Source organism: Heteronotia binoei, chromosome 11, assembly GCF_032191835.1.
Source record: "Heteronotia binoei isolate CCM8104 ecotype False Entrance Well chromosome 11, APGP_CSIRO_Hbin_v1, whole genome shotgun sequence".
Classification (NCBI taxonomy): Eukaryota; Metazoa; Chordata; class Lepidosauria; order Squamata; family Gekkonidae; genus Heteronotia; species Heteronotia binoei.
This window is the reverse complement of record NC_083233.1, coordinates 17,962,589-18,033,965: the sequence shown is the minus strand read 5'-3', so window position 1 is coordinate 18,033,965 and position 71,377 is coordinate 17,962,589. Positions and strand designations below refer to the sequence as shown.

General features: G+C 47.2%; 2 protein-coding genes and 1 non-coding gene across 4 annotated transcripts; 1 reads left to right on the top strand and 2 right to left on the bottom strand.

The window, feature by feature from the left end:
* Positions 1-6,593: 6,593 nt before the first annotated feature.
* LOC132579756 (putative P2Y purinoceptor 10) lies at positions 6,594-7,685 on the bottom strand. Its single transcript, XM_060250391.1, has one exon. It carries the CDS (start codon positions 7,683-7,685, stop codon positions 6,594-6,596), a length of 1,092 nt encoding a protein of 363 aa, XP_060106374.1.
* Positions 7,686-23,875: 16,190 nt separating this feature from the next.
* TRNAK-UUU (transfer RNA lysine (anticodon UUU)) lies at positions 23,876-23,947 on the top strand. The gene has a single exon. It is a non-coding gene; the product is annotated as a tRNA-Lys (tRNA).
* Positions 23,948-38,331: 14,384 nt separating this feature from the next.
* On the bottom strand, positions 38,332-57,930 carry LOC132579757 (putative P2Y purinoceptor 10). 2 transcript variants are annotated; one of them, XM_060250393.1, is made up of 2 exons: positions 57,657-57,930; positions 38,332-39,379 (listed from the first exon to the last, which is right to left on the bottom strand). In XM_060250393.1, the coding sequence occupies exons 1-2, from the start codon at positions 57,659-57,661 to the stop codon at positions 38,347-38,349; spliced, it is 1,038 nt and encodes a 345-aa protein (XP_060106376.1). In that variant the 5' UTR covers positions 57,662-57,930; the 3' UTR covers positions 38,332-38,346. The 2 variants fall into 2 exon arrangements, with proteins under 2 accessions (XP_060106376.1, XP_060106375.1); XM_060250392.1 differs by lacking the exon at positions 57,657-57,930 and adding an exon at positions 43,192-43,218.
* Between the last annotated feature and the right edge of the window lie 13,447 nt (positions 57,931-71,377).

Sequence of the window (71,377 nt, the reverse complement as noted above, 5' to 3'; positions counted from 1 at the left end):
CCGGGTTTGAGTCCCACTCCTCCACCTGCAGCTGCTGGAATGGCCTTGGGTCAGCCATAGCTCTCATAGGAGTTGTCCTTGAAAGGGCAGCTGCTGTAAGAGCTCTCTCAGCCCTACCCCCCCCTCACAGAGTGTCTGTTGTGGGGGGCGGGGAGAGGTAGAGATTGTAACTACTGGAACTCTGAGATTCAGAGTATAGGTTGGGATATAAATCCAAAATCTTCTTCCTTTTTACATCTTGCCAGAGACCACCATGATGTAATTTCCCAGTTGTTTTCTCTGATATTTAGTGATATAGAAGGGACCTTTTCTTAAAGCAACCTTATGGGAAAATATTTTCTCATAAACATTTCTTCCGTTTAGACATGCATGTTTCCTGCAACTGGATTTCCACAGCCAACAAGATGCAATCTATTTTAGATAATGATTTTCCATGAATATCAATTTCTCAAATTCCATTTTTCCCCTCCTAAGTGCATTCTGGCTATGGGATATCAGATTTCAGCAAGACATGCTGGATGCTGAGTATACAGTAATGATGTTGTATTTGTGTTATTATCCCAAAGAGAATGGAAATTAAAACAAAACCAGGATGTGTAGTAAATGTGTAGTTTCCAAGTGTCAATGTATGTGCATTGATGTTTTTGTGCATTGATGTTTGCACCTGTTTTCCATAGACTGTGCATTTGATTGGCAGCTATCATAACCATTCTGGAGGGCCTGCAAAACGGAGCTGTTCTGCAGAGGTCAAATCAGGATCTGAGAGACCAAGGTTTGAATCCCCACTCTGCCTATGGAGGCCAGGGCTGGATCTGTTGGGGGGGGGGGGGGGCAGAGGGGGGTGCTTGCCCCGGGCGCCCCCCTCCATCTCTCAGATCCTGATTTGACCTCTGCAGAACACAGGCTCTTCCCAGAACATCTAATTTAAAACTAGCAAGTCAGTGGGAAAAAAACAGTTTAAAACTTTCTCCTTGATATGCTGATGAGTGGATATTGGAAGCCAGCTATCCCTGGTGCAGCTGCTAGCCTCCAGGTGATGGCGCTCTCCAGGCAGCTAAGATCAGTTCACCTGGAGAAAATGGCTGCTTTGGCAGGTGGACTCCATGGCATGGTTAACCCCATTGAAGTCCCTCCCCTCTCCTCCCCTCTCCATATTCCATCCCCAAAAGCCTTGGCCTCCAGGCTGTAGCTGGTAGCCCTAGTTCCTGGTCCTAGACTAGTCCAGCATGCTAACCACACAGGTTTTCTAAACAGGGACTAGCTACATCTTGGTTCTAGATTAGTGCATATCCATGTCCACACAGTGCACACCTTCCTGTACACCGCAGCTGCTGCTGTACACTTTGAACTGTGCTGACAAGATGTTCAAGGTAGGGTTGCCAGCCTCCAGGTGGCACCTGGAGGTCTCCTACTTTTACAACTGATCTCCAGTTAGCAGAGATCAGCTCCCTTGGAGAAAATGGCCTGTGGCGAAATGATAGGATCTTAGCGTACAGCTATGTAAATTAAAAAACCGCTAAGAGACACCATAAATTTTAAACAACAAAAGAGTGTAATATAGAGGTCAGTGGTATCCTGACAAAGCTTGCACATAGAACTTCAAATAGACAAGAGCATGTAGCAAAAAGACATTCACAGAAGACAGTTCAAAAACAGTCTTTCCAAGGAGTAACAATATTCCAGTATTTAGTTTATGGAACTAAAAGAAGCCCTTCCAAAGACATCTGTTGTAGATATCAAGACGTTTCATCCATCTTTCTTCAGTTTGGAGGCTTATTTATCACTGGAACCCAATCTTTACAATACATTCACAGGAGACCAACAAGACTCAGAACATGCCTGTTAGATTTCCAGGTTCTAACAGACATGTTTTGAACCTTGTTGGCCTCCTTTTTTTTACCCTTGGAGAAAATGGCTACTTTGAAAGGCAGGCTGTAGGGCATTGTACCATGGTATGGCTCCTCCCCTCCCAAACCCCACCCTTTCCTGGCTCCACCCTCAAAGTCTCCAAGTATTTTCCAACACAGACCTGGGGGCAACCCTAGTTTAAGGCCATTCTATTTTGCCAGCATATCTTCATACCTAAGAGCAAATTCCTTCAGGTTTTATAAAACCAGGGCTTTTTTGAGCAGGGACATACAGGAACACAGTTCCAGCTGGCTTGGCACCAGGGGGTGTGGCCTAGTATGCAAATGAGATGCTGGGATTTTTCTGTTAAAAAGCATGCACTGAACAATGGTGATGTCAGGGGGTGTGACCTAATAGGCAAATGAGTTCCTGCTGGGCTTTTTCTCCAAAAAAAGGCCCTGTATAAAACAACTGAGCTTAGCATACAGCAGGCGGGGGAGGGCGGGGAGAAAGAGCCATCTTCCAACATATGCAACGCAGGGCTTTTTTTGTAGCAGGAACTCCTTTGCATATTAGGTCACATATTAGGTCACACACTCCTGCTACAGCCTGGAGCTTACAGGGCTCTTAGCATAGGAGTTCCTGCTACAAGAAAAGCCCTGCGTAACAGCAGAGAGTGCGGGGCTCACACATAGAGCCTTGTTCTGAGAAAAGGTCTGTTTCAAACATGTCCCTTTTTGCCTGGAAATGGTGACACCAGTTCGGAGGAAAGCCATCTGGTCTGCCCCGTTTGTTATTGTCAGGGCCCGCTTCCGGGAGGGGAGCTCTTATCACCGGGAAAGGAAGTCATCCATCCAACAAGGAACAGTCTCCAGTAGCCAGAAGGAGGAGGGGGTCTGGGCAGAAGAGAGGCTCCCCCCCCCACCAACACACCCCATGATGCTCAGCAGTTGCTAGTGCCGCTCTGCAGCTGTGGGGCCGTGCCTGGGTGCAGCCTACGGGGGTGAGTCTTTCGCCATGTAGAATGAAACAAGGATATACATTTCTCACTGCTTCTGGGAGTTTAAAAAAAAAAGAAAACTCATAAAATAACTTTAATTAGAAAAAGGACTACAGCGGGCGATCGGGGTCACGACGGAAAGCGACACAAAATGCAAGGAAGGCTAGCCCGAACCCAGCGAAGCCACTATGCGGGAAATGCCTTCTCTCTCCTTGCACTCCCACCCTTGCGTGTGTGTGCAAAGCACAGTCAAGTCACAGCCGACTTCTGGCAACCTCCTAGGGCAGCGGTCCCCAACCTTTTTGGCACCAGGGACCGGTTTTATGGAAGACAATTTTTCCACAGACTGGGGGAGGGGGGCGGCGGTGATGGTTTCAGGATGATCTTCTTCGTGGTCTCTGTGCATCACACTTGTGGGATACTGCGCCTGCGCCGTCCCCGATCGGTATCTGTAAGAAAGCCCGGGAATTTTCCGCGGTCGGCGCCACTGGGCATGCGCAGGCGTCCCATTGCGCACACCTTTTTGGCACCAGGGACCGGTTTTATGGAAGACAATTTTTCCACAGACTGGGGGAGGGGGGCGGCGGTGATGGTTTCAGGATGATACAATTGTGCACTTTATTTTGGTACAGTGGTAAAGTGTGAGGACTCTTATCTGGAGGGACCGGGTTTGATTCCCCACTCCTTCACATGCAGCTGTTGGAATGGCCTTGCGTCAGCAAATAGCTCTCGTAGGAGTTGTCCTTGAAAGGGCAGCTTCTGGGGAGAGCTCTCTCAGCCTCACCTGCCTCACAGGGTGTCTGTTGTGGAGGAGGAAGATAAAGGAGATTGTGAGCCACTCTGAGATTCGGAGCGGAGGGCAGGATATAAATCCAATGTCTTATTATTAGTAGTAGTACTACTACTACATTGTAACATATAATGAAATAATGATACAACTCACAGCCCGGTTGCTAACAGGCCATGGACCAGGACCGGTCCATGGCCCAGAGGTTGGGAACCCCTGTCCTAGGGTTTTCAAGGCAAGAGACAAACAGAGGTGGTTTGCCATTGCCTGCCTCTGTGCAGTGACCTTAGGATTCCTTGGTGGTTTCCCATGATCCAAGGACTAACCAGGCTTGACCCTGCTCTGCTTCTGAGAGCTGATGAGATCAGGCTGTTCCATCAGTTTAGGAGCTTAAATGTGAACGCAGTTTCGTTTTTTTATGTGTCAGTTTGCACAAATGGCCCAATTTGGGGGGGAGGGGAGAGTTCTTTCCATGGTTTGGAGTGGTCAGTATCAGCTGCAGGTTCTGATGGACCCAGGGCTTTTTGGACCTGGGGCCAGTTTGGTGCAATGGTTAAGTGCGTAGACTCTTATCTGGGAGAACCGGGTTTGATTCCCCACTCCTCCACTTGCACCTGCTACTAGCATGGCCTTGGGTCAGCCATAGCTCTGGCAGAGGTTGTCCTTGAAAGGGCAGCTGCTTTCTCAGCCCCATCTACTTCAGAGGGTGTCTGTTGTGGGGGAGGAAGATACAGGAGATTGTAAGCCGCTCTGAGTCTCTGATTCAGAGAGAAGGGCGGGGTATAAATCAGCAGTCTTCTTCTTTTGGAGCAGGAACACACAGGAATGCAGTTCCAGCTGGCTTGGTGACAGGGGGTGTGGCCTAATATTCAAATGAGTTCCTGCTGGGCTTTTACTACAAAAAAGGAGTAGAACAATGGTGATGTCAGGGGGTGTGGCCTAAACTGCAAATAAGTTCCTGCCCACATTATGGACTCTCTTTCAGTTGTTGCGTTTAGCCCTAGTGGTATCAGTAATATCAAAAAACAGGGCTTTTCCTCCCAATAGTGCTCCTTCACCCAGAGAACAGAAGATCAACCCAGAGGCCTTAGCTAACCTATCTCCAAGAAGACAGATCAAGAGGGATCGGTGTTTGTCTGTAACAGTAGAAAAGAATAAGAGTCCATTAATGCCTTAAAGCAGGGGTGTCAAACACCCGGCCCACGGGCTGCATCCGGCCTGCCCAAGGCTTTGATCAGGCCCGTGGGGCTCTTTTCTTCCCCCTCCTCCCCCTCCTGTCCTTACCCTTTGAAGCTCCCAGGCTCTTACAGCTCCCAGGCTCTTTGAAGCTTCCAGGCTGAGATTCTTTCAGTTTCAGCCTGGGAGTTTCAAAGCCTCTTTGAAGCTTGCAGGCTGAGTCCCAGGTTCTTCCTGCCTTTCTTTGCTGGATGCTGCAAGGAAAATGTGGGGTGGATTTTAAGATCCATTCCACATTTTCCTTGCAGCTTTGTCTGTACTCTGCAATGGTTTCAAATGGAGTGGAGATGGTTACATTTTCATTTTTCCTATCGCTAGCTGGAACTCATGCTTCCTGGAGTTGTGTCCTTGCAAACAAGGGTTGATGCTTTCAGCCAGCTTCTCTCTCCTGACTTGACCTAACCTAGTGAGTACTCTAATGTGGGAACCCACAGCCAAAGGGGGATATTATAATGGAAAGGCGTTGCCAATCTGAGTAGACTGGTGGGGAGTTTACAATGCCATTTAATTGTTTCCAGAGTCAGAGCCTTGTGCTTTTTCTTGATGTTTTATTTTAAAAATTGCATTGCCAAATTCCACTAGTCCCCCACCTTTCCAACTTAAACCATTGGAAGGGTTTTAAGTATGTTTGTATTTTAAGTTTTAAAAAAAATATCTTTAATTGGGTTTGTCTGTGTCCATTATAAAGTTTGTATCTCCACTACCTGACATGTTTTATGACACTCATAGCCCGGCCCCACGAAGTCCCATTTGTGTCAGATCCGGCCCTCCTAACAAATGAGTTTGACACCCCTGCCTTAAAGACTAACAAAATTTGTGGTAAGGTAGGAGCTTTCCAGACAACCATGATCAGTTCTCCTGCAGAAAATGGCTGCTTTAGAGGGTGGACTCTGTAGTGTTATATCCTGCTGCAGTCCCTCCCTAAACCCTGCGGAAGGGACATCTGTTTTATGCCATTCTCTTTGCACTACAGATGGTCCACTGTTGCATGAGGACTAGCACCGTGTAATCCCGTGTTCTGCCATTAGCGCAGTCTGCTCTCCCCTGGGTTTATGAGGTTCAATGCTAAAGCCTTCATACACATAAAGGTACCGAACAATGCAACAGCAGCATCTAGTGGCAGAACACAGCACTGCGACGCAGTGTTAAAAACATCGGGAGATGAAAGATGGGCTTTTAAACAAATAGTGTACGGCCCAGGTTATCAACCACAAGGGCGAAAGAAGTGCATTGGTGTCTCAAAATAGTCTTAAGGGGGGCTTGCACATCTATGTGCATCCCTCACTGGTTGTAGCATTAGACTGGGGTGGCCAAACATGTGGCTTTTTCACACATATTGTGCAGCTCTCAAAGCCCTCACCGCCCCATTGGCTGGCTTGGAGAAGGCATTTCTCTCTTTAAATCACTTCTCCAAGCCAAGTCAGCTGGCAGCTTGGAGAATGCATATAAAGTTGCTTACTTCCCACCATGCCCTCCCTCATCTGTTTACTTTCCTCCCTCCCTTGCGGCTCTCAAACAACTGGCGTTTATTCTATGCGGCTCTTACATTAAGCAAGTTTGGCCACCCCTCCATTAGACAACGAGTCGTGGGAGCCACCACAGATACGAAACGTCCACATCACGGTATTTTTCACTCTTCACACACTGAGCTGAGAGTTTTGATGTGCCAAATAAACCGTGTGAGAGCAAGCCAAGTCCATGGACGAGCGAGCCAGCCCTCCGTTAAGAAGACAGAGGAGACTCCATGCTATCTCTTTCAAACCTCCGGGGCTGCCGAGTCCAAAAATAGGCCCTCAAAATGGTTTTGTCCCCCCGACCCTCTTCGCTCTTCTCCCCGCCCGACGAGGCGGCGCTGTTGCTGTCGTGGTTGGTCAGACGGTTCAAGATGGCGGCTTTGCTGCAGCAGAGCAGCCTCTCCTGAAACTCGGACGTCGTGAAGTAATAGAGAATGGGATCCAGGCAGCAGTTGAGGCTGGCCAGGCACAAAGAGATGGGGTGGAAATACAAGGCTCTGTGCCGCACAGCACAGTCCAGGATGGCTTCCCTTTTTGCCATCATAAACAGGGGGAAGTTCACGTGGTAGGGCGTGAAGCAGACGAAGAAGACCGCCGCGCACGCCAAGATCATGCGCAGAGCCTTCCGCTTCTCGCTGGTCGGCTGCAAAGGGGTGTGAAGCTCCTGTAAGGACCGCCTCATTCTCCACGTGCAGTAAAGGACGAGCGCCAGGGGAACCACGAAGCCGGCAAATTCGGCCACCACCACCATGGCGACTGAGGCGCCCACCGCCACCTGCTTCATCCCGAGGTCCGCAAAGCAGGTGCTGGTGTCATTGGGCCAGTCGGAACTCCTGAGGATCGGGAGGGGCAGGCAAGCAGCCCCCACCCCCGTCCACACAGCGGCGCTGATGGCGATGTCGTACCTGCGCTTCCAGGCCTTGGCTTTGAAAGGGTGGAGCAGGAAGAGGCAACGCTGGATGCTGATGCAGGTGAGGAAGAAGATGCTGGCGTACATGTTGAGGTACTTGAGGTAGAAGCACACCTGGCAGAGGAAGCTCCCAAAGGGCCAGTCGTGGTTGAGGTAGTAGTACATGCGCAAAGGCAAAGAGAAGACATGCGCCAAGTCGGCAGCCGCCAAGTTGATCATGAAAACGACGGCTTTGCTCTTCTTGCTGATGAAGCGGCACAGAACCCAGAGGGCCAGGCCATTGGCCAGGAGTCCAGGAACAAAGATGATTGTGTAGGTGGCTGCATAGAGGGAGGTGTGGAAGTCCGTCGGGGGATCGGTGCAGTTGTGCGATGAGCTAGCGTTGTGCATCACGATGAGTGGGGCACACACACACAAGGCAGATCAGGCTGGCTGGAAGGATCCTGTTTAGAAGACATTTAAAAATAGGATGTCAAACCCTGCCTGGTCCAGAGTAAAATACAACAGCAAAAACCACACAATACATTGTATTAAGACCAACCTAAAATAACACAATACACGGACCTTTGAGCTCTCCAGAACTCTGAATCAGGCCGGGCATTAAAGAACAAAAAGTGGAGGGGAAGGAGAAGAGGGAGATTGTTCAGGGTGGTGAGAACCAGAGAGGATTGTGAGGCACTCTCCAAAGGGATCTGTTGAGGCTGGGTGAGTGGGCGTCAACTTGGCAGATGAGGTTCAATGTGGCCAAGTGCAAAGTAATGCACATTGGGGCCAAGAATCCCAGCTACAAATACAAGTTGATGGGGTGTGAACTGGCAGAGACTGACCAAGAGAGAGATCTTGGGGTCGTTGTAGATAACTCACTGAAAATGTCAAGACAGTGTGCGATTGCAATAAAAAAGGCCAACACCATGCTGGGAATTATTAGGAAGGGAATTGAAAACAAATCAGCCAGTATCATAATGCCCCTGTATAAATCGATGGTGCGGTCTCATTTGGAATACTGTGTGCAATTCTGGTCACTGCACCTCAAAAAGGATATTATAGCATTGGAAGAAGTCCAGAAAAGGGCAACTAGAATGATTAAAGGGTTGGAACACTTTCCCTATGAAGAAAGGTTAAAACGCTTGGGGCTCTTTAGCTTGGAGAAACGTTGACTGCAGGGTGACATGACAGAGGTTTACAAGATAATGCATGGGATAGAGAAAGTAGAGAAAGAAGTACTTTTCTCCCTATCTCACAATACAAGAACTCGTGGGCATTCGATGAAATTGCTGAGCAGTCAGGTTAAAACAGATAAAAGGAAGTACTTCTTCACACAAAGGGTGATTAACACGTGGAATTCACTGCCACAGGAGGTGGTGGCGGCTACAAGCATAGACAGCTTCAAGAGGGGTTAGATAAAAATATGGAGCAGAGGTCCATCAGTGGCTATTAGCCACAGTGTGTATATATATGTGTGTATGTCTGTGTGTATATATATAATATTTTTTTTGGCCACTGTGTGACACAGAGTGTTGGACTGGATGGGCCATTGGCCTGATCCAGCATGGCTTCTCTTATGTTCTTAAGAGGAAGAAGAAGGAGAAGACACGACACCGGGGGTGGGGCGTTTAGCAGCAACTCCTTTGCATATTAGGTTCCACCCCCATGATGTAGCCAATCCTCCTGGAGTTTACAGTAGGCCCTGTACTACATTGGGGGGCGGGGAGTGCAGCCTAACATGCAAAGGAGTTCCTGCTACAAAAAAGCCCTGATTAGTCCACAAATTTATACCCTGCCATTCTCTCTGAATCAGAGCCTCAGAGCGGCCTACAATTTCCTTTATCATCTTCCCCCGCATTAGACACCCTGTGAGGTGAGTGGGGTGAGAGCTCTCCCAGAAGTTGCCCTTTCAAGGACAACTTCTAGGAGAGCTATGGCTGACCCAAGGCCATTCCAGCAGTTGCAAGTGGAGGAGCAGGGAATCAAACCCAGCTCTTCTAGGTAAGAGTCTGCGCACTTAATCACTGCACCAAACTGGCACATCTTTCTAGCCGTGATACTTAAGTCTTTTTTGGCAGCATCCTGCTATGAGGTGCGTAGAGGGTACTGGGTGTGGCTACCTGGGATCCGATTGTTCCTTTGGCATGGTGGAAAGACGGAACTAAAACAGAAGCCATCCAATTAAAAACAGAACAACAAATAGTGGATTCCGTGAAGAACTGACTCGCTATTTAGTGCAACAGCTAGGATTATTCTCCGGGTTGTTTATACAAAGACAACTATATGTTTTTTCTTGTTGAGAAGAGTTTATTTATTGACTACATTGCTACATACTTTCTCACCAATGGAGATCCACAGCCACTTAACATTATTCTCCTCTCCTCTGTTGTATCCTCACCAGGGCTTTTTGTGTAGCAAGAACTCCTTTGCATATTAGGCCACACACCCCTGATGTAACCAATCCCCCTGTACTAAGAGCCCTGTAAGCTCTTAGAGGATTGCCTACATCAGGAGAGTGTAACCTAATATGCAAAGGAGTTCCTGTTACAAAAAAAGCCCTGATCCTCCTGATAAACCTGTGAGGTAGCTTAGGCCAAGCGTGCGTGACCGACCCAAGGCCTCCCAGCCAGCTTCCAAAGCAGAATTCAGGACTTGAACCTCTGTCTCACAGATCTTAGTCTGGCGCTTTAACCACTATGCTATCTGAAGAAGTCTGTGCACCTTGAATAAAACTTTGTTGGTCTTAAAAGTGCCACTTCTGTTTCGCTACACACACACAGCACTTTTAAAGGGACTGGTGCATGCCTTTTGGCATCTGAGAAACATATCAGCAGAAGAGGGACGGAAAAGTTTCTTTAGAAACCTACAGAGGAGGGATCGATTTGCATAATCAAACAGCATGTTTATAACGAAATAAAATGTTCCCCTTTTCTTGAGTGTTATTAGGGGTTCTGTGCTATCTATGCTTCTTTTGGAGGAGAGATTAATTGGCACTAGAACCACTCCCGCCCCTTGAAAACCTGGGAGGGGGGAAATCCTGCAGAAACTGCTTAGATGTCCAGTTTAGCAAGAGGAACTAAAGTCTATGTATTTTTAACAAGGGTGCTGACATCCCATTCATAACTAGAGCAGAGACATTTCCATGCATGTACAGATGTGCCTTTGTGTGGGAAAACACAAAGCATTATGGGGTATAGAAGAATAGATGTTAAGTGAAAGGATTTGGGACCAGGGTGCGAATGGACATGTGCCTTGCAGCTACTCAAAATATCCTGATCTAAACACAAATTGAAATGCAAGGATTGTAGATTGAATGTAAGATAAGAAGAGCCGAAACTGTTCTAAACATATTAGAGTTTTATCGAGAACATCCGGAGAAACAAATGGCATGCATCTTCCTAGCCGCTGAAAAGGTGTTTGATAATGTCAGTTGGGAATCTATGCTAAAATACTTAGAACAGGGGTGGCCAACGGTAGCTCTCCAGATGTTTTTTGCCTACAACTCCCATCAGCCCCAGCCATTGGCCATGTTGGCCGGGGCTGATGGAAGTTGTAGGCAAAAAAACATCTGGAGAGCTACCGTTGGCCACCCCTGGTTTAGAAGATATTGGCAGTGGGGATGGCTTTAAATGGTCAGTCCAAATCATTTATACTAAGCAGAAAGCCAGGATTAACATTAATGGACAACTAGCAGACCCGATACAGATTGAACAAGGTACAAGACAGGGGTGCCCACTTTCACCGCTGTTATTTATTTTAATGCTGGAATATTTGATTGACCCAATAAGAGAAGATCAAGAAATATTGTATTGGTAGTGGTACAGCACCACGAAATGTCTTTAAATTGTAATTATGTTTTATTCGTTTTAACTTGTAAATATGAATGTTGTTAGCCGACCTGAGTCCGCTTGCGGAGAGGGCGGGACAGAAATTTAAAGTAATCAATCAATCAATCAATAAAAGGAACGAAAGTTAGAGAGAAAACATTCAAAGTGCAAGCGTTCGCAGACGACTTGGCGTTTGGATCCATTGACTTCTATTGACAAACTATCTCTGCTTCTTTTGGAGGAGAGATTAATTAGCACTAGAACCGCTCCCACCCCTTAAAAAAATGGGAGCAGGGGAAATCCTGTAGAAACTACTTAGATGTCCAGTTTAGCAAGAGGAACTAAAGTCTATGTATTTTTAGCAAGGGTGCTGACATCCCATTCATAACTGGAGTAGAGACATTTCCATGCATCTTCAGATGTGCCTTAAAGAGAGTCCTTTCCTGTCTGATGACTCAGAGGTTGTAGAATCATTTCCCATGATGAGGGTATCAACTTCTGCTAAATGCTGGGAGTGAAAACATTGACATTGGTTACAGCATGGCTCAGTCGGGTAACAGAGTGCCTCATTTCTTACCAGGAGATTTACATATAAGCCACGCCCCCCAGATGTAGCCAATCCTCCAAGTTTTGGGGTTCATCAAACTGGATCCCCTGGTCCAGTCTTTTTGAAACTCAATGGGGAGCATTCTTGAGGGAGAGGTACTGGATGCTATGCTGAAACTCTGGTGCCTCTACATCAAAAAACAGCCCTGCCAGAGCCACAAATACCCACAGATCAATTCTCCATTATACTCTATGGAAATCAGTCCCCATAGAGTATAATGGAGTCCCGGCAGACATTTCCCTTCCCGATGACCCTGAAGTTGGGGGAGGGACCTCAAACCAGGGGATCCTGCACCCCCAACTGGGGATTGGCAACCCTGCTCCATCCTCTTATGAGTTCTCTGCCCCCCACACTCTTAGCTGCATGTACTGCCCAGTGCCACAGGGAAAGCTGGTGCAGGTGGAGCATGATGGTGGCACTTTGGTGGCCACAGTGGCAACACTCCTAGCTGCACATTGCCCAGCACCACTGTGGGCAGCTGTGAGTGTGCGCAGTGGGAGAGCCTGAGAGTTAGCAGAGGAAGGTCATACAGGGTTGGATGGGTTGGAAAAAATGCATCAATTGAGGAATAGTGATGGTGAGAGGAGATGGACATCTGGGCACTGTCTGCAAAGGACCTCCCCCCGCCAAAAAAAACCTGGATCTGACTCAAGACACTTGTGCGTATGCTCCAGGATGGTGGTCCCCGACATTGCTTTGGCAACCCAAGGATGTTTACTGTGCCACTGAAGGTAAGCTGCAGCAGCCATTTTGTGTCTGGCTCCACCTCCTGCAGCAACCATTTTGAGGCTGCACCCACCATGCTGAGTCAGAATTCCAAAAGTATTGGTTGGAAAAGGCTGGAGACCACTGCTCCAACATTTCACAGCGTCATTCTTATACTGAAGGCCAGTGATGAAGGATCCTTTCCCATGGTTGCATACGAAAATGAGAAGCCATGATGGATCAGGCCAATGGCCCATCCAGTCCAACACTCTGTGTCACACAGTGGCCAAACCCAAGGTGCCATCAGGAGGTCCACCAACAGGGTCAGAACTCCAGAAACCCTCCCTCTGTTGCCCCCCAAGCACCAAGAATACAGAGCATCACTGCCTCAGACAGAGTGTTCCCTCTATATCTTGTGGCTAATAGCCACTGATGGACCTCTGCTCCATATGTTTATCCAGTCCCCTCTGCTTCATCTGCTGCAGGCTGCAATACCCCATCCTCTGTCCTTTTAAAAACCAAGGAAGCACTCACCCTTTTGGTTGAAGACATTCTAGAAAAACATGTCCTACAGTATGTTAACAACATTTCAAATTAAAGCATCTGCAAAACATAAACTTACAGGCAGCGATTTTCCGGGGACAGGGATCAAAAGAAAGTGCATGTATCATGATGTGAACCAAGGCACCCGTTTGCACAAAATATTCTATATGCATGGGTGGAGAGTGTGTGGGACCAAGATTCACTTCCTCCCACCAATATAGAACTCAGAGGAGTGGCCCAGTATGAGCCGCCCTCTCCCACTGGCTTGGATCCAGCAGTACACGAGAGGAAACAAAACTATATTAGTGCAGTTCTCTATGTACGAACAGTAGCACAGCTGTTGCATCAGCACAGCATTTCAGTTATAATGTTAATGAAATTACAATATACATATGGAACAATGGAAGGTCCAGGTTGCCTGATTTCCTTTTCAGTTGCTTTTGAAATGGTATCCCAAGATGTGCTCTGTCTTGTGCACACAAAAGTAGATGGGATGCACTGCAGTGAACACAAGTTGTCGGTGTGCATGGACACGTGAAGCAGCCTTCTACTGAATCAGAACATCGCTCCATTAAGGTCAGACTTGTCTCCTCACACTGGCAGTGTCTCTCTCAGGCTTAGGTTTTTCACCTATTACCTGATCCTTTAAACTGGAGATGCCAGAGATTGAGCCTGGGACCCTCTGCGTGCCAAGCAGATTCTGAGCTACAGCCCCTCTCCGATCATTTTCATTTAAGGCAAGCAGTCAGCAGGGATTAGTTTTAGTGTCCCCACTTGTGCAAGGAGTGTTGCATGTGCCGATATCTCCTGGGAACTTCATTCCATCCTCCTGTTGTTCTGCTATAGTTAGAAAAGGTAAAGGTAGTCCCCTGTGCAAGCACCAGTCATTTCTCAATCTGGGGTGACGTTGCTTTCACAACGTTTTCACGACAGACTTTTTACAGGGTGGTTTGCCCTTGCCTTCCCCAGTCATCTGCACTTCCCCACCCCCCCAGCAAGCTGGGTACTCCTTTTACCAACCTCGGAAGGATGGAAGGCTGAGTCAACCTGGAGCTGGCTACCTGAATTCAGCTTCTGCCGGGATTGAACTTAGGTTGTGAGCAGAGTTTAGGACCGCAGTACTGCAGCTTTACCACTCTGCGTCACAGGCTGTTTCAAGGTAAAGGTAGTCCCCTGTACAAGCACCAGTCGTTTCTGACTATGGGGTGACGTTGCTTTCACAACGTTTTTATGGGGTGGTTTGCCATTGCCTTCCCCAGTCATCTGCACTTTTGTTCCAGCAAACTGGGTCCTCATTTTACCAACCTCGGAAGGATGGAAGGCTGAGTCAACCTGAGCCAGCTACCTGAACAAGCTTCCACTGGGATCGAACTCAGGTCGTGAGCAGAAAGTTCAGACTGCAGTACTGCAGCTTTACCACTCTGCGCCACGGGACTGTTCTGCTATAGTTAGGGATAGAATGTATTGATATCCAGAGAAGACAGAGTGCACAAACTCAGGGTAATATTGATAAGGACCGACCGATTCCTCACTAGCGGTCACTCTGCCCCTGGGAGTCTGCTTTCTTCTGATCAAGTGATCAATCCCCCACTAGTTGCTGCGTGGCTGCCACCGTTTCCACAGTCCCCTGCTCCTCCTTAGTTGCCAACTACCAAAACAGCCAACGAAGAGTCCCACAAAATCCTAATGAAACTAGTATTCATAATCGTCAAGCTGGACACACAAACCCATAACAGCGTTATTCAATAATTATGAAGCACGCTAAATGGAAACACGACACATGTTGGGTTTCCCTGATTATAAAATCAATTATATAATTCCATTGTTTTTAGATGTTAAAAAGCCTGAATTTTCATTGAAAACACACAGAGCGCTATAGGGGAAAGAGGGGTGTGTGGGGAGAATGAAGAAACAATATGAGCACGAGGTGACGGAACCCACCCACCTGTTATGTATGTGGACTCAAGTGAGACTTTGGGTGTTCCTGGCTGACTCATTGGAGCCATACAGACTGAGCTTGGGAACAATGGGCTGCAGGATCCAAATCTCTGCTGCCTTGGACCAATCACAAGCCCCCACCAGTTTGAAGGATCCAACAATGTGCTTGCACGGGAACCCAGAGATGTATATAAGTTTGGCCCCGCTGGCCCAGTTCTCAGTCTTGTAGTGCAGGCATCTACTATGCTGTAGCCAATAAACAGCTGGTTATCACTTCGACTCATCTATGCACAGAGCCCACTATACAATACCACCAAAAAGGGGGGGGAGAAGGGAGGAAGGAAGGAAGGAAGGCAGGAAGGAAGGAAGGAAGGAAGGCAGGAAGGAAGGCAGGAAGGAAGGAAGGAAGGAAGGAAGGAAGGAAGGAAGGAAGGAAGGAAGGAAGGAAGGAAGGAAGGAAGGAAGGAAGGAAGGAAGGAAGGAAGGAAGGAAGGAAGGAAAACTGAGAATTCAGATCCTAAGGCAGAAAAATCATGAAAGAAGTGGATCCAGAAATCGTGAGGTAACTCCTGGGGATGCAAAAAGTTGTGTGGAAAGTTTCACAAACTTAAATTATTTAAGGACACTGATGAGGAGGCTTGCACTTGGGCAGAAATGGTCTGAGTCATAAATGATCTGGAACTAGGAGTGAGCAGTGCAGTGGCCAAGTTTGCAGATGACACAAAATTATTCAGGATGGTGAAAACCAAGGGTGACTGTGAAGAGAATGAACGGTATCATTAAAGACGGTGAGGGGAGAAGAGGCATATTTGTCATGTTCCCGATGTAAAATCTCCCTACAAATTAAAAAGAAAATAGCACACACAGCAGGGCAACATGTTTTAGTCTACTAGACTTTTGCATACTGTGCTAGTTGTCCATTTACAAGGTTCTGATCCTCGTAGCCACCCAAAGCCTGCTTCGGCGGGGAGGGCAGGATATAAATCCAATTGTTGTTGTTGTTGTTGTTAATAATAATAATTGGATTTATGATGGATTTATAATTGTATGGATGATGATGATGATCATCATCATCATCATCATCATCATCTCCAAAAGGCCATTGCAGAGCTGGGAAAAGTACAGAAGAGGGCACCCAAGATGATGAGGGGGTTGGAGCACCTTCCCTAGGAGGAGAGGCTGAAGAGTCTGGGACTTTCCAGTTTTGAAAAGAGATGACTAAAGTGGGGGAGGGGGTCATGATAGAGGTTTGTAAAAATTTGCATGGGGTGGAGAGAGTTGACAAAGGCTGTTTCTACACTTGACAGAAGATCCTCTCTCGATGCGCATTTAAAACGTTCATCCACATTGCATACCGCCGTCACTTCTGTCTCGCTTTGCATTATCTTAAGTCGTCTACACTCGTTTTCTTGAATTGGTACTGAGAGCAATTTCACCCCGGAGTTGCTCCTCACTTTACAAGAGTACTTTTGAACAGGAGTTTTCTGCAGGTGGATTTGAGACTTGTAAAATCAGAATTAACCCTGAGTGTAGAAACAGCCAAAGTGAAGTTTTTCCCTCTCTCCCAAAATACTAGAATTCAAAGGCATCCAATGAAGCTGACGGGCAGTAGGTTCAGGATGGATAAAAGGAAATACTACTTTACCCAGAGAGTAATTACAATGTGACATTTGCTGCTAGAGGATATAGTGATGGCCACAGGAAGAAGCAGCTTTAAAAGAGGATTAGATATAATTCATGTAGGAGAAGTCTATCAGGGACTACTAGCCATGGTGACTAAGGTGAACCTCCACATTCGGAGGCACTGAATCTGTGAATCCCAGAGTCAGGAGACAACTTCAGGGGAAGGCCTTGGCCTCTATGCCCTGTTGTTGGCCATCCAGAAGAACTGGTTGGCCACTGTGTGAGACAGGATGCTGGACTAGATGGAGTATTGTCTGATCCAGCAGGGCTCTTCTTACCTTCTTACATTCAAACTTATGTTTACAGCAGCGTGTTTTGAATAGTTGTGAGGCAAACGTCAATTCACATCCTTCAGAACAAAAGAACATAAGAGAAGCCATGTTGGATCAGGCCAAAGGCCCATCCAGTCCAACACTCTGTGTTACACAATGGCCAAAAAACCCAGGTGCCATCAGGAGGTCCATCAGTGGGGCCAGGACACTAGAAGTCATCACACTGTTGCCCCTCCCAAGCACCAATCCAAATACCTTTATTGGCATAGAAATAAAAAGTGCAGCATGGCAAGTTTACATAGAGTTTCAAAACCAGTCAAACATCAAGAAGGGGAACTAGTCCTTTGCTCCCTGATTCTTATGGCAGCCAAAAGGTACTTTGCAACTAGGCTTGTGGTATGGGAACATCGGTCAGAAAGCAGAAAGAAAACCAAGTTTGCCTCAGGTAATCCAAACAGGATAGGTTTGATTATACGGTCCTACACTTCCCCATAGAAATCACAATGAAGTAAGACATGGGTGACCGTTTCAAGGTGCCTTCCATCACTGCCCCAGACAGAGAGTTCCAACAATACACTGTGGCAAATAGATACTGATGGACCTCTGCTCCATATGTTTATCCGATCGCCTCTTGAAGCTGGAAATCCCTTTGTCCCAGATCCTTTCATTTAACATCTATTCTTCTGTACCCCATAATCCATGTATAGGAAATTGTGCATTTCCTATACATATTCATTTCCTTCTCCGTGAACTGCAAGCTCTTCCCCTGCATTGTTCTTCTATAGACCTTGTCCCAAGATGTGTACAGCAATACTGCTGACGCCATGTGCCAGAACAAAGAAGGAAAGTCTGGGACTTAGAAGTAGCCAGGCTTGGCTAAAAGCAACAAGCAGGCAAAATGAATAATCTCATATCTCCAAAATCAGCCTATGAGTTGTTGCAGATCCCCAGTAAAAAAAATAAGCCACTTTGGAAAACAGCAAATACAGAAGTATGTCTAGCTAATAAATTTTGTTCCTACAGAGTTTGGAAATAAATATAAACTTCAATATTCTCTGTACTTTTTTAGTGGGAGTGTAATGGATATCCCGGACAAAACAGTGAATGGGTGCTTATAGGTCAATGGTGCAACTTCATCATGAAATCTTGTTTTTAACTGTATTCAACAGAGCAGGCTTGTTAAAAAGCGGTCGGATAAATTCATGGAAAAGAGTTCTGTCAATTATGGTTAATTTAGGGTTACCAGAGGTCCTCTTTTTAGAAGCCATGTTCTCCGTGTGTGTGTGTCTTCTTTTGGGCTCTTTTTTAAAAAAAACTGATGTAATGCCCTCTTTTTGAGTTGGGAAGTTAGGAACATTCCTAGTTAGCAGCAGTTATCACTACTTCAATGGTAGGGGTATTGCAAATGAGATTTGTCATAGTGATCACTTGTTTGAAGTGGTCAGTCTGGAAACATGTCCTCTTTTTTGCTTTTCAAAATAAGGTAACCCTAAGTTAGATGGAGGGGAAGAGCCCTGTGCCGCAGAGTGGCAAAGCTGCAGTACTGCAGTCCTAAGCTCTGCTCATGACCTGAGTTCGATCCCGGCGGAAGCTGGACTCAGGTAGCCGGCACATGGTTGACTCAGCCTTCCATCCTTCCGAGGTCGGTAGAATGAGTACCCAGCTTGCTGGGGGAGAAGTATAGATGACTGAGGAAGGCAATGGCAAACCACCCCGTAAAAAGTTTGTTGTGAAAACGTGAAAGCAACGGCACCCCAGAGTCGGAAACGACTGGTGCTTGCACAGGGGACTACCTTTACCTTTTTAAGTTAGATGGAATCTCCACATTCGGAAGCAGTTGCTGAAGAGTATGAGGGAAGATCCTTAGTGCCCTTCCTGAGGACTTTCAGTGCAATCCTAAAAGCACTTTCCTGGGAGTAAGCCCCATTGAATAGACTTTAGTAGAATTCAAAGTAGACCTGCTTAGGATTGCTCTCTTAGGATCTGAAGGATACAAAATGTTGGACCAAATGGTCCTTTGGTCTTATCCAGGGCTTTTTTTTTTTGTAGCAAGAACTCCTTTGCATATTAAGCCACACACCCCTGATGTAGCCAGTCCTCCTGGAGCTTACAGTAGGCCCTGTAAGAAGAGCCCCGTAAGCTCTTGGAGGATTGGCTATGTCAGGGGTGTGTGGCCTAACATGCAAAGGAGTTCCTGCTACAAAAAATACCCTGGTCTGATCCAGGATAACTCTTCTTAGATGGAGGCGATGAGCAAGATGTCTGTCTCCCATGCCAATCTCAGGGAAACATGCATCTCTTTAATGCAGTACAGGTTTTCATGAGGTACCACCTATTCCTCAAACTCACCTTACCCATTATACGTCAATGATAGGTTACAGGCTACAGCATGGACCGTGCCACTTCTATGCACAATGTGGCAGAGTATGCAGAGGAATGCCCTTCAGGGGACATCCTGTTCCACCAGTCCCTTCCACCAGCTATGTTGCACACAGGGGTCATTTCGTAGAAAAAGAGGTGCTGGAGTCATTAGCACAACTCATTTGCATATGCCACACACCCCCTGACATCACTGGAAGGTGGACTAAATTATATCAACTCAGCATCTTTTTAAAAATGCTTCTTGAATTAGAATTGTCGTTAAAAAAAGCTTACTCCCATCATACTTTTAAAATGACTTTCTCCTATGTGGCCACAGTGGCATAAGGAAGACTTCATGTCAAGACTTTCTCCTGTGATGAAGATGAGGACAAGTTGAAGAAACTGGGCATGCTTAGCCTGGAGAGGAGGCGGCTGAGAGGTGATAGGATCACCATCTTCAAGTACTTGAAGGGCTGTCATATAGAGGATGGTGTGGAATTGTTTTCTGTGGCCCCAGAAGGTAGGACCAGAACCAATGGGTTGAAATTAAATCAAAAGAGTTTCCGGCTCAACACTAGGAAGAACTTCCTGACCATTAGAGCGGTTCCTCAGTGGAACAGGCTTCCTCAGGAGGTGGTGGGCTCTCCTTCCTTGGAGGTTTTTAAACAGAGGCTAGATAGCCATCTGACAGTAATGAAGATCCTGTGAATTTAGGGGGAGATATTTGTGCGTTTCCTGCATTGTGCAGGGGATTGGACTAGATGCCCCTGGAAGTCCCTTCCAACTCTATGATCTGTCTGCTTTATATGTTTTTGGGTTTTTTCCCATTTTTTTGCGGGGGGAAATATTAGAAAGGCTGTCAAATCTTAAGAGTTCAGCAAAATCCTCACAGAGGATTTGAACAATGATGCCAAGAAGCAATTATGGGAGAGGGGAGGTGGTAAGAAAGAAAGAGCAACATAAAATTTAGAGGTTCTGGAGCTCCACTTCTGTGAGCTCCTTTCTAAAATGAGGCCTGGTTGCACAACCAGCTGTTATGGAGAATCTAAGTGTGCATCAGAAGAAGCTGATGGGTGGCAAAAGGACAGGGAGATGTCAGAGTGCCAAAACACTCAATATAGGATTTTTTAAAAAAAAGTTAAATACCCATTTTGGTCCAAGAACAAGTCATAAGAACCAGTCAGACCTTCCAACATGACTGCAGTAACCAGTGGAACATAACAGGGCACTGTTTTTCCCGCTAGGCCGAGAACTCAGTGTTTTTCACTGCTGCGGTTTCTGTGGTTCAAGAATTTTCCTATTCACAGCAGCGCGAATGCCGAAGCCAGTAGCTCTGCCTCTCCCTTAACGAGGTGTGAAAAGGGCCGTTTTTCCAAGCCGTTTGTCAACCACAGCCAAGTGAAGGAGCTTCAGGACGTGAGATGAGTATGTGTCAATCAGCACGCCAGGCGTTGCAAATTTGAGGAGAGAGCCCAGAGTTTCACAATTGTTTCCTAAAATGTCTGAGTTCAGAATACCCAGCCCTTTTTTTCCGTAACGCATGGCAATTATTAACAGACATCCCCCGGGCAGAAAAATGTCGAGAACGTTAAACTTTTCAGTAAAATAGTATTTTTAATACCAAATGGACAAAACTTTTTCTTGCTCCCCACCCAATATATCTCCTATTCTGGGTTTTTTTTCCCTTTCCTTCCAAGAACCCCCCAAATCTGCTACATAATGATTCGATGCTGCTAGTTGCAAAGATGTCAACAAATGAAGGTTTGGGTTAGCTAGTGAAAAGTGACAATCTTTTCTAGAACAGTGCTTCAACTGGACTGAAACGCCTGCCAAGTGAACTGCATACACTCCGTTAGCATTATGGCTTACAGCTGATCCTAATGTGCTTACTCTGAGGTAAGCCCCACTGAATTCAACAAATCTTACTTCATCCTGGCAGCTATCTCAAGGACTGAAGTCCCCGTCTCTGATCCTTCGCATGCAGCAACAAAACCCATTCAGTTGAATGGCGTTTCACTCCCCATCAGTATTCAGGCAACGTGCACCGAAGACGAAACCTTACCTCACCACAATTTCCATCCTTTGAAATGGCGACAACCGCAGGAAGTCATGAGAGAGTTTAAAACTGAAAGAAGCACCTTCTGGCTGTCGAATTTTGCACCCGTATCTGTGGCAGAGGCTTCCTGACAATGCCTTGACAGTAATACAAATTTTTCTCAAAGCGTCTTCTTGAGGAAGCCTTCCGAAATGTGACTAGCCTCCAAAGACTGGACCGGTGACTGTACAAAAGGAAATCCTGTATCTCGTTTCTCTTCCCGTCTGAAAATATACTCAACCACAGCTTCTGGAGTGGAAACAAAGCCAATGATGACATCGTATCAATAGGCTTGCCATTAAAGAAGAAGCTCAGCTTTGAGTTTTGCTTTCTCTTTGACATCTAGCCCATCTGTGTATTCATGCCCCGTTTTGCTTCATACAGTCTTCTATCCAACAGAGGCTTTGAGCAGCCATGTGCTGTAGTGGTTAGAGAGCTGGACTAAGAGAAAGGAGATCCAGGTTTGAGTTCTGTCTCAGTCACGCCTCATGTCTGTGAGCCGCCCTGAGCCTGCCTCGGCGGGGAGGGCGGGATACAAATAAAAAATTATTATTATTATTATTATTATTATTATTATTATTATTATTATTATTTTGGCAGGAGCTCACCGGAGCAGAGCTTCGGAATCTCTACATTTTATTGTGCTTTCTTTCTTATCCCCAGTCTCTAAAAAAAAATTGCTTCTGGGCTCCTTGTTCAAACCCCCTGTAAAAACTTTGCTAAACTCTTAAGATTTGACAAACTTTCTAAAAGATTTCCTGACAAAAAAAAAATGGGAAAATAACCAAAACGTATAAAGCAGACAGATGAAAATTCTTCATCCTGTCACTGTGGCCACATAGGAGAAAGTCATTTTAAAAGTATGATGGGAGTAAGGTTTCTAAAAGGACAATTCTAATTCAAGAAGCATTTTAAAGCAGATGCTGAGTTGATAAAATTTAGCAAACCTTCCAGTGATGTCAGGGGTGTGTGGCATGTGCAAATGAGTTGTGCCATTGAGCTCCAGCACCTCTTTTTCTACGAAATGACCCCTGGTCATAATGCTTACTGGCTGATCCTGGGCCAGTTATTCTCTCAGCCCAACACACCTCACCATTTACAAAGTCTGTAGCAGGGAGTTGTTTGTTTGTTGTAGAAAAAGCCCAGCAGGAACTCATTTGCATATTAGGCCACACCCCCTGACACCAAGCTGGCTGGAACTGTGTTCCTGTGTGTTCCTGCTCAAAAAAATTCCCTGGTCTGTAGTGATCATCTGCACCTTTTTTTTTTTTTAAATATGTTTCATTTTTTTTTCCATTTCATTTATTAGTTTCTATGACCAAAGGTCTTAAGCTCAATCAGGATGTAACAACTGTCAAAACATGCATGGGTATACAACAGAACTAACCATATTCACAGAATTCAAATGTTACAGTCAAAATATTCAAAACTAAAAATGAATACAATGTTAAAACCGAAATTTCTAATAAAACCTATGGTACAGTTATGTAAACCTAAAATTGTCATGATAACCACATATATGCCAGATTCCATTACCATCAGATTTTTGTCGTTTTACAGATAAGATTCTTATCGTTAAAAGTTCTGTAACAAAATAGGTGGTTTCAGGATTAGTATCTGCCAGCAAATAAGGGACCTCCCAAAGTTCCTTTGGTAATTGGTGTTTAATAAGAACAGAAGTTATCCACATTGATCTAGGAATCGACCACTGATGACAATGTAATAGAAGATGGCTAAGATGGATGAGTATGTTTCAAAGAATATCAATATTCAGGGGTATTTGGATGCCCGGATACCATTTCAGGACTCAGGTTAATTTAGGGGAGGGGATTCCAGAATTATTTGGTTCCACTATTCCCTATGTTGGATTTCTTTCAATGGGCCAAATGGCACCAGGGGGATTAATACTGCCTATGCACTGAAGACCCTCCCACAAATATCAAGCAAATTGGACCAAAGTGGGCTCCTGAACAAAGTGCCCCCAGCCACTAGGGTTGCCAAGTCCAATTCAAGAAATATCTGGGGACTTTGGGGGTGGAGCCAGGAGACACTGGGGGTGGAGCCAGGAGCAAGGGTGTGACAAGCATAATTGAACTCCAAGGGAGTACCGGCCATCACAATTAAAGGGACCGCACACCTTTTTAATTGCTTTCCTTCCAGAGGAACTCATGAAGGATAGGGGCACCTTCTTTTGGGGCTCATAGACTTGGACCCCTTGGTCCAATCTTTTTGAAACTTGGGGGATATTTTGGGGAGAGTCACTGGATGCTATGCTGCAAATTTGGTGCCTCTACCTCAAAAAACAGTCCCCCCCTAGAGCCCCAGATACCCGCAGATCAATTCTCCATTATTTCCTATGGGAAGATGTCTCCCATAGGGAATAATAGAGTTCCCAGCAGACATTCCCCTCCCTTCCCCCTGCCTTCTGATGACCCTAAAGTGGGGGGAGGGCCTCCAAACCGGGGGATCCCCTGCCCCCACCTGGGGATTGGCAACCCTACCAGCCACCCAACTTGTCTTTATTGTTTCCTATGGGGAGAGGCTATGAGCTATGCCTCATGCGAGGGACTGTGGCTCAGTGGCAGAGCATCTGCTTTTTATGCAGAAGGTCCCAGGTTCAATCCCTGCCATCTCCAGTGGAAACGACCAGGCAGTAGGCCAGGCTTATAGCTATGAGGGGCGACACCCCCTCATAAGAGAAGCCATGTTGGATCAAGCCCAATGGCCCATCCAGTCCAACACTCTGTGTCACACAGTGGCAAAAAAAACAACAGGTGCCATCAAGAGGCCCACTAGTGGGGCTAGTAGCCCTCCCACTATGCCCCCCCAAGCACAAAGAATACACAGCATCCCTGCCCCAGACAGAGAGTTCCAACAATACACTGTGGCTAATAGGCACTGATGGACCTCTGCTCCATATGCTTATCCAATTCCCTCTTGAAGCTTTCTGTGCTTGTAGCCGCCACCATTTCCTGTGGCAGTGAATTCCATGTGTGTTAATCACCCTTTGGGTGAAGAAGTACTTCCTTTTTTCCGTTCTAACCCGACTGCTCAGCAATTTAATTGAATGTCCACGAGTTCTCGTATTGTGAAAAAAGGAGAAAAGTAGTTCTTTCTCTACCTTCTCTATCCCATGATCCCACCCTGATTTGTCCAGGTCAGCTGAAAGATTGATTGTGCCATGCCTTCTCTGGTAGGAGAGACAGAGAGAGAAAAAACCCTTTTGTAGGTAAAAGCTGTTCTCATTTCCCTGCTAGCTGTCAGCTTTTAGCTGAAGGTATGAACTTTGGCCATCAAATGAGAAGGGAGAACTCCCTGGAGAAGATCCTGATGCTAGGAAAGACAGAAGGCAAAAGAAGAAGAGGACGGCAGAAGATGAGATGGCTGGACAGTGTTACTGATGTAACATACATGAATTTGAGCAGACTTCAGAGGATGGTGGAAGACAGGAGGGCCTGGCGTGACTTTGTCCATGGGGATGCAAAGAGTTGGACTCGACTGTGCAACTGAACAACAAAATGAATTGACCATCATTCTTTGGCAAAGGAGATCATTAGCATTTCTAAAAGTGTTGTTGGGCTGAAAGGAATTGATGAGCTTTAGGTGTGAACTGACTGTTTCATTGACTCTGGCCAGGGAGGCATTTCTAAAGGGTTGTTGGGTGAGGAGGAGACCGGGGCTTTTTTTTGTAGCAGGAACTCCTTTGCATATTAGGCCACACACCCCTGATGTAGCCAATCCTCAAAGAGCTTTCAAGGCTCTTAGTACAGGGCCTACAGTAAGCTCCAGAAGTATTGGCTACATCATGGGTATGTGGCCTAATATGCAAAGGAGTTCCTGCTACAAAAAAAAAAGCTCTGAAAATTGCAAAGAGTAACATGAAACTTAGTTGCCATATTTTTATTTCACTTGTTAGGCCAAGTGTCACAAAAGTTACCTGCTGAACTGTTAACTACGTTTAGATACCTGTAATCCCTTGTGACAGAGATTTCTGAGGTATGCATATAGCAAGAACCTCATCTATCATTCAATTTCAATGCTGGGGGAAAAGGAAGCTTGCATAGACTTGAAGCACATGTCAAGTACACCACCGTACCTAAGAGAAAACTCTCTTTCATGCCATCTCACGACAGCTGCAACAACACAGGGTGGGAATATGCTCTCTCTCTCTCTCTTTCTCTCTCTCTCTCTATATATATTAGTGATATATATGAAGAGCCCTGTGGTGCAGAGTGGTAAAGCTGCAGTACTGCAGTCCTAAGCTTTTCTCTTGACCTGAGTTCAATCCCATCGGAAGCTGGGTTCAGGTAGCTGGCTCATGGTCGACTCAGCCGTTCATCCTTCCGAGGTCGGTAAAATGAGTACCCAGCTTGCTGGGGGGGAAAGCGTAGATGACTGGGGAAGACAATGGCAAACCACCCTGTAAAAAGTCTGCCGTGAAAGCGATGTGAAAGCAACGCCACCCCAGAGTCGGAAACGACTGGTGCTTGCACAGGGGACTACCTTTACCTTATATATATATTTATTTCTTTATTTCTTACAAAAAATAAATGATAGCCTTATAGCTGTGGGTGAGCCCCCTCTGTCTCCTGGCAACCAATGTTTTTAGGTCCAGTCCGCCACTATGTATCAGTTTGTCTTGTAGGCAGGCCAGCTCCATGAGATACTTCTACAGCAGATTGCAAAGTTCTCCAAGAGAAGGGATACAGTGATCATGGGAGATTTCAATTACCCAGACATCTGTTGGAAGTCCAACTCTGCTAAAAATGAAAAGTCAAATAGATTCCTGACTTGTCTTGCTGACAACTTCCTTTTCCAGAAAGTGAAGACGGAAACAAGGGGATCTGCTATCTTGGATTTGATTCTCACCAACACAGAAGAATTGATTGAAGAAGTGGAAATAGTGGGCACCCTGGGCAGTAGTGACCATGTGATTTTGGAATTTACAGTCTTAAGGAAGGGAAAAACTATACGTAGTCAGACTTATAGGCTGGACTTCAGAAAGGCAAACTCTGATAAACTTAGAACTATGCTGGGTAAAATCCCATAGTCAGAAATACTTGGGAGGAAGGGGGGTCAGGAGGGGTTGGAGTTTCTTAAAAGAGATATACTGAAAGCGCAATCACAGACGATTCCTATGAGAAGAAAAAATGGAAAAAGCCTAAAGAAGCTGAAGTGGCTCCATAAACAGCTCTCTAAAGACTTGAGAAATAAAAAAGACTCCTTTAGGAATTGGAAGGAGGGCCTTATAACCAAGGATGAATATAAACAAATCACCAGTGCTTGTAGAGAAAAAGTTAGGAAAGCTAAAGCTCAGTATGAGCTTAGGCTGGCCAAAGATGCTAAAAACAACAAAAAAAGGGTTCTTTTCTTATGTTCAGAGTAAGAAAAAGAGCAAGGACACAGTAGGGCCATTGCGAGGGCAAGACAGTGAAATTGTAACAGGTAATGAAGTGAGGGCGGAACGGCTCAATTCCTACTTTTCCTCAGTCTTCTCTTCTGAGGGAAACGGTGCTCAACATGACAAAAACAGAACATATAAGGAGGGTATGAAGGTCCAACCTAGGATCAGCATAGGGGTAGTACATAAACACCTAGTTTCTTTAAATGAAACTAAGTCCTCAGGGCCAGATGAATTGCATCCAAGGGTTCTAAAAGAGCTTGCGGATGTAATTTCTGAGCCTCTGGCTATTATTTTTGAGAATTCTTGGAGAACAGCAGAGGTGCCGGAAGATTGGAGGCAGGCGAATGTTGTCCCCATCTTCAAGAAGGGGAAAAAAGACGATCCGGGTAACTACCAACCCATCAGCTTGACGTCTATACCTGGAAAAGTTTTAGAACAAATCATCGGTCCTGGAACATTTAGAAAGAATGGATGTGATTACTAAGAGCCAGCATGGTTTTCTCAAGAACAAGTCATGTCAGACTAACCTGATCTCTTTTTTTTGAGAAAGTGACTACCTTGCTGGATCAGGGGAATGCTGTAGACATCGTTTATCTTGATTTCAGTAAGGCTTTTGATAAAGTTTCACATACTGTCCTTGTTGACAAGTTGGTAAAATGTGGTTTGGATCCTGTTACCGTTAGGTGGATCTGTAACTGGTTGACAGATCGCACCCAAAGAGTGCTTGTGAATGGTTCCTCATCCTCTCGGAGAGGAGTGACAAGTGGAGTGCCTCAAGGATCTGTCCTGGGACCTGTTTTGTCCAACATCTTTATCAATGATTTGGATGAAGGAACAAAGGGAATGTTTATTAAATTTGCAGATGATACTAAATTGGGAGGGGCTGCAAACAAAGAAGACAGAAACAGGATACAGGATGACCTTGACAGGCTAGAAAAGTGGGCTAAAATCAATAAAATGAATTTTAACAGGGATAAATGTAAAAAAGTTCTGCATTTAGGTAGGAAAAATCCAATGCATGGTTATAGGATGGGGGAGACTTGTCTCAGCAATAGTATGTGCGAAAAGGATCTAGGGGTCTTAGTGGATCATACACTGAACATGAGTCAACAGTGTGATGCGGCTGCTAAAAAGGCAAATGCAATTTTGGGCTGTATCAACAGAAGTATAATGTCCAGATCACATGATGTGATGGTATCGCTTTACTCTGCTCTGGTAAGACCTCACCTGGAGTTCTGTGTTCAGTTTTGGGCACCACATTTTAAGAAAGATATAGGCAAGCTGGAACAGGTCCAGAGGAGGGCGACAAAGATGGTGAGGGGTCTGGAGACCAAGTCCGATAAGGAAAGGTTGAAGGAGCTCGGGATGTTTAGCCTGGAGAGGATGCAGCTGAGAGGTGATATGATCACCATCTTCAAGTACTTGAAGAGCTGTCATATAGAGGATGGTGTGGAATTGTTTTCTGTGGCCCCAGAAGGCAGGACCAGAATCAATGGGTTGAAATTAAATCAAGAGTTTCTGGCTCAACATTAGGAAGAACTTCCTGACCGTTAGAGCGGTTCCTCAGTGGAACAGGCTTCTTCGGGAGATGGTGGGCTCTCCTTCCTTGGAGGTTTTTAAACAGAGGCTAGATGGCCACCTGACAGCAATGAAGATCCTGTGAATTTAGGGGAAGGTGTTTGCGAGTTTCCTGCATTGTGCAGGGGGTTGGACTAGATGACCCTGGAGGTCCCTTCCAATTCTATGATTCTATGTAACCCACCCTCTTCCCTCTGTAGATCCCCTCCATTCCGAGGCTATTCCCCCCACACACACTGCAAAAGGGAGCGAGAGGAGGCAGCGACAGCGAAAGCAGCACTCCCCCCCCCCCCGCCCCAGCCGCCTCCACGCCTCGCCGGCCGGAGGCCCCTCGAAGCCGGGCATGCGCAGGAGGAGAAGGAGCGCGGCCTCTTCGCTGCAAGGGAGGCGGGCCCCTCAGCGCAAAAAGCCCCGATCAGCGGCAGAGTACGCTTCTCCAGCGGCGCCTGCCTGCCTGGGCAGCTGCGGCGCGTTTCTGGCTGCAGGGACAGAGCCCGTGGCAGCAGCGGCTATTGCTCCTGCTGCAGCCTGACTCACCTCCAGCGCCCGCCACAGGGAGAGCTTGGGCCGGCCTTCCCGCCAGACCCCTCCCACTGTCCCTCAGCCCGCCCGCCCGCCTGCCTACTACTACACCCCTGTGCGCCCTGGGGCCTGCGGGCGCCTGTTGGGGACCCCGGGCGGAGAGGGGCGCGCTGGCTTTTGCTGCCTTCTTCCCAGACAGAGCGACAGGTGGAGCAGGTGCGGGAGAGAGAGAGAGAGAGAGAGCCGGGTGGTTGGCCGCTGGAAGAAGCAGCCGAGCCTAGGGCTGCCAATCCCCAAGTGGGCAAGGGAATCCAAAGCATAAAGCTCCCGTAAAATCCAGCCTCCAACGAACCAATAAAAATAATAAGCCAGTTGTACAGATACAGAAAATATTGTCATTCCAACATAAGTCGTACTGTTATAAAGTCCAAGGAACCCATTCACCAAAATGCCAGTCCCTCCTTCTCCAGCAATTCTGTGCCAAGATTTCTTTGGGAAAGTTCCAGTGAAGAAAATAATCGATCCAATTTTCTTGAATGTGTGCAGCCAGAAATCCATAAGGCAATGGGTTTGTACTAGTGCCCATTTCGCATTAGCGTCTTCAAGTTTCTCATAAACAATTTCATACACTGGGTGAGGACGCCAACAATTTCGATCAATGAGTGACCCAGATATCCACATTGTACCCTATGGGAATTGGTCTCCAAAGGGAATAATGGAGTGTCCAGCAGACATTTCCCTCCTCCCCCTGCTTTCTGATGACCCTGAAGTGGGGAGGGCCTCCAAACTGGGGTATCCCCTGCCCCCACCTGGGGATTGGCAACCCTAAACAGAGGTCATCTTCTCAATACAACTGGACTTGTGCCACATTTGGAATATAGCCTCTCTTCTGTTCCAGAACACCCGTCACTGTTTTCCCTCCAAAGAGAACTCTTTCCCCCCTAAAATTGCCATCCTACAGGTAGTGCCTTCAAGATCTATAGAGACAGTGGGAGACTGGGTCCAAAAATATTGGTTGCCAGGAGACGAAGAGGGCCCACCCACAACTCTAAGGCTATCATTTAATTTTTATAAGAAATAACATTTTCAAAAAATACATAAGTGGAAAAAAGGCACAATTAAAACTTTTGAGAAATAAATGTGCATATATTTTTAGTCATTACAATGTACATATATTGTACATTTTACTGGCAGTATGCAGCAGATATTAAATGTAAATATTTAATATCTACTGTAAATTTTAGTTGCATTACAGTAATAATATTGGAACTTCTATTATATTTTCGAGCTACTAAAAGGACATTAACATTTTTAACATATTCTTTAATGTTTATGGGGGCCCTTTGGGGCCCACTTGCCATCAGGCAAGCTGACATCCTGACCAGTCCGCCACTGTATAGAGATCAGTACCCCTGGAGGAAATGGTTGTTTTGGAGGGTAGACTGAGCAGCATTCTACCCTACTGAAGTTCCTCCCTTCCTCAAATTCTGTCCTTCTCAAGCACCCCCTAATCTCCAGGAATTTCCCAACCCATTGTTGGCAACTTTATTCCCTCTTCTTCTCAAGAGATAACCAGCCTGGCCTCTTAGCCCTGGATTATGGAAGCAGGAGAATGATGTGGCAGAGACCTGAGGTGGCAGGATGGGTTGAAATGGTACCATCCATCCATTCTACGACTTCATTCCTCAACATGTCTAAAACCAGAGCTCGGTCCCCTGTTGTTGTAAATAGAAAGGAAAGGTCCCCTGTGGAAGCACCAGTAGTTTCCGGCTCTGAGGTGACATTGCTTTCACAGCAGACTTTTTACGGGGTGGTTTGCCATTGCCTTCCCTAGTCTTTTACACTTTCCCCCCAGCAAGCTGGGTCCTCATTTTACCGACCTCGGAAGGATGGAAGGCTGAGTCAACCTTGGGCCAGCTACCTGAATCCAGCTTCCACCGGAATCGAACTCAGCTCGTGAGCAGAGAGAGCAGACCACAGTACTGCAGTACTGCTGCTTTACCACTGCACCACCGGGCCACTTGTTGTAAATAGGCAGGACCCCCAAAAGGCCCTCAAGACATATTTCTTTGTTCTCCCCCTAGATGGCAGTGTTCTCAAACCCGATATTGTGTGCGAAAAGTGCCATCAGGTCGCAGACTTATGACAAGCCTGGGGTTTTCAAGACAGGTGGTTGGCCATTGCCTGCTTCAGCATAGCAACCGTTGACTTTCTTGGAGGTTTCCCATCCAAACACTAATCAGGGCCAACGCTGCTTAGCCTCTGAGATCTGACAAGATAGGGCTAGCCTGGGCCATAAAAGTGAGGGTGAAGCTTACAAATAGCATTACTCCCCACAGGGTGTTTGGTTTCTCTTTTAAAAATTGTTTCTGAATGGAAAAAAATGCAAATACAGATTCCCTATGAATACAGATTCCCTATGATCAACAGTTAAAAATAACTGGCAGGATGTACCTGAAGGAAGAGTCAAGAACATTCCTAAGCCCTTTGAAAAGGAAGCAAGAAAGCAAGGGGGAAAGTAATCTAAAAAGGGAAGCACTTTTTCAGTAAAATGATTCACACACACATTATCTATCATCTATTAATCTGTCTGTCTATCTATCTATCTATCTATCTATCTATCTATCTATCTATCTATCTATCTATCTATCTATCTATCTATCTATCCACACATACGCACACCCAGAAACATATACACACACTAATAGCCAATTTAGCTAAATCTGAATATACTGAAATCTGGGTACTGACCCATTAAGGCCCAAGACAGAATTTTGTAACAACTCTGAAAAATGCCACAGGTTTGCAGAGAAATCTGAAATCTTGGGGGTAGGGTTGCCAATCCCCAGGTGGAGTCAGGGGATACCCCGGTTTGAAGGCCCTCCCCTCACTTCAGGGAGATCAGAAAGGGGGGGAGGGAGGGAAATGTCTGGTGGGCACTCCGTTATTCCCTATGGAGACCAGTTCCCATAGGGTATAAGGGAGAATTCATCCACAGGTATCTGGGGTTCTCAGGAGGGCTGTTTTTTGAGGTAGAGACACCAAATTTTCAGCATAGTATCCAGTGCCTCTTCCCAAAATACCCTCCAAGTTTCAAAAGGATTGGACCAGGGGGTCCAATTCTATGAACTCCAAAAGAAGGTGCCCCTATCCTTCATTATTTCCAAAGGAGGGAAGGCATTTAAAAGGTGCCTTTAAATGTGATGGCCAGAACTCCCTTTGAAGTTCAATTATGCTTGTCACAACTTTGCTCCTGGCTCCACCCCCAATGTCTCCTGGCTCCACCCCAATGTCTCCTGGCTCCACCCCCAAAGTCTCCAGATATTTCTTGAATTGGACTTGGCAACCCTACTTGTAGGGAAATGCATTTTAAAAAATAATAAAAGGAGCAGCTATAGTGTTAAGAAATGGACACCCTCAGTGGCTGTTGGTAGGCAATGACCAGAGTTTTGCCAACATTCCCTGTCTCTGTGAATAAGGCACGGGGTCGGGGAGGGACTAGAGTCCTTTTCACCATTGTTTGGACATTTGAGAGGGGACTTTATGGCCAGGCCTAGCAGCATCCTCCAGACGACTTGCTACCATGTGACTTGCAGGACTCTCCCAGGCGTAGCTGCTTGCTGCTGTTCAACAGCAGCCACCCCCACAAAAGCCAGTGTGGTTTCATGGTTAGTGTGCCAGACTAAAATCCAGGAGACCAAATCTGAATCCCCACACTTCTGTAGAAGCTCACCAGGTGAATTTGGTCTGGTCACATTATGACTCACAGACACTCTCAGCCTAACCTATCTCATAGGGTTGTTGTAAGGATAGTATGGAGGACAAGACAAAGGTATTAGCAGCTTTGGACCCTCAATGGTGTGGTATGATATAAAGAATAAATAGAGTTGAAGGTGGAGGGGTAGAGGAGAGGTAGGTTGCTGTGTGGGTTTGAAGAAGAGCAAGAAGAGACAGAAGAGGATGTATGGGTTGCTAGGAGGAGGGAAGGACAAATAGCACAGGGAGGGGATACACTATGATGAGAGAGGCTCAGATGGGTCACAGATTTCCTGGAGAGAGGCTTCCAGAGACTGAGAAGGAGGAAAAAGAGACCCACACCCCCGCAAGTCCTTACATCTACCCATCCATCCATCCATCCATCCATCCATCCATCCATCCATCCATCCATCATCTATCTATCTATAGAATCATAGACCATAGAGTTGGAAGGGACCTCTAGGGTCATCTAGTTCAGCCCCCTGCACAATGCAGGAAACTCACAAACACCTTCTATCTATCTATCTATCTATCTATCTATCTATCTATCTATCTATCTATCTATCTATCTATCTATCATCTATCTCTGTGAACTGAGACCACACTGACACCAAACAGATTTTTCTGCGAGTGAGAGAGGGGGGAGAAAAATGTTTTAAAAAAACCCCATCATTGGGGGGGGGGGGGTAATTTCCCCTTGTTCTTTAAATTCCTTGTATAGCTGGTGGCTGACACGACGGAGAGCCACTCTGGGCCTCAGCTTGGCCACAACAGTGGTAGACGTTGAAACAGGCTCCAGGCCCAGTCACAGTGTCAGAGGATGCTGGGAGCCTCTCTGGGTGAAGCCGCAGCAGTGAACCCCAGGAGGCCATCTGGTCTTGGTCTTAGCAGCACAGGCTCCTGGGAGGCCCTTCAGGCCCAGAGCAGTTCCCAGACTCCACCACTGCCGCAGGTGGGCCTGGAGCCCTTGACCTGTGTCTGGCTCAGCAACCGGGAAGCCTAGAGCACTTTCCTGACCCTGTGGCTTCTGCAGCTGGTAAGTTAAGGAGGGGGGGAGAGAGACAGACAAGGGGAGGAAAGGGGAGGGGCAGAAATAGAGAGGGGGCGGGTTCTTAGAGAAGGAGAGGAGGACATTGATGGAGAAGGGGTGGGGCAAGAAGGGGTAGGTTGACAGATAAGGCAAGAGGGAGAAATAGGGGGAGAAATAGGCAGTAGGTTGATAAAGAAAGGGAGAGGAGACCAGGGCCAGCCCTGTCACTAGGCAATCGCCTAGGGTGCCAGCCTTCTGGCAGCACCAAATTGGGTGCCTCCCATGTGTCTCGGTGACATTATCAGTGCAGGAGGGGTGGCAGAAGTTAACCTTGCCTAGGGTGCCCGACAGTCTAGGGCTAGCCTTAAACTGATGGAGAAGTGGTAGGGAGCAAAAGAGAGGGGGGCTGGAAGATTAGGGGAGGGGGGGAGATGCCCTCCCCTTATCAGTCAAGGATTAATCTTATTGAATTCATTGCCACACAATGGGGTTTGGGCTGCAAAAGAGAGCCAGTTCGGTGTAGTGGTTAAGTGTGTATCAGGAAGAACTGGGTTTGATTCCCCACTCCTTCACACGCACCTGCTGATGTGACCTTGAGAGAGAAGTTCTCACAGAGCTGTTCTTCTCAGGAGCAGTTTCTGTCAGAGCTCTCTCAGCCCCACCTACCTCACAGAGTGTGTGTTGTGGGAAGGGGAAGGAGATTGTAAGCTGCTCTGAGACTCCTTTGGGTAGCGAAGGGCGGGGTATAAATCCAATTTCTTCTTCTCCACCTCCAATGCCTTTTTAAAAAATGAGACCAATTCTGTGCAGATAAGCATAGCAGCAGCTATGAGTCATGATAGATAAATGGAGCTTACTTATTAGGAACCCCTGTACCTGTGACTTCCAGCTGCTGAGGGAAAACCACAGAGCATGGCTATCTGCTTCCTGTTTTCTAGAACGGAAATGTGCCACATCCTAGAGACAGAAGCTTAAAAAGATCTTCCTGCAAATCCCGCCCCCAAGTCTTACCTCAAGCGTGTTGCCACAGGAAGGTCCCCCTCATCCACTCATCTCAGGGTTTGGGATAGCTTGTAATGGGTGAATAAAGTCCCTTATGTACTGTGAATGCAACTCAATTTGGGCTTAAAGGCAGGGTCAGATTAACAATTAAGCCAAGTAGGCACTGACCTATGGGCCCCCACACCTTTTGGGGCCCTGGGCTGGCCCCACCCCAGTTCCCCCCCTGCTTGCAGCAAGCAACTGAGGTGCTCTTTGCCTGACTTGCCTGGTGCGGCTGCTGCTGGCGTTGTTGCCAAGTTTGCCTCTCTCTGCCTCTCCCCCGCAGCTTTGTCAAAGGGGCTTTTGAGAAAGTGCCTGCAGGCTGCAGTAGGGGCCAGGAGCAGTAGGGTGGGCACTCTGAGATGATTTGTGAGGAGGCCCCCGAGATTTTGATTGCCCAGGGGTCTCCACAGGGTTTAATCCGGCACTACTTAAAGGTCAAAATTAGCACTTTGAATTGGAACAAGGTCTTATGTGTCTGTTATAATGGGTTTCACTAAGCATGACATCAGCTGTGTTCTGTACTGTCTTCTAAACTGTCTTCAAGGGCAGCTCTCGTAGACTGTGTTGGAGTAGTCTAACCTGGAAATTAACCACTGCATGTCTTCATCTTAATCCTACTGGATCTCTTGGATGCCTTCAAAACAGGTGCCAATTCAGTTTTCTTCAGTGTCTGAAATGTAGTGTAAGAATTAGGGGGGAGAGTGTTTTAATGATTATTTGGAGGCATGTGTTCAGAAATGTGTGGATTGTGAACCACTAATGTGTTATTGAGCCTTGTTTAATGTATTTAATGTCATTCAATGAAACCATACAAAGCTTTGGAGCATGCTGACCGTCTCAATGATACATTTCATGAGCTAAGCCCCCAGAAGCAGCTGTTGCCCAGAGTCAAGCAGCCAAGAGAAACAAACTGAAAGCAAATTGAGACAAGATGGAGGCAATATTAGTTAATGAGATGGACAGCCTGATTGATATCTTGCTGTGCATTCTTGACAGGTTTAATTAACTGAGACTCTTCATGGTATAGGTGTTAGAGGAACACTGGACTAGGATCCAGGAGATGTTCAAACATTGCTTCAGTTATGCATTTTTGAATCCCTTGATATCATCAGGGGTGGAATTCTAGCAGGAGCTCCTTTGCATGTTAGGCCACACCTCTCCGATGTAACCAATCCTCCAAGAGCTTACGGGGCTCTTTTTTATAAGCTCTTGGAGGATTGGCTACATCAGGGATGTGTGGCCTAATATGAAAAGGAGCTCCTGCTAGAATTCCACCCCTGGATATCATTTGGGATTACCCTGTTAGTCATCTAATAATAGAACCAAAAGTACTAATTAGAGAGAGCGAGAGAAGGAGACAAAGTGTTTTTGAATGATATACAAGAGAAACATGAAGTGTAGCCTCTTTACAAAATAATATATACAAATATGTCATCAGAGGAATATACTAGTCATCCTGTTTCAAGGAGGAACCTCTTCTTCAGGCACTTTCCTTGAAAGACTTTGGAAATGTCATGAGGACATCTGAATCCAGTTAGAATCATGAATGGCTCTAGAATTGTTCTAAATCTAAAACTTCCATCCAATAAAACCCATCTACTGCACTTCTTTAGGTACATATCACAGTTCCAAAGTTCACTTCTAATTGTTTATATTTCTCGTGCATATAAAACATGCCAGAGTCCTTTGACATGTTCGATGTATTGGTATATCACTGTGTAAAGATTGTACATTTTACATTTCTTGCATACATAATTCTAAAACTCCATGGCAATGTAGAACTACTTTTTGTTGGTTGTTTTCATCAATCAGCTATTTTTAAAAAAGGATTTAAAACAAGACAGCAGATTTTTTAAAAAAGTTATTTTGATAAAAGAACTTACAAAAATTGTGTCAGGAGTCATGTTAGAGGGATTTTTCCTCCCACCACCCACATCAGAGGGAATGCCTCTTGTACGGTGGTACTTCCTGCTAGACACTTATGAAACCGCACCCCCCAAAAGCCAAGTACAAACGCGGAGACGTTTCATAGCAAACCCTGCTTGCACTGAAGCAAATGCTAGTGAGGAAATTCATCCCGGTGAGGAAACAGTGTTGAGGAAATTCATCCTAGACTCTCATCGTTTCACAATGAAGAGTGTGAAATGAAGAGAGACAAAATGGCTTATGAATAGCCATTTGGTCCCATGGCTAGTAAAAGCACCTCCAAGAAGCTGGCAGGCAAATTTTTGTAAACTGGAAGAGAGTTCTTTAATCCCTGTTTCAGGCAGGGAACATACCACTGTATTTACTATAAGCATATGTGTGGGTACGCGGCTGTTGGAAGAACAGACTGGCGATGTCTCTTGCTCAGTCCTCCAAGACTACAAACACCATAGAGCAAGCTAGATAGCTAGGACAATATCAGTCTCTGTCTTGTCTGCTCTGCTTTCACTCACCCTCTCTGACCAATAGGCTGAGGTCTTTCATATCACCCATTCCCTGATCTTTTTAGCTGGAGATGCCAGGGATTGAACCCAGAACCTTCTGCATGCCAAGCGGATGCTCTGTCCCCTAAGCCAGGGGTGGCCAACGGTAGCTCTCCAGATGTTTTTTGCCTACAACTCCCATCAGCCCCAGCCAGCATGGCCAATGGCTGGGGCTGATGGGAGTTGTAGGCAAAAAACATCTGGAGAACTACCGTTGGCCACTCCTGAGCCATGGCTTCCCCTTCCCTAACCTTGCCCTTCTTGTTAGGGTTGCTGAAACCTGCAGAAGCATTCCTTGCCCCTTTCACAGAGTCTTAATACATAGAAAAGGGCAGCTGAAGATTTTCATGGCATGAAGACACATAATGTCACGAGGCCGTTCCCCCTTTCCAGACGATGTCATTGTCAAATCCCTCATCCATCCCTCCTGAGTATTTACAGCCCTAGCACCCCTGGTAGAATAACAGTCTGTGTTTTATTGCTCTTACCTGTATTGTGTCTTCAGAAGGAATGTGAGGTGTAACATCGCATAGTTCCCAGGACCTTATCAATTCCCAAATACGTAGTAGAAGCCTGTTTAGTGAAATTTACAATACTGATGTAACCCTGTGGCCCCTTGCTTTGAATACTGCCCGCCATTTGGTAACGGCCCCTACCTATCTCTAAAGTCCGTGCTTTGCCTTGCTTCTCTATTCTTCTCACTGAACTGTCAGTGATGGGCCTAACCTAGCTCGAATAAATGAATCTATTTGAAATAACAAAGGATCTCATTATTTGGAGTATTGGGGACTTGACAGTCATCCCTGTTGTTGGTTACACCCTGCCTGAGCCCGCTTGGGTGGGTGGAGTCCCTCCAGAAACTGGGAAAATCTGGTCATTAGAGGAATATTTAGAGCTACAATTCTGGCAGTTCATCCCATCCAGTAGCAGCCTGCAGATCTGTGGGTGCCGGAATCAATATATTCCTGGGCCAATTTATGCAGATATAATTGATTAACCAGTCTCATTAACCACCATAGGCTACAGTAATGCACACAACAAAATCAGTGGGACTCACTTCTGACAACTGCCAACAACTGCATTTTCTTTTACTGAGTGACAGTTCCTACACACACACATTCCAAATCCCTCTGCAAATCTCTCCTGTAAAATTGCAGAAGTGTTTCTGTTCATTCTTGGTCCAACATGAAACGCTTTTTAAAAAACTGAAACAAAAGAGAGAGAAAAAGATTTTTATTCTTTCACCGAAGAACCACTTTCTTTGCTCATCAGACGACTTCTGAAGGCCATACTGCTGCTTCGTGAGATCCGATCCTGGAATTCGGAGGTGGTAAAGAAATACAAGATGGGATCCAAGCAGCAGTTGAGGCTGGCCAGGCTTAAACAAAATGGGTGAATGTACAAAATACTTTCGACCGTTCTGCAGTCTGTAATGATCACCTCTTTGACCATCATGAAGAAGAAAAAAACAATATGGTACGGCGTGAAACACACAAAAAACACAACGGCACACGTGGCCACCATCCGCAACGCTTTCTGCTTTTCCACCACGTTTTGCAGAGGCGTTCGGTATTCTTGAAGCGACGCTTTGGTCTTCCAGGTGCAATAGACAATGACGATTAGGGGGACCAAAAAACCGACACATTCGGCCACTATCACCATGACGAGAGACGCAGCTTTGTTGCCAATCTTCTTGACACCCAGTTCAGTGAAGCAAGCCTCCGAGTTTTTGGAATCCCTCATCAGCGGAAATGGCAAGCACGCGGCTCCCACGAAGACCCACACGGCGACGCATATGGCAACATCGTACCTTCGCTTCCAGTTTTTGGCTTTGAATGGGTGGAGGAGGAAAAAGTACCTTTGCACACTGATGCAGGTGAGGAAGCAGATGCTGGCGTACATGTTGAGATACTTGATGTAGAAGCAGAACTGACAAAGGAAGACTCCAAAGGGCCAGCAGTTGTTGATGTAATAATATATCCGCAAAGGCAAGGAGAGAACGTGAGCAAAGTCGGCCACGGCCAAGTTAATCATGAAGATCACCGTTTTGTTCTGCTTGTGGATGAAACGGCATAAGATCCACAGTGCCACGCTGTTGGTCAGGAGGCCGGGTACGAAGACGATGGTGTACGACACAGCGTAAAGGGAGTGTTGGAAGCCTACACCAGGCCCGGTGCAGTTGTCTGGAGAGGCGTTGCTTTGCAGCGACAGACTGTTGCCAACAAGGTGGGCCAGCTGGCCCGTTTCCACACGCTGATTCTGCACACTGTGAAAACAAAAAAAGACGTCTGTTTCTGTTGTTGTTGCTTTGATGCTACTGCTAAAATAAAGAGAACTCTGAAACAGAACAGGAGCATTCTTCCCATCCACCAACATCAATTTCTTCCCAAAGGAAAAGAAAGGCACCAAAAGAACCCAGGAACGCACAGGGGAAAGTGAGGGTTGCATTTGCCAGCCTCCACGTGAGACCTGTCGATCTCCCAGAATTACAACGAGGGTTGCCAAGTCCCTCCACTGCTGTAGTGGAGGACCTTGTGTACATTTTGTGTGTGTGATGCAATGATGTCACGCGGAAATGACATCACTGTGCTAGGCACATCACTGTGAGGATGCTCTAGAATTCACAATTCTATGGAACCATAGAGTTTTACCTCAAATCCTAGAGCATCCCTGAAGCCTAGAGCATCATTATGCTGGGCTTGTTGCACCAGGAATGCTCTAGGATTCACTTCCAGGTGGCATCATTGTGCAGGGCACAGAACGCGATGATGGGGCTCTTTGGGAGCGGGGATTCCCCCAGCAGCCTGCTCTGTGCTGGTTGGGAGGTCAGTTGTAATTCCAGGACAATGTCCAGGCCACACCTGGACACCGGCAACCATAGCTGAGTATCTTTCATTTCAACTCTTATTCACTGAGGGCCTCGTTTTGGGCAGGAGCCCACAGGTGTAGGGCTCTGGAACCTCTAAATTTTATTTTGTTCTTTCTTTCTTACCTGCCCCCCCCCAATAGTTGCTTCTGGGCTCCATTGTTCAAACCCCCTGTGAGAATTTTGCTGACCTCTAAGGTTTGACAAGCTTTTACATAGTTTTCCCTACAAAAAAATGGGGAAATAACCAAAACATATCAAGCAGACAAATGGAAATCTTCCTCATGCCACTGTTGCCACCTAGGAGGAAGTAAGAAAGGTCTGATGGGAGTAAGATTTTATTATGACAATTCTAATTCAAGAAGCAGGTAGGTAGAGTAGATTCAGATAGATGCTGAGCTGATATAATTTAGTACAACTTCCGGTAATGTCAGGAGTGTGGGGCATATGCAGATGAGTCGTGCAAATGAGTTGTGCCAAGGAGCTCTGGCACCTCTTTTTCTACTAAATGAGCCCTGCTGACTAGACAAGACTCTGGGAGCTCTCTCCCAGTGTCTCTCCCCAGAGGGAAAGAGGCTCGAGATTGACAGGGAAGCTGGGAGAGGAGATGACACAATTCTGTGGTCTCTGATTCCCCTACGGCTGCACTGCTAATGCTGGATTTGGAGATTCATGGAGATTTGTGGGTGGATCCTGGGTTGGGTGAGGTTCAGAGAAGGGAAGGCTTCAGTGGGGTATAATGCCACAGAGTCCATCCTCCAAAGTAGCCATTTTCTCCAGGAGACATGATCCCTTTACTCTGGAAATTGATTGTAATTCTGGGAGGTCTCCAGCCACCACCTGGAGGTTGGCAAACATACCCTGGGGAACACATGGACTCAGGAACATCGACTGATAACAGACGGGCATTTGGGGGCAGTTGGGAGACGTCCCACATTGGGACTGCTCAAAAAGAACCATCCTGAAGTCTCCACACACTCCCTCACAAGCCATCCCCATCCCGTCCGTGGGGCGACATGGGCATGTTCAGATGGCCATTGTGCACCATTCCTGTCCCCATACATTTTCAGTAGTCATATGCATGCGCACATAAGTGCACACATGCGCACTGAACAGTTTTAATTTTTAAAAACTGGATGCAACTTGGGATGGCTTGGCGGTTTCACACCGCCAAGGCGCCTCATTTGCGCCCTTCCGCTTCCAGACACCAAGGAGGCGACTGGCGTGCTGCTTAAAAATTTACTACCACTTTGGAAGCTGTAGCTTTTTCAGTCGCACTACGGAGGCTGGAGGACGGGGTGAGGACAGGACAAGGATGGGCGGCAGATGTTTGCATGTAGAGGGATTTTTTGAGTTGATTTTAGAAGTGTCTCTGAGTCGGCCCAAAGTGCTTGTCTGTTAGCAGCCCTCACGTGTTTTGTTTTCATGTGGTGTTTGGGTTGGGCGAAGGCAACCTCAGAGAGACTCTTTGTCTATCTGGGGAACTGTGTTTGTCTCGAACATGAGCAATCTAACCCCAGTGGCTCCGATGACAACAGCTCTCGTTTATGTTGTGCACAAGACCGCAGATGTCCTCTTTTGCATTTCCTGCCCACTTCAACAGCCCATGAGAAGATGTCCCCACCCCACATCACTTTCTCCAGCAGTTGTTTACCAACTTCCCCTGCGGCCCATTCGTTTCAGTTCCGTCCGCCTGAAATCCAGTAACAATTGGATTTGCCGTTTCCATCTTATGTGCAGCTGTCTCTGGATAAAGTTACATTTATTGCATTTTTTTAAAAAATGAAAGGACTCTGGTCTTTCTCCATCCTTCAAAGAATTAAAAGAATTTAATAAACTTATGTAATGCAATTAATGTCTGGTTGGAGGATCCATAGCAAGTGTATTGTATTGCTGGTTTAGGGTTAAACGTGAGGTGATCCATAGGGCTGCCAGGTCCATTTCAAGAAATATCCGGGGACTTCGGGGGTGGAGCCAGAAGACTTTGAGGGTGGAGCCTGGCGACATTGGGGTGGAGCCAGCAGCAAGGTTGTGACAAGCAAGACTGAACTTCAAAGGGAGTTCTGGACATCACATTTAAAGGAACTGCATTTCTTTTAAATGCCTTCCCTCCATTGGAAATAATGAAGGATAGAGGCACCTTCTTTGGGGGCTCATAGAATTGGATCCCCTGGTCCAATCCTTTTCAAACTTGGAGGGTGTTTTGGGGAGAGGCACTGGATGCTATGCTGCAAATGTGGTGCATCTATCTCAAAAAACAGCCCCCCCCCCCTGAGCCCCAGATACCTGTGGATCAATTCTCCATTATACCCTATGGGAATCAGTCTCCATAGGGAATAATGGTGTGCCCAGCAAACATCCCTGCCCCCCTAGCTTTCTGATGTCCCTGAAGCAGGGGGAAGGCCTCCAAACCAGGGGATCCCCTGCCCCCCACCTGGGGATTGGCAACCCTAGCCCAGGAGCACCTTAAAGACAGGGTAGGAGCCTTCGTGAGTCACTGCTCATGTTTGTCCCATTCACCTATACATTTAGGAAGGAATCCTGCAGGTGATCTGTCCCCACAGACACCTGCACACGTTTGAATTCCCACTCAGTCTGTCATTCCACTTCTTTCCTTTGTTGGCTCTCTTCTCATATTGATAACAAGTGGCTAAAGTCCCTAAACAGCAGACCCAGGCTAGTCTGAGCTCCTGAGCTGCCAGAAGCTAAGAAGGGTCAGCCCTGGTCAGTAGGGCTTAGATGGGAGACCACCAAGGAAGTTGAGGTTTTCTGCACAAAGACAGGCAACTAGGGTTGCCAAGTCTAACTCAGGTAATATCTGGGGACTTTGGGGGTGGAGCCGGAAGACTTTGGGGGTGGAGCCAGGAGACTTTCCCTAAAATAAATAAATAAAAATACAGTGCGGTTCCCCTGAATACAGTCTTCATTTCCTCACCCAAGCAGCTGCAAATCATATCTCTCTCTCTCTCTCTCTCTCTCACACACACACACACACACACAGAAGCAAAAATAAAACAGTTTGCAATCCCACACTCATGTGGTCTCACTGGGGCAATTTACTCACGAGTTGCTGAACTTCCAATAACACAGGGAAACCAAAGATTCAAGTTCACCCTTTGCTATGCAAACGACCTCTGCAAAGCTTGTACAACAAACGGAGGGTCTGGGCTGCTTCCACAGCTACTGGGAGCAGCCATGTTCTGCCTGCTCACCTTGCCCCCATTCAGCCTTAAAGACACAGACATGACCCCACTTCTTTTTAATTTATACCTGAATGATATCTACACGCAGGCTTCTTGCTGTCCCACCTTCAACACCTTCTGTAATGACTAGAATAGAATCATCTTTATCTCAGATAACAACCTTAGTTCATAAAATAACTATCAATTTTTGGTTGAAGATTATTTTTCATATGGCTTCCGAATTACTTACTTTGGCCTATGGGGAAGTGAAGGATAGGTCTTGGCGTACTTTTGTTTTGAGAATAGTGGCCAAGCTTGGCTTCTCGGTTGATTATCTGAGATCCCTTGGTTTTTACAGTGCCAAATCTCTTGTTAAGCAAAGATTGTTGGATCAGTGTATTCAAGCTAACATGGGACTATTAGGCAAATTGAGAATTTCTCTGATTTATAGACAGTTATCACCCTCACCTCTGGTATCTTCTCCATATTTTGTTAATCTAATTAATTTCAAGTATCAAAAAGCTTTTCCTAGGGCTCGTTTTGATATCTTGCTATTATTGGCAAATGAAGGTCGTTTTAAGCGGATACCTACGAGAAAAGAGTTTGCCCCTGTGATCAAATGTCTATTGAAGACCTATCTCATGTCATATTTTATTGTGTAAAACATGAGGCAGGTTTTTGTGTACCATTTTATCTCACCTTCTTGGAAGGTCCGACCAAGAAAAATTAGTATTCCTATTGTCAGATAGAGATTAATATATTAGTTTCCAAGTGGCAAAGTTTATGACTGCCATTATAGACAAAAAAAAAATGAGTAAAGAGATATATTAACTACTCTCCTCTTTACTACTGTGAATTTTCTTAGGATGTCATTGGATAAATTTTTATTGATAATTCAGTCTAAATTTTATCATGATTTATATCATTCTATTGTTGTGTTGAATGTTTTATTTTATTTTTTGTTGTCTGGTTGTCGGTTGCTATGGCATTTTGTTGCTAATGCAGTAAAGATTGACTTGACTTGACTTGAAAGACACAGACACCCCATCCAAAAAGGAAGCCTTTGCAAGATTTCTCCTAGCGTTCTGAAGGGGAAAGGCACATGGTAGCTGTGGGGGCGGAGCTCCCCACCCCCACTGGCCAGCTGACTGGGGGCGAGAAGGAGCCTGGGAAAGGGGGAGAACCCCCGCTGGGACCTGGGGATTGGCAAGCCAACAGGGAATGGCAAACCACCTCTCAGCAGTCTCTTGCCTTGAAAACCCCAACAAGGGGTCACCGTAAGTCAGCTGCAATTCAAAGGCACCGTAAGCTGCAATTCAAAGGCACCGTCAGCTGCAATTCAAAGGCACTTTGCACACATAAGCGACAGCTGCAGGGAAAGGAAGTGTGGGAGGGCGGCTCCTTTTTCGGCTTTCATTTGTTTACTGAAAACATTTATTAACTGCCTTTAGTTTCAACCTTGCAGAACTAAAAGACGCTCACAATGGAAATAATAAAAAAAACAATGATAAAAAGGCCACAATTTAATTAATTAGATTTGTTGCTGATTTGTTTCAGGAACTTCTATAAGCAGGCTTTGGGAGAAATGCAGCACTGATAACCTTTAATCAATAAATAGGGCAAAAGTTTCAGCATCCTTGTTTCGAGGGGCCACTGAGTTTCAGTCACTCACAATGCTAACGCCTTCAAGCAGGGTGAACATTACAGCCACTATAGCCTAATCTGAGAGCCAGTTTGGTGTAGTGGCTAAGTGCACAGACTCTAATCTGGGAGAACTGAGTTTGATTCCCCAACCCCTTGTGACCTTGGGTCAATCACAGTCCTTGAAAGAGCTGCTCTCTTAAGAGCAGTTCACTCCGAGCTTTCTCACCCCACCTGCCTCACAGGCAAGAATCCCTCTAAGCTGAGGAGTCTTGTGAGCAAATATTCTACTTTGTGAGCTACGGTCATTCAAGTTGTGAGCTACTGCATCAATTAATTTGCTCTGGGGTCATTTTTCCTGAGCTAAGACAAAAATGTGTGAGCCGGAGGCCAAACCACTATGAGCTAGCTCACACTAACTCAGCTTCAAGGGAACACTGCTCAAAGGGTGTCTGTTGTGAGGAAAGGAAAGGAGATTGCAAGCTACTGGTGTTCCCTCTAAACTTAGGGTGAGCTAGCGCACAGATTTTTGGCCTCCGGCTCACACATTTTTGTCTTAGCTCAAGAACGATGACCTCAGAGCACAACAATTGATGCAGGAGCTCACAACTGCAATGCCAGTAGCTCACAAAATAGAATTTTTGCTCACAAGACTCTGCAGCTTAGAGGGAACATTGCAAGTCACTCTGAGACTCTGAGTGAAGGGCGGTGTATAAATCCAATCTCTTCTTCCTCCTCCTCTCAGGCACAATGTACTTGCTTTCCAACTTGTCTGGCAGGGGTGGTGGCAGCCAGGCAGAGGGTGGTCAAGTAGTGAGTGACCCATCCTAGAGGAGACACAATTCTCCCTGTCTTCCACTCCTCCTTGCTTCTCCTCTCCCCCCACCCCACTTCCCAGTGCTCTTTGTAAACAGCACTTCCCGGTTTGCCTGTCATCACGGTCAAACATTATGAAACACTGGAATATCCGCAAATGCGTTTTTTTTTTCTTTGAATAGTAGTCTTGGGGAAGGGGGGGGGGAAAGCTGCACTGGGGGCAGTTTGGATCGGGATCGTCCATTTGTGTTGTGTATCTATGTGCCATAATCTGTGTTCCTGCCTGGTTCACTGGAGCCTTGAGGGGCGGAGCATGGGGACTCAGGAACAATGGGCACTAGGATCCAAATCCCTGCTGCCCTGGCCCAATCGCAGGCCCCCTGCTGGTTTGAATGATCCAATGGCGTCCCAGCGCAGGAGCCTTGAATTGTATATAGTTGGCCCCGTTGGCCCACCAGAAAAGTTTTCTCGTTGACACGTTACGCTGCAGTAACGAATAAAGAGAGCCACGATCACTGCTACCGCGTCTTCTCCTTGCATGGAACCCACTATATCAGGGGTGGCCAACGGCAGCTCTCCAGATGTTTTTTGCCTACAACTCCCATCAGCCCCAGCCATTGGCCATGCTGGCTGGGGCTGATGGGAGTTGTAGGCAAAAAAAAACATCTGGAGAGCTGCCGTTGGCCACCCCTGCACTATATTAATTAGGAATTTGGATTTTTTAAAAAAAGACCCTCTGGTTGTTTCACTGTCCTGATGTCAAACGATGCACAGAACTTCTGTTTGACCCACTGGTTTGACCCACTGGTTACCTGTATGCTTTCCCCAGTGCAGGGGTCCTGCCATGGGCCAGTACCGGTCTGTGGCCTGTTAGCAACCGGGCTGTGAGTTGTATAATTATTTCATTATATATTACAATGTTGTAGCAGCAGCAGCAGCAGCAGTAGCAGTAGTAGTAATACATTGGATTTATATCCTGCCCTCCACTCCAAATTTCAGAGTCTCAGAGCAGCTCACAATTGCCTTTGGAGAGCCAGTTTGGTGTAGTGGTTAAGTGTGCGGACTCTTATCTGGGAGAACCGGGTTTGATGCCCCACTCCTCCACTTGCACCTGCTGGAATGGCCTTGGGTCAGCCATAGCTCTGGCAGAGGTTGTCCTTGAAAGGGCAGCTGCTGTGAGAGCCCTCTCCAGCCCCACCCACCTCACAGGGTGTCTGTTGTGGGGGAGGAAGGTAAAGGAGATTGTGAGCCGCTCTGAGACTCTTCGGAGTGGAGGGCGGGATATAAATCCAATATCTTCTTCATCTTCTTCTTCTTCTTCTTTGCCTTCCTCCACCAAAACACACACACTGTGAGGTGGGTGGGGATGAGAAAGTTCTTACAGCAGCTGCCCTTTCAAGGACAGCTCCTACAAGAGCTATGGCTAACCCAAGGCCATTCCAGCAGGTGCAAGTGGAGGCGTGGGGAATCAAACCCCGTTCTCCCAGATAAGAGTCCACACGCTTAACCACAACACCAAACACTTTAGAAATAAAGTGCGCAATTGTATCATCCTGAAACCATCGCCGCCCTCCCCACACACCCCGGTCCATGGAAAAATTGTCTTCCACAAAACCGGTCCCTGGTGCCTAAAAGATTGGGGACCACTGTCCCAGTGGGCCAAAGAGCAGTTCTGGTTGAAGGTATCTGAGGGCTAAATTCTTTGCATATTAGGCCACAGTTCTTTGCATATTAGGCCACATTCTTTGCATATTAACCAGTTTGGTGTAGTGGTTAAGTGTGCGGACTCTTATCTGGGAGAACCGGGTTTGATTCCCCACTCCTCCACTTGCACCTGCTAGCATGGCCTTGGGTCAGCCATAGCCCTGGCAGAGGTTGTCCTTGAAAGGGCAGCTGCTGTGAGAGCCCTCTCCAGCCCCACCCACCTCACAGGGTGTCTGTTGTGGGGGAGGAAGGTAAAGGAGATCGTGAGCCGCTCTGAGACTCTTCGGAGTGGAGGGCGGGATATAAATCCAATATCTTCTTCTTCTTCTTCTTCACACACCCCTGATGTAGCCAATCCTCCGGGAGCTTACAATAGGCCCTGTAAGAAGAGCCCTGTAAGCTCTTGGAGGATTGGCTACATCAAGGGAGCGTGGCCTAATATGCAAAGGAGTTCCTGCTACAAAAAAAGCCCTGGAGGTTAGGAAATTAGAGGAATTTGGGGGGGGGGGTGTAAACTCCCTGCCCTTCTTCTGACTTGTGGCTTTTGCAGAGCTAGAAGTAGAGATGAACTCTGGATTTCCCAACCTTGTGTCTGGTTTGACCCTCAGTGGTTCAATTGCCCAAGATTAGTAGGGTTCTCTTAAGAAAGAGATTGCTTAATGTGCTTTGGTGTTCACAAAAAATGGAATGGCTACGAGGTGTCACAATTAAATGGAAAAGTGGATTTTTTCTGTGAGTACCAGGTTGAGTCAGAAAACTTCTTGTGAAGTACATCAAACAAATCCAACCTTTGCAAACGAATCTTGACTGTTAATCAGAAGTACAGGTATTTGACAAGCTTCTTTCACCTTCTGTGTTCACGGCCCCTTTCCTCTCATGCAGGAGGAAGAGGGTGTCGCTCAAAGTTATTCTCAGAAACCACTCTGCACACTTGTGTTTCATGGCACTTCTCATTTACAGTAACAGCAACATCCCAGAAATGCTGATAGGTTGTTGTAGGCAAAGGCAAGAAATTGAAAGATCCACAAATAGATGCCCCAATGCACTTTTTCATGAGTAGCCACATTCCCCCTGTTCCCCCTGAGGGCCAGTTTGGTGTAGTGGTTAAGTGCATGGACTGTTATCTGGGAGAACCAGGTTTGATTCCCCACTCCTCCACTTGCAGCTGCTGGAATGGCCTTGGGTTAGCCGTAGCTCTTGTAGGAGCTGTCCTTGAAAGGACAGCTTCTGTGAGATCTCTCTCAGTCCCACCTACCTCACAGGGTATCTGTTGTGGGGGAAGGAGATAAAGGAGATTGTAAGCCACTCTGAGACTCTGGTTCAGGAAGAAGGGTGGGGTATAAATCTGCCGTCTTCTTCTTCTACTACTACTACTGACAGCCCAAGCTTGAATGGCCCATAAGAACATAGAAGAAGCCATGTTGGATCAGGCCAATGGCCCCTCCAGTCCAACACTCTGTGTCACACAGTGGCCAAAAAACCAGGCGCCATCCGGAGGTCCACCAGTGGGGCCAGGACACTAGAAGCCCTCCCACTGTTGCCTCTCCCAAGCACCAAGAATACAGAGCATTGCTTGCCCCAGACAGAGAGTTCCAACAATACGCTGTGGCTAATAGTCACTGATGGACCTCTGCTCCATATGTTTATCCAGTCCCCTCTTGAAGCTCGCCCACCAGAGATGGCAGCTGCCCTTTGAGGAGAAACAGACATCCAATAGGTAGCCAAATGTTATGTTGTCAACCAAGAGGTCCCGTAACAGCTCTGGTTAGTTTCTTGGGGGTAGGACACCTCTCTGTGTGTGTTTGTGTGCGTGCGTGCATGTGCACATGCATGTGGGTAAATAGCCATTTCCTTATGGCACAGCCCCAATTCAAATTGCCTCCCTTCCCCCCGCCCTCATATACATAGAGCTGCTTTCCAAATGATGTGCTGGAGATCTCTTCATGGCTTTCCCATGAGCCGTTCAGTTAAAACCTAATGCAGTCAGGGGTGGAATTCTAGCAGAAGCTCCTTTGCATATTAGGCCACACACCCCTGATGCAGCCAATCCTCCAGGAGCTTACAAAAAAGAGCCTTGTAAGCTCTAAGAGGACTGGCTACATCAGGGGTGTGTGGCCTAATATGCAAAGGAGCTCCTGCTAGAATTCCACCCCGAATACAGTTATTGTGGGATAAGCTTACTTGTATCAGATGTAGGCACCACATGGAGGATTCTCTTTACCTGGGCTTTTGTGCTGTAGCAGGCTTTTTTTTGTGTGGGGGGGGAGCTCCTTCAGGCTATCCTTTCATTTCCCTTTATATCTCCACAATGAAAGGGGCTAGAGGCTTCCTTTAAAAATAAACTGGAGTATTCAGATCATGGGAATAGATCATTAGAATGTTATTGTGATCTCATGCATTTTTTTTTTGTGTTTTAAAAGCCCTCTGGTGGAATGGCGAGAGGAAAATGTAAGAGAAATGGTAGCTGATGGAAGTGGATACAGAGGTCTTCTGTGGATGTTCCCCTGCTAGAGCAAATGCCTCTGAAGTCACAGAGGCAATGACAGAGAATCGTCACTGTGTGGGTACAGCCTATCTACCCACCTGAAGGGAAAAGTATTATTACAGTGTGAGAGCAGAAGGCCCAGAAATCCGAGGCATAGGCATAAAATCAGGGCTTTTCTTGTAGGAGGAACTCCTTTGCATATTGGGCCACCCGCCCTTGATGTAGCCAATCTTACAGGGCTCTTCTTACAGGGCCTACTTTAAGCTCTTTGAGGATTGGCTACATCAGGGGTGTGGCCCAACGTGCGAAGGAGTTCCTGCTACAGTAAAAGCCCTGGGCATATCACATTATTCCTGAAAGCCCAGTGGAACCCAAAGTCCAGATGCAAAAGGAAATGATCCCGTCAGAATGAGTGCAGCCAGTTCCAACTGGTGACAAAGAGGGATAGTTTACAGCAGGAGCAGACAGGGAAGAGAAAACGGCCGTGCAGCAAGCTCACCTGAGCAACTTGCATCCTAGATCGGTGCCCTTTTTATTAAAAAAAAATATTAGAAATACACGCATAACCACATAATTGGCAAAAGGTGGCAAGGGGTTGCACTGCAACAGATGCATTCCGAGCAACTGCAAAAGTTTCTTTTTAATTTTTTGGGGGTTGAATTTTGTGACACAGTCATTATTTTGTCCACGCTTCTAGAAAATAGTCCCTACGAGGGCGAGCCAATCAGCAGCATTGTCTATGCGCATGCACATAGGCCGGGCCATCTGATCGATCAATGATGGGACAGGCACTCAGCAAGGCCAAATTATGGTTGGGATGTCTGATTGGGCAACGGCATTTCAAATAAGGACAGACAAAAACAGGAGCACCTCGCTGGGAGGGTAGGTGGGTGGGCAGTCTGTGCAGGGAGTTGAACCAGATGACCCTCGAGGTCGCTTCCAGCTCTGTGTTTCTTTGTTTCTATGACAATCATCCTAACCCCCTTTCCGTTTGCTCAACATCTGCTGCCGTTCATCACCCGCAAACCACATGGATCCTGTGTGGGTTTTCACACAGCGAAGGCAAAGCGACGGGTCTGCTCTTGTTTGTCACATTCAGTGAGTAAACAGGTGCAAAGTGAGCCGAAGCTTTTGCATTTCTAACGGTGCACAAAGAAGAAGAAGATGAATATACTGGATTTATATCCCGCCCTATACTCTGCATCTCAGAGCGATCACAATAACCACCACACCAAACTGGCTCTCCAGAGGATTTGGGCAGCAGATGCTACACCATCCATACTAGCTGAAACCTCCTTTTGTGCAGTACCACTCCTTTGAAAAATGCCATCATTACACTTGGATCAGATGCTGATAGGGGTCTTCCCCGGAGCCTCTGTGCATGGGAATGGCCAGATCCACATCTACACATCTGCAGCAATTGGATGTACTCAGGCTGGGGCTGCAGCAGTGTGTTAGGTGCACAGCTACTGAATGGATAACACAAAACAGTCCCAGCATCAACACACATGCCAGGTCTGCCATGCCTTCAGGAGTGGCGCGGGAGCATGATGCTGCAACTGCTGTGCAGTCACCTCTGCTGTCATCTCCTGATAGCCTCCAGCAAGGTCTCATCTCCCCTCCCCATGCAATTGTACTCAGTGGTAAGAGATTGAATCCACACTGTGAATCACCAGGCAAACTGCCATCAGCATCCACTCAACACATGTAGGTGCGTAAACTGCTATCAGGTTGAGCATAGAATCATAGAGTTGGAAGGGATCTCCAGGGTCATCTAGTCCAACCCCTTGCACGATGCAGGAAACTCACCAACACTTCCCCTTAAATTCACAGGATCTTCATCGCTGGCAGATGGCCATCTAGCCTCTGTTTAAAAACCTCCAAGGAAGGGGAACCCACCACCTCCCAAGGAAGCCTGTTCCACTGAGGAATCGCTCTAACGGTCAGGAAGTTCTTCCTAATATTGAGCCGGAAACTCTTTTGATTTAATTTCAACCCATTGGTTCTGGTCCTACTTTCCGGGGCCACAGAAAACAATTCCACACCATCCTCTATAGGACAGCCCTTCAAGTACTTGAAGATGGTGATCCTATCACCTCTCAGCTGCCTCCTCTCCAGGCTAAACATCCCCAGCTCCTTCAACCTTTCCTTATAGGACTTGGTCTCCGGACCCCTCACCATCTTTGTCGCCCTCCTCTGGACCCATTCCAACTTGTCTATATCCTTCTTAAAATGTGGTGCCCAGAAATGAACACAATACTCCAGGTGAGGTCTTATCAGAGCAGAGAAAAGCAATACCATCACATCACGTGATCTGGGCACTATACTTCTGTTGATACAGCCCAAAATTACATTTGCCTTTTTAGCCACCGCATCACACTGTTGACTCATGTTCAGCTTATGATCCACTAAGACTCCTAGATCCTTTTCGCACATACTACAGCTAAGACAAGTCTCCCCCATCCTATAACCATGCACTGGATTTTTCCTACCTAAATGCAGAACTTTACATTTATCCCCGTTAAAATTCATTTTATTGATTTTAGCCCAGTTTTCCAGCCTTTTTTGCAGAAAAAGTCCAGCAGGAACTCATTTGTATATTAGGCCACACCCCCTGATATCACAATTGTTTCAAGCAGGACTTTTTAAAAAGCCCAGCAGGAACTCATTTGCATATTAGGCCACACCCCATTACACTAAGCCAGCTGGAACTCCATTCCTGTGCATTCTTGCTCAAAAAAAGCCCTGAGGTTGAGCCAACTCATGGCAACCAGGTTGCAGACCCAGGAAGGTGAGAGCAGTGGAGTGGCAGGGTGAGAAGGCAGGCTACAAAGAGAGCATGCGCCACTCCACCCTTGCCTTCCTTTGTCTGTCCGGGGCAGGGGTGGGGCCTAGGGTGCCAAACCCCATAGGATTTTCAAGGACAGTGATGAAGCAGAGGTGCCTTGCCATTGCCTTCCTCTACAACAGGGATGGGGAATGTCCAGCCCTCAAGATCACTTGGTCTGGCCCTTGCAGATTGCTGAGCCATGTGGCGGCCTCCCTGGGGCCCGGCTGGTTGGTGAGGATTGTGGGGCCCAGTCACAGTGTGCAGCAGTCTCTCCGGGGCCTAGCTGGCAGGGATTGCGAGGCCCAGCTGTCTTGTGCAGCTTCCTCCCTGGGGCCTGGCTGGCCGGCCAGGATCGCTGTGTGGCCTGGAAAAGTCACTATCACATTTCAGATAATTTTCTCCCTCATTTCTTTATTTCTTTCTTTCCATTTCTTTCCCCTATTTATTTTCCTTTATTACCCTCCATTTCATTTCCCTTTCTTCCCTCCATTTCTTTATTTCTCTTTCTCCCCCTCCTTCCTCCCTCCCTCTCGAGTGGTGGGCATTGTGAAGGACTGCTGCTGGGGTATGTGGGTTCCTTTAAAGGTATGCTGGAAGCAGCTTTAGTTTCTACATGAAGGGAGGGAGGGAGGGGTGGCAGGGATGGGGGGTGGAAGCCAGCTACCACCAGTTCAATTTGCACTTTATTATCCCAGATGGTGTGGCCTAATAAGCTAATGATGTGTGTGACCTAATATGCTAATATTAGGGGGTGTGGTCTAATATGCTAATGAGTTCCTGCTGAGCTTTTTCCTACAAAAAAAGCCCTGGACCTAGGCATTTGCCTTGGGTGGTGGGTTGGGGGAGAGGGTGTGCCAAGTTAGGCTCTCCCCACATAACTTCAAATAGAAAAACAATTATTTGCATTAATTTTGCTGGCCTGACTCATTCTTCCTCGATGGAACACTGTTTTTTAAGTTGATAATTTTAGATAGCCCGCGAATGATGTTGTAAATATCCAAATGGCTTTTTGTAGGAAAAAAGGTTCCCCCTCCCCCCTGCTCTACGAAGTCTCCCTTGCTGATATCCCTTCCCATACCAACCCTGCTTAGTTTTCACAATAAGGCTAGCCTACACTATTCCACATCCCCGGCCCCATTGCACGCATAGACCAATTTAAAGACTTAATCTCTTTGGACTTGTGGTTAGACTCTGAAACCTAAACAATGGCAAATCCTGCAGTTTTTGCAAATGCTTTTGAAAAGGTATCCTCCAAGAGCAGAACCTGGGATGCTCAGACCAACACAGTCATTAGCTGGGGACAGACATAGGGTTGCCAGCAGTCCTGAAGAAGTGATGTCCTTAACTTCACCCGGTGAAGTTATTTTACCTCCATGCCGTGAAAAGCTTCAGCTGCCCATGTCCAGGGGAGGGACGGTGGCTCAAGGGGAGGGATGGTAGCTCAGTGGTAGAGCATCTGCTTGGTAAGCAGAAGGTCCCAGGTTCAATCCCCGGCATCTCCAACTAAAAAGGGTCCAGGCAAGTAGGCATGGAAAACCTCAGCTTGAGACCCTGGAGAGCCACTGCCAGTGTGAGTAGACAAGACTGACTTTGATGGACCGAGGGTCTGATTCAGTAGAAGGCAGCTTCAAATGTTCATATATGTTCATATGTCCATGCAGTTCACATGTCCATAGGAAGAGACTGGAGGGCGTGGTGATGGTTAGAATATCTTTTAATTGTTTGATATTTAAGGAATGTTTAGATTGTGCTGAATTATCAGTTAACTTGTAATGACCTCTTAATAGTCAGATTGCATTTTCTTACGTTGATCATTGCATTGGGCATTACATAGTTGGATAGTTTTTATGTTGTTTTCAGGGTCTTTGTAAAATAGATTTAATCTTTGTCTGGGAATTAAAAAATCAGCTTTGTTACAACATGTGATTATGATTTTGAACAATCAATGCAAATTTTAAACAGCTGTCAAAATCGCTTTTTAAAAAACAGACGCTTTGCTTGTGGTTTCACTCAAAACAACGAGTGGTAGACATGGTTAGCATGCTGGCTTTCTTACAGTTTGCTTTGCTCTTCCAATGTAGCTGCAGAGACCACATGACATCACACCTAAAAGGCCATCCCACAATCCTGAACTCACTTTCTCAGGCCCTGCTTGACTTACCAATGCTCTTTAGAGACAGGGCCTTCTCTGTGGTAGTGCCCCAAAGACAGAATTGCGTATTCTGGCCCTTGTACATTCAGGGCATATCCCACTGGTGCTGACTGTTCCATTCTGTTGAACCTTAGCTAGCAAAGTACACCATCTGCTTTATTCATTCAACCATGCTTGTTTATGCCTGTACCACCGATGTAAAGGGACCGCACACCTTTTCAATGCCTTTCTTAGGCTTGCCAATCCCCAGGTCTCCGCTTTCCCAGGCTCTTTCCCGCCCCCAGTCAGCTGGCCGGCAGGGGGAAGCCCCTCCCCCAGAGGATCATGTGCCTTTCTCCCTCCGGAGGCTTCAGTCTCCAATTGAAAGGCTTCCTTTTGGGATGGTGTGTCTGTGTTACTTGGAAGAAGATGGCAGCAACTCATGAGTAGAGAGGCCACTCTCTCACTTCAGAGTCACCAGAAACGGTGGGAGGGGGAGGGAAACGTCTGCTGAGCACTTCATTATTCCCTATGTGGAGATCGATTCTCATAGGGTATAATGGGGAATTGATCTGGAGGTTTCGGGGGCTCTGGGGGAGCTGTTTTTTGAGGTAGAGGCACCGAATTTTCCGTATTGTATCTAGTGCCTCTCCCCAAAGTATTCCCCAAGTTTCAAAACGATTGGACCAGGAGGTCCAATTCTATGAGCCCCAAAAGAAGGTGCCCCTATCCATTATTTCCTATGGAAGGAAGACATTTTAAAAGGTGTGTTGTCCCTTTAAATGTGATGGCCAGAACTTCCTTGGAGTTCAATTATGCTTGTCACACCCTTGTTCCTGGCTCCGCCCCAATGTCTCCCGGCTCCACCCCCAAAGTCTCCAGGCCCCACCCCCAAAGTCCCCAGATATTTCTTGAATTGGACTTGGCAACCCTAGCCTTTCTTTCATTGGAAATAATGTAGGATGGGGGCACCTTCTTTTGGGGCTCATAGAATTGGGGCCCTAATCTGATTTTTTTTAAAACTTTGGGGGGTGGGATTGAGGAGAGGCAGCAGATGCTATGCTGAAAATCTGGTGCCTTTATCTCAAAAAACAGCCACCTCCACCCAGAGCCTCAGATATCTACAGATTGATTCTCCATTATACCCTAGGGCAACAAGTCTCCATAGGTTATAATGGAGTGTTCAGACGACATCCCCCCTCTGCTTTCCGATAACCCTAAAACTGGGGGAGGGGCTCCAAACCTGGGAATCCCCCTGCCCCCGAGGATTGGCAACCGTACTTCCAGCACACTTTTGCAGCAGGAAGCCAAAAAGACTTTGCCACCAACCATAATTCAGAGAGCATGTTTTAAACCGCCTTTCCTCCAGGGCCCTCAAGGCTGCAAGTGCACCTTTTTCTTACGTTGGTTTTACTTCTGGTATGTTCATGGCACAGTGAATGACAAGAAAAAACTGTTTTTCTTACAAGGAGTAGTAGTAAATTGTAAGGTCACCTTCTCCTTCCTCCTCCAACATTTCAAATCTTTAAAAGGTACGAACCTCAAGACTGTGGAAACATGGGGGTTTTTAAATTAACCACCCAATTATTTAAAAAGGTATGCAAAGAATCCACTAACCATCCATCAATCAGTTGAAGAAGAAGAAGAAGATATTGGATTTATATCCCGCCCTCCACTCCGAAGAGTCTCAGAGCGGCTCACAATCTCCTTTACCTTCCTCCCCCACAACAAACACCCTGTGAGGTAGGTGGGGCTGGAGAGGGCTCTCACAGCAGCTGCCCTTTCAAGGACAACTTCTGCCAGAGCTATGGCTGACCCAAGGCCATTCCAGCAGGTGCAAGTGGAGGAGTGGGGAATCAAACCCGGTTCTCCCAGATAAGAGTCCGCACACTTAACCACTACACCAAACTGGCTCTGAACATTGACAGTTCTGAACATTGACAGTTCTATTCATAGTATTTTCCAAAAAGAGGCTGGTATTTTGCAGTGTAGCAGAGAGAGACAGATGTGATTTTGTTTTTTAATCAGTATTCATTTTTGCCACTCATTGGGGGGGGGTGTTTGCTTTCAGCCATCCCCATGGGCGTATCATCCTATCACCCCTAAAAAAACTCATCTGAATGTATCACAAACGTCTTTTAAAAAAATCTTTTGTCAAGTAGAGATATTTTCTTGAGATTGAGTATATCTTAATTGATCTGCTGATCAATCTTTCTTGTACAGAGAGGGGGAAATAGCTTTACAAATGTAGTAAAACCGTACCCTGCAGCAGTGCCCTGTAGGGTTCTTCTCTTATCAGGATCTTAAACACATAGTGGAGAAAATCTCCCCCATCCCAACCCAAAAAGGTATTCCTCTTGTCTTATCACTCAAAGCTCACTGCTGTGCACATTAGCTGGAAACAGAGAACAAAAAGGCTTTCCAAAGATGGACAGTTTTCAGATCCAAAAAGTTTGCTACCTCCATTGCAAGACAGTAGCACAAACCATAAATAGTATCATACAGGTGGACAGCTGTGTTGGTCTGAAGGTGAAGCACATGAAAGCTTATATCTTGAATCAAACATTAAAGGTGCCACTTTGTTCTGTAGATAAAATCTGAGGCAGGGTAGGAGCTTTCGTAAGCGACTGCTCAGCAGTGACTCACGAAAACTCTTACTAGCCACACATTTTGTTAGTCTTTAGGGTGTTCCTGGACTCTTGCTTTTTTCTGCTGCTACAGACAGACTGACACGGCTATCCATCTTGATCTGTCTCCAGAACACAGACAGATGTCCTTACCGCGTCTTCTCCCTGTTCTGTGTTTTTGGCCTTTCCCTTCAGTAAACTTTGCTATAATAAAAACTAGACTGTGGCAATCGCGTTGAAATTAAGGTGATTTCTCCTTACCTCATTGGAACGTTCCAGCATGGGCAAAAGCAACTCCTTGAGGGGAAAACGAACCAGGTTCCCGAGCCCAAAGTTACAACTTGCTCAGGTCTGATTTCACGTGTGATTCAGAAAGCACGGCAGTCAAAGGAACCTGCTCTCAAAGGCTTGTGCCCTGAACAGGAAGTTAAAGTATGTCTTGAGCTTGCTGCCACCGCAAGAGCCTTGTTTACCGAGCGAGGGAAATAATGTGTCACTTGATGTTGGTGAGGGGAAAGCCGACTGCACCACAACTGGGCCAGAGTCCCAAAATGGCTGCTGTGAGGGCTAAGAGCATCTTGAAAATCCAGGTCCTTGAAGATCGATGTCCACATTGTGCCAAAAAACCCAATAAATTCAAACAACAGAATTCAGTTCCTCTAGTGGTGGACACCTCACAAATTAGGGTTGCTTGCCAGTGATAGGGGAATGGCCACTGGTAGGGGAATGGAGGGGGGGTGGGACGTGATTGCCAGATTGAGCCAAACAGCACATCTCTAGATTTTCCCGTTCTCTGTTTTATCTCAGTCTTGTGCATAGGGCAATTGCAAGTAAATTCTAAGACTTCCATTCAGCTGCATGCTATCTTGTGCTCTCATCATTTGGTTTAGTCCAGATTGAGAGAAAAGATGTGATAAGAAGAAACATGAACATTGGTCAGTACTAGTGGCTGTTACACGCATTACTCCCGAGGAAGTCTACTGATGAAATGGGCCTATATCCGGGTGCTCATAGACTTCTTTTGCAATATCGAAATGTTAACATTGGACCTATATCACAACATGAATCATGCAAAATTTACAATATGAAATATATGAATGGATATTCAAATTGGATTTTTATTATAATATGAAGTTTGTAAGATTTAAAAACATTGAGCATTAAAAAATATGAAGGTTTTTAAATGGTTAAAAATAAATCTTTATAAATCCTTGTTTATCATCACAGTAGTTGTTTAACTTCTATTGCCTGTCCCTTTTACTGTGATCCCCTTTTTTTGTTATATAAGCTCCGGGTGGTGGCTAGAGGTCTCCTGGAATTGCAACCTATCTCCAGGCATCATTGAAAAGAACAGCTGCTTTGAAAGGTGGACTTAGTGACATTATATCCTGTTGAAGTCCTTTCCCTCCCCAGCTCCCTCAAGTTGTACCCAAAAAAATCTCCAGGTATTTCCCAACTTGGAGCTAGCAATCTTGTCCCAAAGCCTTTTTTGTCATTTGGGAAGAAGAAGAAGACGACTGCAGATTTATACCCTACCCTTCTCTCTGAATCAGGGATTCAGAGCGGCTTACAATCTCCTCTATCTTCTCCCCCCACAACAGACACCCTGTGAGGTGGGTGGGGCTGGGAGGACTCTCACAGCAGCTGCCCTTTCAAGGACAACCTCTGCCAGAGCTATGGCTGACCGAAGGCCATTCCAGCAGGTGCAAGTGGAGGAGTGGGGAATCAAACCTGGTTCTCCCAGATAAGAGTCCGCACACTTAACCACTACACCAAACTGGCTCTCTAACTTGGGATCAGGGAAATGGCAGCTGGGAACAGAGGTTTTAGCTCCCTCCTCCCATCTATCGGAAAATCCTCCCCTAGTTGCTTGAAGTCTTACGAGGTGGGGGGAAGGCAGGTAAAGGAGGGGCACTTTTTTCCCCTTCACAGGATCTTTTTTTCCCTTCACAGGATTTCCCCTTTTCTCATGGTCCCAATCTGCAGGGTTCTTTTTGTAGCAGGAACTCATTTGCATATTAGGCCACACCTCCCTGATGTAGCCAATCCTCCAAGAGCTTACAGGGCTCTTCTTACAGGGCCTACTGTAAACTCTTGGAGGATTGGCTACATCAGGGTGTTTGTGGGCTAATATGCGCAGGAGGTCCTGCTACAAAAGAAGGCCTGCCAATCTGTTATCACAGACACCCCCCTCCCAGTAGCTGCTTTTTAAAAATCAAATTAAAACAGACTTTGGACACTGTTCAAGGCCTGCACATTCCCAATTAGCCAATATAATTTTAAAAACAATTATCGCAAAGCCCAGAAAATGTGTTGGGGCTAAAAGGTCCCAGTTGATGTTTGCTGGGTCAGGTTGCCCACTCTAGGTGGGGAAATACCTGGAGATTTTGGACTGGAACTTGGAGAGGGCAGGCTTTGCAGACCTCAGCAGGGTGCAATGCCACACAGCCCACCCCCCAAAGCAGCCGTTTTCTCCGGGGAAACTGATTTCTGTCTGGGAGGAAGAGCTGGCCATGACAGCAGGTATCACATTGGCAGAGAACGGGTTTCTGGTGGCCTCCCTCAGCCTGCAAGGGGAAGTGAGCCTCAGCCACAACTGCTACAAGAAGAGAGACTCCCTTCTCAGTCTCCACATTGCTCTTGATGTGTCATCAGCCAGGACAATTGAACGTGTACTGTGGAGTAGTGGTTAAACTGTTAGACTAAGACCTGGAAATCCCAGGTTCTCATTTCCACTCTGCCGTGATGCTCACTGGGGAACCCTGTCACTGAACTGGCCTGCTTCACAAGGCAGTGGTGAGAATAAAATGGAGGCAGGCTGAACCACACACATAGGATGCGTTGCCTGGAGATTTCCTGCTTATACAATTAATCTCCCCTGGGAAACAATGGCTGCTTTGAAGGGTGGTCTCTATAGTGTTGTACCTTGCTGAGGCCCCTGCCCCCCCCCAAACCCCCACCCTTTCCTGGATCCACCCCCAAAGTCTCCAGGTGTTTTCCCACACAGACCTGGCAACCCTACACATACACTTGTCTGCGCTTCTTGTTGGAAGGTTGTCTCAAAAAGATCCTAAATAACATTTCATCCCTATATATATATGTTGAAATATATATATGCAGGGGGGAGAAAGATGAGGGAGGGAGGGAGGGAGGGAAGGAGGGGTGGGAGGAAGGAAGGGAGAGAGGGAGGGGAGGGAGGAAGGGAGGGAGAGAGAGAGAGAGGAAGGAAGGAAGGGAGGGAGGGGAGGAAGGAAGGGACGGAGGAAGGAAGAGAGAAAGGGAGGGAGGGAGGGGAGGGAAGAAGGAAGGGGAGGAGGGAGAGAGGAAGGGAGGGAGAGAGAGAGGGAGGAGAGGGAGGAAGGAAGGGAGAGAGAGAGGAAGGGAGAGAGGAAGGGAAGGAGGGAGGGAGAGGGAGGGGAGGGAAGAAGGAAGGGAAGGAGGGAGAGAGGAAGGGAGGGAGGGGAGGGGAAAAGGAAGGAAGGGAGAGAGGAAGGGAGGGAGAGGAAGGAGGGAAGAAGGAAGGGAGAGAGGAAGGGAGGGGGAAGGAAGGGAGAGCAGAAGGGAGGGAGAGAGGGAGGGAGGGAGAGAGAGAGGAAGGAGGGAGAGAAGAAGGAAGGGAGAGCGGAAGGGAGGGAGGGAGGGGAGGGAAGAAGGGAGGGAGGGGAGGAAAGGAGGAAGGGAGGGAAAGAGGAAGGGAGGGAGGAGAGGGAAGAAGGAAGAGAGGGATGGAGGGAGCAAGCTTTGGAGTGAGTGATGCAAGGCAGCTTTAACTTGATCTTCCTCACTGGGTTGTTCTGAGGGTAAAATGGAGGGAAGAAGAAAGATATTTGTCACTAGGATCTCCAGGTTCCCTCCCCAGACAACAGGCAGGGAATGGAGGGTGGGGTTGCCAGATGCCAGTTGGGAAACTCCTAGAGATTTGGGGGTAGAGCCTGGGGAGGACAGGGACCTCACTGGGGCACAATGCCATAGAGGCTGTCTTCCAAAGCATCCATTTGCTCCAGGGGAGCTGATCTTTGGACGGACAAGGAGATAAAAATAGCCCCCAGACGCACATCTGGCATGTGAAGGGCAATCGTCTAGACTTGGAGGGATTCACACATTACAGAATACGCAGGCTGGGTCTGCAGTTCCTGTCCTAAATCGGTCAGGAGTTGCATGTTCCCACAGTTCTCACTTCTGGTTTCTATCTGCAGCATTCAAGGAGAAGGAGCTTCTGCCTTTCCCAGGACCTGAGATCTGAAATTATCCCAGGGATGCCTTTTGAACCACTGGAGTGACCCAGGTGTCCCCAACCTGTAATATACGCAGGTTCCCCCAGCAATCTTCCCTCTAAGCTGCAGAGTCTTGAGTAAAAATTCTACTTTGTGAGCTACTGGCATGATAGTTGGGAGCAGGGGTCATTTTGTAGAAAAATAGGCGGTGGAGCTCATCCAGGGATTGTTATGCAGCTGCACCTGCTATTCAGTGGACAAGGTAGGTAGGTGGAAAGGAAGAGGGGGAACCCTCAGAAAGGTTCAGGAGCTGTGCTCCTGTGAGCTCCTGCTGAATGCAAGGCCCGGTTGTGAGCTACTTCATAAATGAGTGTGCAATGGGGGGGTCATCCTTCCTGACCTAAGACACAAATGTGTGAGCTGGAGGCTAAAAATCTATGAGCTAGCTCATGCTAACTCAGCTTAGAGGGAACACAGTTCCCCAGTAAGTTTCCCTGGAACCATTTGAGGTCAGGGAAATGGTCTGGGGGTGGGAGACTCCCAAATGAACTGTGGTCTCAATTCGAATCAGGCATTGCTCAGGCAGGAATCAAAGAGAACCCTGTTCTATAAGCAGGGCCGGCAACAGGGTTTTTGGCACCCTCGATCTGTGGTGCACCCCCCCCCCCTGCCCCCATGCACAGACCCGGAAAGGCTGAGCAGGGTTGGTAGGGCGGCACATGCACTCTGAGGCACTCAGAGCCTGCTCTCCTTTGCCACAAAAGCCTTCTACGGCAAGGGAGGGTAGGCTCTGAGCACACCTGTCGCCACGCCACCCCTTCATTTCTGCTACCACCCACCTACAGCACTCCTGGTATGCAGTGAGGTGGAGGAGGGCAGCAGAGAGGCGGGGGGCAAGGACCAGTGCAGTGGGGAAGGGGCACCAGGGATGGCGGGGCGCACACAGGGAGGGGTGCCCGGTGGCTCTCCCTGTGACCAGGTGGCACCCTAGGCAGCCACCTACCTCAGCACCAGATTAAATCCTGTAGTAGCTGTCAGTGTCCTATCTCTTTAAGATGAATTGGAACCGCCAAAGGATTGTGTCATCCTTGAGTACAGGTGTTAAAGTGTCATCAGGTGTAAGCCTTTAACCAATTTGGAATGGGATTGGCTAAGGCGACTTGAAATGCAGTAGCCTGCTATCTGTTCAGTGTGGGATAGGTAAGGACGGATATAGCGTGGCCTACTGTTGGATGGATATTGGAATTGGGGACTGTGGACTGTGTAGAAGAAGAAGAAGAAGATATTGGATTTATATCCCGCCCTCCACTCCGAAGAGTCTCAGAGCGGCTCACAATCTCCTTTACCTTCCTCCCCCACAACAGACACCATGTGAGGTGGGTGGGGTTGGAGAGGGCTCTCACAGCAGCTGCCCCTTTCAAGGACAACCTCTGCCAGAACTATGGCTGACCCAAGGCCATTCCAGCAGCTGCAAGTGGAGGAGTGGGGAATCAAACCCGGTTCTCCCAGATAAGAGTCCGCACACTTAACCACTACACCAAACTGGCTCTCCAGTGTATTGAATATTCTATTGGACTGTGTATCTGTACCTCTGACTGGCTTCATTGATTGTAAGTATATGACTCTTGGACCGCTTCTTGACTTTGATATCTGCCTGACCCTAATACAATTTGTTGAACCGGCTGTCTTTGTGAGTGTCTTCATTAGAACTGCAACTGAGACTGGTCTGACCAGAGTGGCCCAGCAGGATGCTTCTACAACTACTCTGTCAGTAGCCCCCTAGGCAGTTGAAATCTTGGGGGGCCCCTCGCAAATTCCTCAGAGTCTGAGCACCCACCCTACCACCCGTGGCCGCCACTGCAGCCTGCAGGCACCTTCTCAAAAGCTTCGACTAAGCTGCAGGGGAGAGGCAGAGAGAGGCAAACCTGGCAATGACGCCAGCAGCAGCCTCACCAAGCAAGTTGGGCGAAGAGCAGCTCAGTTGCTGGCTGTGCGTGCAAACTGAGGGGGGGGGAGTCAGCCTGGGGCCCCTAAAGGCATGGGGGTCCATAGGTCAGTGCCTGCTTGGCCTAATGATTAATCCAGAAGACGAAGATATTGGATTTATATCCCGCCCTCTACTCCGAAGAGTCTCAGAGCGGCTAACAATCTCCTGTATCTTCCTCACCCACAACAAACACCCTGTGAGGTGGGTGGGGCTGGAGAGGGCTCTCACAGCAGCTGCCCTTTCAAGGACAACCTCTGCCAGAGCTGTGGCTGACCCAAGGCCATTCCAGCAGGTGCAAGTGGAGGAGTGGGGAATCAAACCCGGTTCTCCCAGATAAGAGTCTACGCACTTAACCACTACACCAAACTGGCTCTCCAGCTCTGACCTACCTGGCCTATGGGGATGCACCAGCCCCGTCTACAAGGCTGGGACTCCAGACCCAACCTGTGAAATCTGCAATGAGGGAATCAATTGTCAAAACATTGTTTTCCGAAAACCGAGTCTCTGGCATTCCCCTTCTCCAGATGGCCCTCTGGATCATGGCTCTCTGGGGCAAACTGCAGCCTCAGGATTTCGGGGATTCCAGTCCAGGCCCTTTTGCATCAGTTTGCTGACAAGATGTCAGAGTGCGGCTGTTGAGGAGCCGTGATAAAGAGCCAGCAGCAGCATCCGCGACTCATCCGCCTTTCTGCTTTGTCAGCTGGGCAGCCTTTGTGGTCTCTCTTCTCCAGCTTGCTTCTGGAGCAAACCCCGCGTGCACAGGCTGCTCGCAAGGGGCAGGCGCTGCTTTTAACGGTTCATGACTCAGAACGGAGCTTTTCAGGCGGGCAACGGTTTCCTCCTTCCAGTGACCATCCCCCCCCCCCCCGCCTTGGCTTTGAAAGATGACATCCCCGCTTTGAAAGATGACAGCAAACGCTGGGGAAATGATGTCGAAATTATTTCAAATGTATCTAACAGCTGAATTGGGAACGTTAAAGAAATGATAATTCCGATAAGATTCTGAAAGAAATAAAAACGGACCTAGAGAAATGGCAAGATTTGCAACTCTCATCGTTAGGCAGAATTGCGACAATTAAGATGAATGTCCCACCTAGAATGTTGTTCCTGTTTCAGATGATACCGATTATCTTACCAACGTCTTTTTTCCAACGTTTGAATAAGATGGTCTCTAATTTTATATGGCAAAACAAAAGGCCGAGAATTAAAGTTGAAGACCTTACAGGAGAGTAAACAAAGAGGTGGATTTGCACTGCCGGACTGGCAAATATACTACAAAGCTTGTGACTTGTTGTGGGCAAAAGACTGGATGCTGCTAGAGAATAAAAGATTACTGATTTTAAAGGGAGCAGATCTTTCTAAGGGTTGGCATTCTTACATTTGGTAGCAAACCCCTTCAAAAAAATAGTCCATTCCTCAGACATGAAATTAGAAAATCTATTTATAGAATTTGGGCCAGAATGAAAGCACAAATTTACAAATATACACCGAAATGGTTATCACCTGTGGAAGCTTCAGTACACCCCAACTTATTTCAATGGGAAGAAATATATACTTATGAGTCCTTATTAGATGACAAAGGAATTTAAAGATGGAAGGAAATGAACAATTAGATTGGTGGACCAAAATGCAAATTAAATCCAGATATAAAAGTGACAAAGAATTTGGTTTTGATAAAAAGTTGAATGAATTTGATGCTATAATTTTGGGATCTAAAGAGAAATTGATTACGAAAATTTACAGTTTTCTGTTAGAAATTAAAATGCAAGATTAAATTGTTAAAGAAAATATGATAAAATGGATGCAAAATATTGGACATAACATAGGCCGAGGTCAGACACACATAAACTGACGAGATGGGCATGGATGAAAGCCAGATGCATGTCGGATTTTATGCGGTTGTCCAAACATCAGCATCTGGCAATGGTCGTTGGCTCGTTCATGTCCCGAACTGCCACGACTGAGACGCGGACTTTTTTGATAGTACATTAAATCCAGAATAAGAATGCTTCTGATGACTCCCGCGTGTACTTTCTATGTCTGAACGCTCCATTGTAGCCGACTCGTCGCAAGTGCACATCCGCTTCCCTGCGAGAGCCCACTCCAAATGCTATCATTGCGCCAGCAATTGTTGACTCAGCCTTCCAACCTTCCGAGGTCGGTAAAATATGTACCCAGCTTGCTGGGGAGGGGGGGGGCGGAGAAGTGTAATGACCGGGGAAGGCAATGGCAAACCACCCCGTAAAAGGTCTGCCATGAAAACTTTGTGAAAGCAGCATCACCCCAGAGTCGAAAACGACTGGTGCTTGCACAGGGGACCTTTCCTAAATTGGGGGGGGGGGGAGGCAGATCACCCACCTTTGCTTTCTCCCTGCCAGGGGAGGAAGATGACCCACCTTTGCCGTCTCCCTGCCAGGCGGAGAGACAGCAAAGAGGTTGCCGTGCTCCCCCTCCCATTTAAACACCACGGCGGGGTGTTTAAATGGGGGGGGGAGGAAGATCCCGCACCTTTGTTATCTCCCCACCAGGCGGACAGACAGCAAAGAGAGTTGCTGTGCTTCCCCCCCCCCCCATTTAAACACCACGGCGGGGTGTTTAAATGGGGGGGAGGAAGATTCCCCCACCTTTGCTGTCTCCCCACCAGGCGCTGCTGGAAGAGGGGTGAAAAGGGATCACCTTGGGGCAGCTGTGGGGAGGGGGGAGGCTGTATGGCAATGAGCTGGCAGCTCAGAGCCAGAGCCAGTTTGGTGTAGTGGTTAAGTGTGCGGACTCTTATCTGGGAGAACCGGGTTTGATTCCCCACTCCTCCACTTGCACCAGCTAGCATGGCCTTGGGTCAGCCATAGCTCTGACAGAGGTTGTCCTTGAAAGGGCAGCTGCTGTGAGAGCCCTCTCCAGCCCCACCCACCTCACAGGGTGTCTGTTGTGGGGGAGGAAGGTAAAGGAGATTGTGAGCCGCTCTGAGACTCTTCGGAGTGGAGGGCGGGATATAAATCCAATATCTTCATCTTCTTATCTTCTTCTTTTTCCTCCTCAGCGGTGGTAGGACAGAAGGCCATGGAGGCTGGGGCCACTATGTGCCCCCTGAAAAAAATCAGGACCCCCCAATTCTTCAAATCCTGGCTACGGGGCTGCCTGAGTGTCTTCCGGGAACAGGGCGATCAGGGAGCGATACAGACACTGTGTGCCGGCCAGGAGCTTTCCCTGTCCTTCTCTGATGTTTCTGAACATCAGAGAGGGACGGGGGAGGGTTTCTGGCCAGCGTGCAGTCTCAGGATCGCTCCCTGATCGTCCTATACAGACACTGCATGCTGGCCAGGAGTTTCTCCTGCCCTCTCTGATGTTTCAGGACATCAGAGAGGGACGCCTGAGGGCTTCTGGCAAGCGCGCAGTGTCTGTAGTGCTCTCTGAGTGCTACAGGCGGTGGCATGGGGGGCAGGGGTTGGAGCATGGCGTGGCATGCAGCGCCAAAGATCAATAGAGGGGAGAGGGGGCTGTTGGGCTGCCCCTGGTGACTCGGTATTGAGGCTTGCGTGGCCTGGTACTGGGTTGCGACCCTGCAAATGGGAAACGCTGGTATAGAGGTTAAGAGCAGCAGACTCTAATCTAGAGAAGAGGATTTGATCCCCCACTTTTCCACATGCAGCCAGCTGGGTGACCTTGGGCCAGTCACAAGTTCTCCCCCAGCTGTTCTCTCAAGAGCTGTTCTTGAAGAGCTCTCTCAGCCCCACCTGTCTGTTGTGGGGAGATTGCAAGGAGGAATCTGAGACTCTGAGTGAAGTGTGAGGTATAAATCCAATCTCTTCTTCTCTTCTTCTAATGTTGGGAAGAGAGGTGGCTTTTCTTTTGAGTAAAAACTGAAGAGGATTGGGCTGCAAATGACTCATTCAGCTCGCTGGATTGTCCTCAAATACTTCCTTGGCTTGTGGCTTAAGCAACCCGTTTCTGAGCATAACGATAAGGTCTGCACACAAATGCCTCCTCTTTCCGGAGCCCTTGGCAGGTGTCCTTGAATAACCCTGGCAACCGAGGAAATATTGGCAAACCAATTTCTATTCCCCACCCCCAATCATCAAGTGGTTAGAACACTGAATGAGGCAACCTGGAGATAAAGCTAATTTCTTAGGAAACCGGACGAGTGCGGTGAGAGAGGACACACATGCGAGCCCAACTAGAAAACACAACAGTTGTAGCAGAGCGTGGCCTGCCCTCGCAAAAAGAGTGGGAAAGCGAAACACTCAAGAGCTCCGTTTCCAGCAACTCAGTACTTTTGCTTTCTGCAGTTAGCTGGATTTCTTTCCCATTCCCATTACCAAAAATTTTAAAGGGTGACCATTAAAGCTGGACAGCCGGAAGTGTGCAATGAAGACTGGTTGCTATTTTCGACAGGAACAGCCAGGAATCGGCTCAGCCCCACCCCCTCTCAGCCAGGAAGCCTGAGCCAAAGAAGAAGAAGATGAGGATGATATTGGATTTATATCCTGCCCTCCACTCTGAATTTCAGGGTCTCAGAGCGGCTCACAATCTCCTTTATCTTCCTCCCCCACAACAGACACCCTGTGAGGTGGGTGGGGCTGGAGAGGTCTCTCACAGCAGCTGCCCTTTCAAGGACAACCTCTGCCAGAGCTATGGCTGACCCAAGGCCATTCCAGCAGGTGCAAGTGGAGGAGTGGGGAATCAAACCCGGTTCTCACAGATAAGAGTCTGCACACTTGACCACTACACCAAACTGGCTCTCTACACCAAATCGGAAGGCATTGAGGCTCCACAGGGGATTGGTTTGTACCCAGCAACACCTCCTGGGCTCAGACCACAGTCAGCAAGTCTCAGCGAAACCCTTTGGCATCCTCATACATTTGGCTTAAAGCTGGCTGGAGGTGATACGCCGGCCCTGCTATTAGGCAAACTAGGCAATTGCCTAGGGCGCTGGCCTTCTGGGGGTGCCAAATTGGGTGCCCCCCCATGTAACTCGGTGATGTTATCAATGTGGGGTGGAGGCAGGGCTTGAATTCAGCAGGAGCTCACAGGAGCACAGCTCCTGAACCTGCAGCCAGGGTCTGCATGCAGGGGGGCGTTCTCTCCCTGCTGCACGCAGATCCTGGGGCATATGCAAATGAGATATGCTACTGAGCTCTTGCACCTTCCCCCCCCCCTCTACAAAACAACCCCTGGGTGGGGGGAGAGCCAGAAGTTAGCCTTGCCTAGGGCACCAGATTGTCTGGGGCCAGCCCCTCGCAGGCCCAGCAGGTGATGGAGGCTGTATCACGTTTGGGATGACAAAATGAAACCTCATTTCCCTGTCTGCAACGGAGGCATCAATACCTTGGGTTACTAGCACATGAAGCTGCCTTGTCGCAATTGCACCCCCTGGTCCATCTAACTCAGAGTTGCCCACTTTGACCGGCAGCAGCTCTCCAAGGTTTTCCCAGCACCAGCTGCCTGGGATCCTTTAACTGGAGAGGCCTGAGCAATGCGCATAATGACCTGTTCTGGTCAGAGACTGTAAGAAATAAATTGATTGACTGAGAGGCCAGGGAGTGAAGCTGGGTCCTTTTGCATGCAAACAGATGTTCTGCCGCTGAGCCACGGTCTGACTTCTTAAAAAACTGAGGCTGGTTACCCCCAGAGAATGTGTATGGATGGTCTTGAGCCCTGCGAGTGCTATATCTTTGCATTATTGGGTCATACAGACTATAACAGCCTTGAGCTTTCACTTTCAGAAGGAAGCCCCTTTCTGGTCCCCAGAGCTATGAAAATGGACTTCAAAACATTGCGGAATCTAGCAAAAAAAAAAAAAAAATCTCCAAAACACCTTTAATAAAGGGGCTGAGCATGTGTGTCTTTTCCCATAACAAGGAATTATGCAATTAGGTTAACATACGCAAATGTTCTTAGTTTGAAGAATTTGCAGAATAAATTGTTTCTTGCTCCTGAATTTGGGTTCAGTACTCAATGTTTAGTTGCTCCCCCCCCCACCCTTGCAACCCAGTCCTAAGTGTGGCAATAATACAGCTCACTGTGTTGGATTCCTCGTCTGATGAAGTGTGCTTAAAAGCACACGAAAGCTTACGTTCTAAATAAAAATTGGTTGGTCTTAAAGGTGCAACCTTGACTCCTGCTTTAATAATACCCCTGAAAACCTTGCTGCATATTTCCTGCTATTGACCACAAGATGGCAGTACTTCATTTAGTGATGATCTGATTCCTGGACAGGAATCCTTGGGTGTTTTTTTTATAAAACAAGAATTCTTTTTAAAAGCAGTCCCAGAGGTCCTTGGTTGGAAATTGAAACAGTCCCTTTATTTGTTCTGGGGGAATTATGTGCCCTTAAAAGAATACAATTCTATAGCCCTGCGATCATTTTGTATCCCATTCTTGGTGAATTTGACAAAAGCAAAGGGTTGCCAACTCATGGAAATTCCTGGAGATGTTAAGGTCTGCACAGTGTCCCAGAGCCCACTCTCCAAAACATGCCCCACATGGAGGCTGGCAGCTCTAGGTCTGCTCATCCCGTTTCCCTGTTTGTGAGCCCAGGACAGAAGAAGAAGACTGCAAATTTATACTCCGCTCTTCTCTCTGAATCAGAGACTCAGAGCGGCTTACAATCTCCCATATCTTCTCCCCCCACAACAGACACCCTGTGAGGTGGGTGGGGCTGAGAGGGCTCCACAGCAGCTGCCCTTTCAAAGACAACTCCTGTTCTAGCTATGGCTGATGCAAGACTGTTCCAGCAGGTGCAAGTGGAGGAGTGGGGAAATCAAACCCGGTTCTCCCAGATAAGAGTCCGCACACTTAACCACTACACCAAACTGGCTCTCAACAGACTGGCTGAATTAAACCACAAACCATGATTCAAGGGCACTTTAAAGACTAATAACATTGATTTTTTTAAAATTTATTTCAATAGTTATTTTGATAGGAGCAAAAAAATCCCCAGTCTTTATAACAGCCCAGAGGCCATTCAGAAGCAGAGTAAAACAAAAAACACTAATATAAAAGCTGTTATCAACATCAACAATTAACAATTAAAAGGTTAGAATCTCAGTAAATTTTGCACCAGGCGTTATCTCAGACTGTGTTTTCATTGCAGAACACGGACCCTTCCAGAATTTCAAAGGATCTCCGAACAATAGAGATCAGTTCGCTACCCCTGGCTCCACCTCCTCATCTCCAGGAATTTTCCAACTGGAGCTGGCAAACCAGGCTCAGGGAGACGTTTGTGATATTCCAGCAAGCAGAGCTGGGGCCCCTCAAGTTTTGGGGGGTGGTTTTACCGCAACCTGCTCTCCTTGTGAATGAAGAATTTCTCATGGAAGAAAGAACTGTAGGTAGCAAGGAAACCCTGTGTGTGTGTGTATGGCCAGTGCGTGGGAGTAGCCAAATAGGTGGCTGCCTAGGGCGCCCCTCTCACCATACGGTGCCCCTCTCACCATGCACAGCATGTGTGCTCCTTGGAGCCTGCCTTCCTCAATGGAAAGCGGGCTTCATGGAGCGCAGATGCTCCTTGGCCAAGTTTGCATTCCCAGATCTGTTACAGACCCGGGAAAGTTGGGGCACTAGTGGGCAGCTCGCCTAGGGCACCAAAAACCCTAGCACCAGCCCTGTGTGTGTGTGAAGTGCTGTGTCAACTTGATCCGAAGCAGCACGACAAAATTTGAGTCCAGAGGCACCTTTAAACAAAGTTTAAGCCCAGTGGTTAGAGCCTTGCGAGACCTTACCCAGTTCCACAAGGCCTGCAAGACAACATTATTTCGGCTAGCCTTTAACTGAACCGCTGACCT

Coding starts and splice junctions, on each gene's coding strand:
- LOC132579756 (XM_060250391.1), bottom strand. CDS start 7,685: ATGCACAACGCTAGCTCATCGCACAACTGCACCGATCCCCCGACGGAC.